Source organism: Falco rusticolus, chromosome 18 (assembly GCF_015220075.1).
Source record: "Falco rusticolus isolate bFalRus1 chromosome 18, bFalRus1.pri, whole genome shotgun sequence".
NCBI lineage: Eukaryota > Metazoa > Chordata > Aves > Falconiformes > Falconidae > Falco > Falco rusticolus.
Window position 1 is genome coordinate 825 of NC_051204.1, and position 51,448 is coordinate 52,272.

At 43.8% G+C, this 51,448-nt stretch overlaps 1 protein-coding gene and 1 long non-coding RNA gene across 4 annotated transcripts; one reads left to right on the plus strand and one right to left on the minus strand.

The window, feature by feature from the left end:
• Positions 1-6,261: 6,261 nt before the first annotated feature.
• ZNF652 (zinc finger protein 652) lies at positions 6,262-40,656 on the minus strand. 3 transcript variants are annotated; one of them, XM_037411177.1, is made up of 7 exons: positions 40,384-40,656; positions 39,735-39,905; positions 23,453-24,600; positions 19,949-20,096; positions 19,534-19,649; positions 18,109-18,253; positions 6,262-17,741 (listed from the first exon to the last, which is right to left on the minus strand). In XM_037411177.1, the coding sequence occupies exons 3-7, from the start codon at positions 24,359-24,361 to the stop codon at positions 17,227-17,229; spliced, it is 1,833 nt and encodes a 610-aa protein (XP_037267074.1). In that variant the 5' UTR covers positions 24,362-24,600; positions 39,735-39,905; positions 40,384-40,656; the 3' UTR covers positions 6,262-17,226. The 3 variants fall into 3 exon arrangements, with proteins under 3 accessions (XP_037267074.1, XP_037267073.1, XP_037267075.1); XM_037411176.1 differs by lacking the exon at positions 39,735-39,905; XM_037411178.1 differs by lacking the exons at positions 39,735-39,905; positions 40,384-40,656 and adding an exon at positions 37,658-37,681.
• Positions 40,657-40,882: 226 nt separating this feature from the next.
• LOC119158811 lies at positions 40,883-43,074 on the plus strand. Its single transcript, XR_005107966.1, has 2 exons — positions 40,883-41,228; positions 42,616-43,074. It is a non-coding gene; the product is annotated as an uncharacterized LOC119158811 (long non-coding RNA).
• Positions 43,075-51,448: the final 8,374 nt, after the last annotated feature.

Consider the following 51,448-nt stretch of genomic DNA (forward strand, 5'->3'; position numbering starts at 1 on the left):
AACGTAATGGTGACTGTGTTGCTTTGGAACAGAGAGGGGAAGGCAGATGATCTGAAGACTGCTTTCTGTGCGATTGATCCCGGTATCGACGATCAGACGCTAGATACCTACGTTGGCCTGCCAGACCAAGAAGACGTGCCTGTGGAAACTGCACTCGAGAGGCTGCTTGCTGGATATGCGAGACGAGTAGGGCCCTCGCCCAGGGAGGGAAGCGCGACAGGCTTTGGAGGGGAGGAAGGAGACTTCCAATAATAAGAATAAATGGACTGTTTGATCTACGGGTTTGGGTGCCAAGCCGAGAGTTGGAGTTACTGCGTTAAATACTTCTTCCCATTGCATATGGAGGTACAGCTCGTAAGAGCTGAGACGGTGGGCTAGCTTGAGCTATCGGAAGCACTTTCATCTTAAGCAGCACAGCACTCCGAGACAATTTTACAGCCTCCGCAGAGTCATTTTAGCTCAGCAAGACCTGTGGTGGGAGGCTGCCTGATCCCCAGACAGAGGCTTCACACCCCCGGGGCGCCGAGGCACTTCAGGGTGTCAGGCGCTCTGCTTGGTGACACAAGAGCTGTGCTCCACAGCCATTGCTGGAACCTGAGAAGCCACCATCAGGCTCCAGGCTGCAGCGTGGCTGCTTTGGCCCTTGGCCTTTACAGTCCCTTGTCTCAAAGAAAGAGGGTTTCAAAGATTCCTTTGCAAAATAAGGTGCCGGTTGCAAGCAAAAGGTGAGGTCAGCCCACACGAAGTCTGCTATCATGTCTGTCCCCGAGGAGACTTTTGTCGTGGTGTGGCTGCTTTTGTCCAGTATGAAATCACTCAACAGACGTTCAAGTGCTGCCCCACAAGTAGATTTAACCAAACTCTGAGCTGCAAAAGTCATCCAAGCATAGAAAAACTGAAATCAGTCCCTTGCTTCGAGGAAGGCACCACGTGCCCTTTGGTAACTTTACTCAGTCGTCCCTACTCATAGTGTCCGCTTTGCCCTGCACATAGCCCTCTCTAGGGAGGGGAGGGAGGGTTCTGGAAACAAAAAAGACTGTAGGAAAACAGCTCTGCTGTGGTCGTGCCTGAATTGCCAAGTAACTGGAGCAAATCTGAGAAGCAAAACCCTTTCTTTTTCTTGCGATGTAGGCATATGAAAAGTAGAAAGGGGTAAGCTGAAACCCAAAGACACCTTCCTGAGAAAGCACTAGTTTTGTAAACTTGCCAAAACTGATTGCATTTGTAAAGCAGGAAGGCACCGTAGCTGGTGTGACACAGCATGTACCACCCAGAGGTACGAGGCCCTGGGGCTTTCTGCCTTAATACTCGAACCTGGTGCCAGGCACTTCCAACACAAGTCACAAAATAGCAGGAAAGGACCTCCACCAAAAGGGCCGGCTGCAGTACCCAATTATATTTCGCTAGATGGCAGCAGCGCTCCACCAACAGGGCCGGCTGCAGTACCCAAATATATTTCGCTAGATGGCAGCAGCGCTCCACCAACAGGGCCGGCTGCAGTACCCATTTATATTTCGCTAGATGGCAGCAGCGCTCCACCGGGTATATTTCGCTAGATGGCAGCAGCGCTCCACCAACCGGGCAGCGCATGCGCAGTAACGGCTTGACGCCAAAGGGGCGGGGCTTCCGGCCTCGTGCGTATGGGCTACGCGTACGGCCCCGGACGGTCGGTTCACTTCCGGCCCGCGCGGCGCGCTGGAGCGGCCGTGGAGGTGCGGAGCCTTCGCCGGGAGCCTGGAAGACTTTCGGGCCGGGACGTGCGGCGGCGCGCTCGGGCTGAAGGGCGGCCGGGGGCCGGCGGGCAGCGGCCGAGTCGGGGGGGATGTGGCGGCCCGGCGCTCGGCCGCGGCAGGGAGCGCCTGGTGCCGGCGGCGGGCGGGCTGAGGCAGGCGGGCGGCCCGGCCCGGGACCGGCGGGGCTGCCGCCGGTTCTCGTCTCCCCGGCAGGGACGGTGGTCAGCGGGCTTCTCACGGGGCTGCCCTTTTTTGGGTGTGTTTTTTTTTGTCTCTTGGAGATGCGCCGCTACCTCGGCGAGGAGGCGAGGAGCGGCGGCGGAGCGGCCCCGGTGCTCGCTTGTGGCGGCGGGGCCCGGAAGAGGGGTCGGCCCGCGCCGCCATGCCGCCCACCCGCCGCAGCCCTGCGCGGGGCTTTGTCTTTCCCCCAGCCGCTGGCCTGAGCCGTGGCAGCCGGCTGGGGCTGCCGGGCCCCGCGGGCCGCAGAGAGGCTGCCTCGGGGCCTGCGGTAACGCTGTCGCGGGGGGGGGGGAGGTGTGGGGGTGTGTGTGTGTGGCTCAGGAGCCTCTTCCCGCCCCTGCGAGCGGGCCAGAGCAAGAAAAGGCAGCCGGCAGCGGAATCCCCAGCCGTCGCCCCCGACTGCTGCTTTCTCCGCAAGCGTTTAACTGCCGGGGAGGGCTGGGAGGCAGCGGCAGCTCAGGTGTCTGGCTGATCTTGTGTCGTGACAGTCAGCTCCGGGGCCGGAGCAGCCGAGGGGAAGAAGCCTTTTGATTTGCTTCCCAGTGAAACGGGGGTCTTTTGTTTTTCCTTTGTACTTAGGTTCATCCGGAATTGTACGTTGACAGGTCAAGGGGAGCTGAACTGAAGGTCAGTCTAGATGTTACTTTTCCACGTGTGCCTCGTGCTTGCGAGTCGCACTGCTGACTACGGAGGGATAACCTTTGTACTCGCCGTGTGCCCGCTGCTTCCGAGTGCTGCGCTGCGGCTCGGGCAACAGCCGGGGAGGAATTGTCGGTCCCTCGTGGTTTCGCAGCCGGGCCTGCTGGGCGCTTAAAGCAGCGCGTCCGGTCGGGCAGTATCATTTTTCTAGATTGTAAATGAGCCCGAGGTATAAACCCACTTAGTTTCCGTACGGCGGTGTACTTTGTCAGAGAGCTCAGCCGTACTGATGGAGCTGGCACAGAGTTCCCTTGGGACACCAGATTTGTCTGTCTCGTTGAAAGGCTCCAGAGCCTGCTTTGGAAGCCACTTGACAAGGCACAGCTTTGCCGTGATTTTTATACCGGAATTCTGACTGTAATGCCAATGCCACGTGTTAGCCTTTCTCCAGCAGCTATGAAAAGCAGAATGAGCGTTAAGAATCTGATTACCTTTTAACTAAATTCAAAACAAAGTTGCGGGATGAAGTGACTGGAAGCGTCCTGCCAGTCTGACGTGGGTATCGCTGCCGTGCATGTTATCTGCCTGTCTACTGATCGCTCCTGCCTCTTGTTCTGCCGTGGTAATTCCTTTGGGTAAGGCGTTGGGCTCTGACTGTAGTGCATCCTGACTCCCTCCTGACCCCTGCGAGATGTTATCGGTGTTTGCCTTCCTCCCGTTTCACAGGGCCTCGGCTGTTGTGTGCAGAGAAGCTGTCAGCCTTGTAAGAGAGCATGCAGCCGGCAAGCGCATCGTGGTGCTTCGGTACCAAGCTGATACCACAGGCATCCGTCTTTTGTTTGCGAAAAGGGATCGCGAGGAAATGTGCTGACGTTGGAGGGGGAAAGGTGGCGGGGGAACAGGTAGGAGGCAGCTTTCAACCAATTTTAGGTTTAACTCCTGTGTTCCTGAGAATGGTTCTGGGCTTCGAGGGGTTTGCTTTTGGCTGTTTGCCTTAACCGCATCCTCCGTCACTGCTGTCGGCGTGCGCTGAGCTGCTGCTTAGGGAACTGTGGCGATACAGACTGTGTGCGTGCCAACCGTCCCCAAGGCTATAGCTGTATTCTACCCTAAGAGAAGCTTTCCGTAATACTATGCTTCCGTTAGGACGCAATTTTCTCGAGTTTTCTCCCCACCTCAAGGTGATTTTCCCACACACCTGCAGGCAGCAGGACTAACGTCATCTCCTTTTGCCCACTTGGGCTTGGACTAAAATCCCTTCCCTGACTATTCTTTAGCTTTTACAGCCTTTGAGCCTTCCCTTGGGCCTGGCTGACAGTCCTTTGCCATTTCACCCTGTTCACAGCCAGCGTGACTCTAGGTACCGACTATATCGACGAATTTCAGTTACACGATAAGCCTGCTGTTTTGTAAATTAAATTTAGCATTTTAATTGCTTTCAAAGGGAACTACAGGAAATCCTGTCCGCGTGGTGGCCTAGCGTAAGCGATGATGGAAAGGTGCATCAGGTGTGACCTCCGTGTCAGCTCAGCTTGCCTCAGACAGACTGCATTTGGCACTGCGTGGCATGCTGCGCAGCTCCAGAAATTAATGCTAGGGGAAAAAAAATGGGCAAAAATAATAGTCACGTAGAAACACGAGTTGGGAAGAAATGCTATAAACTAGGTCTTTCTGTTGATGGAGGCAGTTGATCTTGCTTGTGGATCTTTGGGGTATGAACTTGATGCCAAACAGCTCGTGTTTCGTTTTGACATGCCTTGAATTATTTTCAAGGAGAGAGAAGAGAAGCTTATGAAATAGGATAGGTTATTGAGTCTTCCTAAAACGCTCACAACAATTATGTATAAAGCCGAAGTGAAGGACGATGGAATAAAGTTCTGTGCTTTATAAGTAAATACAGTACACTTAAAACGGATCTCCGTGCAGGGTCCTAGTTATTTCTGTTTTTAAAATCAAAAAGAAGTTTTAAGAAGTGTCTCAGCGGTTAGTAGTGTGGAAAATAACTGGCTCTTCCACAAAAAATTCCACGTAAGCAAGGCTCTTTGAACAATTCTTCTCGAAATCGGTTCTAACTACAGCCAGTTAATGGTTTAATGTTGAAATGTATACTTGCTCTCCTATAAAGCAGTATTTCATTTGCATTTCAGTCCTGTTGGTCATGACAAATTTGGGAAGAACCCGAAGGAAACTTTTCATCCTGGGATACAGAAGGTAGGAGGTGACTTTTTGTTGTTGTTGTTGTTGTTGTTGTTGTTGTTGTTGTTTGGCTGTGGCTTTTTATTCTTTTCTGGAAAAATAAGTTGTTACGTATAAATGCTAGGGGTTTGTTTCTTTCTGTAGCAGGATAATAATGAGGAGTAGTCACAGTTAGAAAATCAGCTGTCTTTATCAGTTGAACTGGCTACTTTGAAATTAAACAAATACAGGAGTACATTACAGGGGGTTTTGCGCTGTGTCTTCAGTACCGGTGTGCTAAAGACATTGCTTTGTTTACAGGATTTATTGGCTCTTGAAGAGCAAGAGGTAAATGTAAACTTTTGACTCCTAGCGCTCACTCGGTGACGTATACCGACTTAGATATCAATTGCTTATTGCAGTAAAAAAAATGTGGTGTTTCTGTGCAACATCTGAGATCGAAAATCATTTCAGGCACTGGCATAATATATCCTATTGATAGATGACCAACTTAGTAAAATCATAAAAAATCGTAATCTGTGATCAAAAGTAAAGTATTAGGTATCTGCTACTTGAGCGTGTGATGGAGCTGGTATGAAGCGTATATTCCCGTGTGTAGGTCGTATGCAAAAGATGTATATAAAAGTCCTTAGAGGAAACATTATTTTAGGTCTTTTGTTTGATTGTCTGTTTATCCTGTAGTATTTGGTTTTATTTCTCCGGGACCTGTGAATTTTGAATTTGGAGTCCTATATGCTGAGGATGGGCAGCTTACAGGTGAGGAAATGTTCGGCGCTGGCGAGTTTTTCACCTTTTTCTTGGCTGAGGGTTGCATAAGACGTTGAGCTTCACGGCGAGTACAAACGTTCACAGTCCTGACCCTCTTAGAATTCTATCTCGGGAGCCTTGAAGATTTGTATACCAATCAAATTGTTACCCTGAATAAACTGTTTCTTTTTTTCTAGTGGGCGTTCCCACAACGAAGTGGTGTGGAGCCAAAGGGGACTGCGATTTAACGGTGATGGAGCCGTTTGGACTGAGTCTTGAAGATCTCTTCGGTTTTTGTTCGAGGAAACTTAGTCTCGAGACGGTCCTATTGCTCGCTGGCAAAATGGTAGGAAACTGCTTTGTTGATCTTGACGGCGCAGTATGTTGGAATATTAAGATTCCTTGAGAGATCAGAACCAAATACGTTGTTTCTCTAATGTAAAGGTGAATAGGCCTGTATCGTTAAAGGAAAGACTCAGAGTGGGTTTTGTTTCTCTTAAGTACAAAGTGCCCCATCTAAAGTGATTACAAAGTCTGAAATGATTGTTAAAAAGCAGACTTGTGCTGTTTGCAAACCATCTGTTGCACTGCTCAAAGACAAAAGACGCTCACCCGAGAAAGTTTTTGGAAACAAATGTCAAATAGACATGGGGAGAGAGCTGGAGAGGTTTATGTATTGTCTATCGAATTATGTTCTCTTTCATGCCCTTACATTTTACAGTAAAAAGTTTCATTGCCTCTTTTATCGTTAAAGACAATGTTGCTAGTGTTTTTATAAGGAAAAAAAAGTGTCTGCCTACTCTCTCGAGTGATTTTTTTTAATTTTTTTTCTTTTTATCTAGACTAGTTGAATTGAATACGTTCGCTCTAAGAACTTCATCCACCGAGATGTGAAGCCAGGCAACTTCCTAACGGGCCTTGGGAAGAGTTCCCTTATTGATTCCATTCCTGTAATCAACTGTGCAGTCTGGTAGATAGATTGGCTGCAGTACCCTTTTTTTTTTTCCCCGCAAGGCGGCAGCAGCGCTCCATCCAAAGTAAGGGCAGCGCATGCGCAGAATCGGCTTGACGCCTAGGGGCGGGGTGTGTGGCTACGTATGCGTGTTACGAAATACGGCCGCATTTGTCCCGGGACTGCAGCGATGCTGTAATTCCGTACTCCTATGCCCAGTGCGCACTGGCAACGTCCTGGAGGGATGGCAGCGGCACCTCTTACCAGGAGGCAGCAGAGGGCACCACAACACCACACCGCAGACAGCGCGGGATCGCGTTGCCGTTATATACGGCAAGCAACGCCGAGGGGGGGGCGCCACCGCCCATGCGCGGCGCCAAGGCTGCAGTACCGTGTTTTGGCCGCCAGGTGACAGCAGCAGCACGCTACCAACCGGACGGCTGCAGTACCCAATCTTTTTCGCTAGGCGGCAGCAGCGTTCCACCCAAACTACGGGCAGCACATGCGCAGGTTCCACCTGATGCCTAGGGGCGGGGTTTGTGGCTACGTATGCGTATTATGACATCCTCCACAAACTCTTCCTCCTGCAGGTCTGTCTGGAGATGTCTCCAATACAGCAGCCCCCAGGGGAAGGATTTCTCTGTGGGACGGGAAAGCCAAGAGCTATGACAGTAACATAACACTTCACAAGTTAAATTAGCTTAAATTAATTTAAACCACTGAATTTCTTTTGTGACAATCTCTCATTTCTGTATTTTTTTAAACAGTAGGCAGACAGATTACTTGAATGAATGAAAATACATGCCTAAACAAGTAGATTAAAATCCACGAGACATCGTATAATAAAATCCAGTTTTTTTCTGGTAGTAACAAAAAGCTTAAATTTTCACAGAACATGAGACATCATTTCAGGTCAAGTAGGAATTTTCCTATGAATTAACAATTCTACAGAATATATGATTTCTAAAAGAAAGGGGCACAGACTCCAGGTAGTGTATTCTGACACACTCCCCAGTCTCCTTGGTGATGGCAGATGAACCATTTTCCATCACAAACCTGCAACTAGAATGAACAGTTAGATAACATGCTTCTTAAGATGCTATCATTTCTCAGTGCTCTAGTTCTCCTTCTGGGCCCTGGGAGCCAGGTCATCATGCAGCTAATACCAAATTCAACCTCTGTTGACGCACAATGCATTTTCTTTTAGCACCCTTCAGAAACTGTTCTGTGAAAGGGAGGTGCAGGATATCTTAACCTGCTGGAATCACAGGTTACGTAAGAATCAGAGCATAGTTACCAAACCAGAGTTTGAGTAAGATACAGGCTTTAATTTAGTGTTGTAAGTGCTTTGGACTATTAACGATAGCTATCTCAGGCTTAACAGAAGGCTGATGCCTTCATGCTTGGGCTGCCTTAGAAGGAATCATTCTTCAGTCTGAACTACTTTTATGTATCATGATTCTGAGACAACTCCAGTTGAAACACTGTCTACGTTCTGTTCTCTGCTTAGCTGAAGTGATGAGAAGCACATTGTGAGATGAGCAAGATTTCCCAATTGCTATTTTTTGCATTCATAGCTTTTTGTCTGTACATAGTAGCTTCAATAAACCCACAATGAGGTAACTGATTCTTATCTCCTTTATTATAATATATAGATCTACTGTCTGCAAGACCTTGGAGGAAACTATGTAGAAGATCTAAAAAGAACTGAAAAGGGAAATGGTGATCCTGTAGTTAGGGCAGTAGCCTGGATCAGAAGTAACAGAGCGCTCTGACCTCAGCTGCCACTCTGTTACATCATGCCAGGTAGGTCCCTCAGCTCCACGTCTGCACAACAGGGATATTTACTCATCTGACAGCGAGACACTAAATTTAATCACAGGGTCTGCTCAAGTAGACCCACAAGTAACCACCACTGGCAACAGTAAGTTCTCCTTTAGAAAAGAATTGTTCTAATAAACTTCCTAGGCTCATGGATACTTATTGAGAAAGCCATTTCCTGGTAAAGGTATTAAGTAATTCTCACAGGGTGCAGGAGGAAGGCTGAGAGTTTTAAGCACAGTGATGAAAGCATACCAGTATTTTACAGGGAAAGTATGCAAACAACACTTTGATTCATTGCCCTGCATCAGGTCACTCAGGGAAGGAGTAGGGCTGAATTCCTGTTTGAAAAGCAAAACTGAAAACTATTTTGTAATATGCTGTCTCAGTCTTATTTAGCAAGCTCTCTGATGTGCCAATGCACGGTTGCAGAATTATTCTGCAGCTCACAATTCATGGACAAGAACCCGGTTTTGTTTTAACTCACACATCCCCCTCGAATGTGCAGCACAAGTGAATGACTGAGAAGGCCGAAGTTACATTCCACTATCAATTGCCTCTTGATCATTATTCTCAGACTACAGGCAAAACAGAATTGAGGCAATCTGAAGATTAAGTTGCAAAATTAAGACTGCAAACAGAAACAGCACTTAGCCATAACACTTTTTTTCAGGTCAAATAAGGAAGAAGTCTTATACAAGCAACAATTACAGATCCTTGCTGGTTTTTTTCACATCAATGTTACTTGTGGCAGGGGGGCTGTCAGCACTTTGGCTACTTGAAGTCAATGCTGCAGGTCTCTCCTGACTTCACTTTGTTAATTCCTTTCACTACTTGCTAGTATCAGCTGCCATTAGAAATCTAAATGCATTAATTCCAATGGGGGTTCAAGAGAAAGCAGAAAGTTGGAAAATTTCAGCTCCCTACACGCCCATCCTTCCCCCTTCTTTTAGTACGTTTCACATAGGGAAAAATCATTACTATGCATAAGCATGCTACATTACAACTTTTGAATGGAGCAACAACTCACTTTCTTAACCTTCCCATACTACTCAAGAAATTTTGCTAACTAGTTATTGCTGTATTTAAAACAAAACAAAAAAAGCCCAAACCACTCCCTAAACCACCCACAACAAACAAATCTATAAAGTTTTTTCCACAACTGACCTTGGAATTACAGGCTGAAGCATAAAAGGTGCAACATCACAAAATCCCTCTCGGCATGAGGGCTGTAACCCTCAATGTTAGCAGCAAGTCAGCCAGAGTGAAAACAGCACTTCTTAGAACTCTTATTTTAACAAATTAAGTTTAGGTTTCAAATTCCAGTTGTATTAGGGGAAAAAAAAAAAAAAAAAAGACAGCCTGCATGTGTCTGGAAACACCAAGTGGCTTTCTGGATACACTCTGCTAGCCTTTTTTTCCAGCTGGATCATCATACACAGCAAGGAGAAACAAAATCTCTGTTCTTACAATGGTTTCATTCCTATACCTTCCACTGTAAACCGGTAAGAAAATGTAATTCTCTTGCAGCTCCCTTGAAGAACCTCCTGCTTTTCTACAGCCAAGAATTCCCACCAAATCTTGTATATTTCTTCTGGTTTTAAGTGATATGCAAACAAAAACATGCCTCCAAAGCAGTAGCCTTCTGTATTACTCAGTGCCCTACCACCATTTATTCCTGTACTTCAACAAACTTGGTATACCCGTCCAACAGGATCGATATCTGGCTTCTCTTCAGGGGTAATAATTTTTACAGCATTACCTCTGAACAGACTATGTGTGTGCGTATCTTTAAACTCAGCGCATCATCTTATCCTAGAAAAGCACCTTAGTTCTGCAGTGTATCAGAAAAATCAGTCAATCCTACTGTCCCTGAAAGGGTAGGGGTATTTCTCCACTAACCTTTAAACCAAGACACCATAGCTGGTCACTTCAGCTTAAAAGGCTTCAATACCCTTCGGGAAACCAGACACCCAGTTCAGGAAAAGATACCTAGTTTCTTGGAAAGACATCCTCAACTGATCCATGTCAGTGTTACTACAAATTTCTCCTTTGTGCAGAAACAAGATTAAAAATATCTAAAGGAACTATGCTACTGCTGTAGAGGTCAACTAAAATAAAACAGTAATTACCCTGTTCAGAGTTCTCCAACTAAAAGATAATAATAGATCACTTCAACAGGGAACTTTTAGTCTGCTTCCGCACTCTCAGGAAAGGGAGTTATAACAAAAGCTGTGTCACTGTTTTGGTGGAAAATTTTATGTAATTTCTCACTTTCAAATGTGTGTCAACTGTGCATTATAAGGCTCTTATGCTGCAGTACACAGTGAAGAGCCTTAGACCATGGAAAACAACATAAGAAGTATAAATGTAAGCACATACCACACATACCCATTTTCATGCTAATTAGAGGGATCAGTAAGACATGGGTGAAAAAAATACTTAGCAATACGATGAAATAAAAGGACAGAGTGCAAACATCTAGACCAGCTGCTGTTCTCAGGGAGCCTCCTTTGACTACAGTGCTTGTGTACTTAAGTTCTCAGTACACAGAGATGGCCTGCATTGCAAAATACATCCACTATATATGTAGGGCATGACTCAGCAGAAAGGCAGCTATTCCCAATATTCAAAGACGTTTCATCAGAAGGTTATTTGCCAATTCCAATCTGTAAAAGCAGCAACAGCTCAAGAAGAGGCTTTATTTAAAAAAAAAATACAGGGACAGGCCAGTTTTTAAAAATTGAGGAAAGAAAAAACAACCCCAAAACCCAAACCACTGAATCCCTCTCAAACCTTTACCCCATTTAAAAAGGCACAGCTAAGGAGACAGAAGAATGCGGCATTGTCCAAAAAAAGCCCTGATTATTTCTGAGATCAGTGAGTGCCCCTTGTGAGCCACAATAAACTTTTGAGGCAATAGAATAAATTTGTACGTCAACTGCCAACTCAGGCAGAAAGTATCTTGGTGGATTGGAAAGCAGCAATTTATGTACTTAATTTATGAAATTAATGTAATTCTCATTTCTTATTCAGAATTATATTAGAAGCTTAAAACCTGCAAAACTATCTTGTCACTGCCAGGACAAAAATCTTTATTAAGGACATCTGTGAACACTAAGGCAGACCTTTTCTGTAGCGTCCACGAGAAATGCAAATGCTTGCCATTCTGTTGAACTTCTCTCTCTTTAAGGGTGGATTTTAACTATTTGGCCACATCTCCAATATATGTACCATACAGCATGCAATTTATTTGTAGCACAACCAGTATGCTAAAATAGAAATATAAAAGTTAATTTATACCTTTTAAAGCCATCAAGTCAACACCACTTACTAGTGGTGGATTACTTAAACTGACTTCTGTCTGCTAAAACAGTGAAAGTTACTAATTTGAATTTAGTTCCATATTTTAACACCCTTAAATATCAAAAGAAAAATTACCAAGTTTCATTCACACACACATAAGCTCCTGGGCTAGTGAGTGCTCCCTTCTTCCTCACCGCACCCTTTGAAGAGAACACTCCTTGTGAAGTGATAGGAAAGAGCATTCTACAAAGAGAACAAATGGTAAAATAGTACAAAAATAATTTTCAACATACAAGTAAAATAACTATTGTGGTACAAGGCAAAGTCAGCTTCCATCAAATGGCAAGTGATGCGCTACGAAAGACTTTAAATTTTAATGCCCATGTCAAAACACGCACAGTGACATTTCTGTTTTCAAATTTAAACTGTAGAAGAGTGAATCCATCTCATAGTCATTAATTTTCAATGTACCTTTCTGCTACTTTTGAAACACTTGAATATTTACTATATAGTCTAGAGAGGTATCCATTCCAAACTGATGAGGTTGTAGCCAACAACGTTCACTTCTGAAAGGTCAAATGGCAATTCCAACTTGTTATAGTGGTGCACGATAAGGTTATCTATAATTACTCATAGACTATGTACTGCCAGTCTCACTGTTTTTAACATAAAAATACCATCCTTCAAAGACATGTGGCTATTGGTTCTAACAAGTACACGTAACTCTATTCTGTTCTTTTCTAACCAGGATGCCGAAGATCACATCCAAGCTCAAACACTACACAAGTCTTCTGCTCAGCAGTACATGCTGTGCCAACTAAAGAAACTACACAAAAAAATTGTACCAGTTAAAAAAATAATATGATCAGACTGTAAAGACAAAGATCTGAAGAAATTTTATGGTCACTCCTGCAAAACAGTACAGCTCAAAGTTCAGAGGCAGATAAGACCTAAGAATGAAGTAATGTTTTCCATTAACAATCACTCGCATTGGACATTAGCAAAAGGTTCTGCACTGAGAAGGTGGCTGGTCACTGGAACAGGCTCCCAGGGAAGCAGTCAGGGCACCAAGCATGTCAGAGTTCAAGGAGCCGCCAGATACGATGCTCTTAGTCACAAGGTTTAGTTTTAGGTAGTTGGACTTGATGATCCTTATGGGTCACTTTCAACTTAAGATATTCTATGGTATCTTAATCACAGTGTAGTACATAATAGGCTGGAAAAGCTGCCGGTTCATTATGTCATGAAAATGGGCAAGCATTTATTTAATTCATCTCCATCATCTCTCAGGTAGCCATGTCTCCCAGGTTTAAAGACAAACACTAAAACCAGAAACTTGATCCATCTTCTACTTACAAGCGAGATGTCCCTCACTAATGGGTAAAAACTTGTGGAGCTATACATTATGTTTGGTTTGGTTTTTAAATACTGTTAGTCAGTAGAAGTATGAATCAATAAAATAATGATTTAAACATTTTACAACCCTGAGTTGAAGGCCCAAGAGTGAAAAAAGTTTGACATTATTAATGTTCTTGAGTGCCTCACTGCAAGTTGCGTATTGTTTTATCATATTCTCAGAGGCATATTTCCTTACATACTCTGCAAGTAATAATAAAACCCAAAACTGTCAACACAACACTATCTTTGCACAAATAGAAACAGCCCTGCACAATAATGTATCTCTCAAAATTATTTTTTTAAAAAAAAAAGGTACCCAACCCCACTGATGGTCACACCATTGGTTGTTACAATGCAAAGAAATAGGCAAAAAATTAAATATATTTACAAAAAATGCTCTTCCTTTTTTTTTTGTATTTTGTATCTTTTCCGCTTAGAGGTAAACTTGGTCTGTCACTCACTTGGCTAAAACTGACTGAAATTGTCAAAGGGAAGCATTCTCTTTTAAACTGCATGCCCTGAGCCCTACCACTCCTCTCTTCAGTAAATAGAAAATAGCTACTTACATGCTTAAGAGACCAAACAGGGCAAAGCAAAAACATACAGATGGACTGCATTGTTGAGATACAAACTGATTTCCCAGTCTGAATTCCACTTAAAGGACTCTTTCAGAAGTCCATAATTTAAGATTTGGTTGGGAATACAAGGTGGTCAACAGTAAGTTTTGATGTGTGCAGCAATACGAATACGGCCATCTAAGAAGTATCTGAGCTATGTAAATAGGACAGGTAATAATTCAGGCAGGCATGAAAATACAAAACAATAATCACCACACCTTTATCCAGAAAAATAAGTTAGTCTGAGATAATACACTGAACAAATAAACAAGCTCACACAACTAATGCCTTTAGTAAGGGTAAGGTACTGTCCAGTGGACTAGCATTTTAAACTCCTCCAGAAAAACATGCTGTCCTTTCAACTGCTCCTCTTAGAATGCTGACCTCCCAATTGTGTGTTAAATCTGTTGAATCTCCCCGCCCCCGCCCCCCCTCCCCCCCCCCCCCCCCAAAGATGTAATGTTAAAAATTCAGTAGAACTTTGCCTTGGGCTGTAGGATGTTTTAGTCCCACTTTCCAGAAATATTCAAACCAAACCCAAAGTTGGTGTAATTTGTTTTTGCTTTTCTTGAATGAAGCATTTCAGCAACACAAACCAACCCCTTAACTAAATACAGTAAAGCTAATACAAAACATTACACTTAGCTTATCAACATAAGCAGAAAGCAGTAAACACACTTGAATATATTCCTTAGTGTTGCACAAAATGTAGCTGTGCATAGCAATGCAAATTTAAGCAGAAGTGAGAAGCCACAGCAAATCTCAGCCTTGAATTTCCTGCCTTTTGTAAAGCCCGTTTTCCTTCTTTTGCTGAAATACATACTTTATAAGATATCACACTGCAACACTTTTAGACCACCATGTCAGCTTTTGGTATGTTTGTCCCAGATAATAAGGATAATCTGTTGACATCATGTCACATTATGACAGACTGTTAAGCAGGTAAGATAGTTTAATCTTCCACAGAAAGGAAGTTCATAAGTTTTAGAAGGAAAAAATACAAGGTGTATCATTGCTATGAATTAAGTAATAGAAAAAAACTGTCCCAAATTTTAGAATTCTGAATAGCAGCCTAATACTGTAAATTTATTGAGAAGAAAATCATTTTGCAAAACTGGAATACAATTGATTTACCAAGAATTTTTTAGCATTTAAAAATCATTTAATAACAGGCCTGACCATAAAATAGTGGCACAAGAGAAATGTAGGTTGCAAATTTGACGTGGAATGCATAGAACCTTCGGGGCGGACCAGCCACAGTAAATACAACAGTCATAATCATGAGTGTAAATTCACTTTTATAACCGGCTTTTTCTTCTAGAAGGTCAGAGGATGTATATAAATATTATAGAGAAAATTCTTAAAAAACATTGGTTTATTTTTCAGAAATGCTGGAAGAGGTTTCAGCTCAGTCAAAAATGAGTAGGTTTGGTGGGCCAAAATTGCCCTTTCTGGTTCTTAAAAGTTTTCTATGCTTGTTATGAAAAAAAAAAAAAAACCACCCAAAAAACCCCCACCAAAACCAAACAACATTAATGATTAGGTGGTAGAAAATGGTGAAAAACATCAGCTAAGAAGCTAATTCTCAACAGAGGACGTGGTGTTTCAAAACACAGTGCTTAAAAGCATTAATCTTGAGGAAGTTATGCTAGGACGAACTTCCACCATTTTTGCTATCTTGAAAAAAAAAAATTAATCCCGTTAGTCACAAACCCTCAGTTCATTACCAAGCAGTTACCAGCAAGTTTGACATCTGCCTATGAGGATCTATGGATGTATAGTTTGGTGGGATTTAATTTAGAAAGCAGCACACAAGAGGAATTTTAAGGAAAAGAGGACTTACAGTACATTGCCTTGGGCCTCTGTCTTCACTGAAGGTGGGCAACAAGTTCCTAGATTGCATAATGCTGCTATATTTAGTTTTAGTTGAAGAGAAATACAAACCTGAAAAAGCAACAGCTACTCACTGATTAAAACAGATACATTTGGCATTCCAGCCCATTATCCCTGCACTAAACTTGTCACTTCCCCCTCATTGCCTCCCAGGATTATGAAACAGTGACATGCTTACAATTCAAAATTTCCTATCATACAACTGTAAAACTTAGATTTGCCAAAAGTATGACTACAATGCCTAGAAATCATCCCATAATTTTATGCGCATTACATTTATGGGAGAGATTCACATGGTACATACAGTCCTATCAGCATGTTCTTAACAATGCAACTGAAACACCATGTTCTCATTCAAACTTCTCACTCTTACACCAACCAGTCAGAAACACCACATCTATGATTTCACTTAATTCCCCTCTCCTAACAACTCCAGGAATTCTGAAAAGCAATCCAAAGAGCAGCATCTGATATGATCCCCAACTTAAAATCATACCATGAAAAGCCACTAAAATTGGCTCTCCTACCCAAAAAGAAAAGATGCTTGGCTGACTTTAGATACTTGACTTCCTCTCTGCTGCCAGACCTCTCATTCTCTTGTGACTCTCTACTCCCAGACTGGCAGGTCCCTACATGTAAGGGGCTCCCTTTCTAACCCATTTCATACCTCATTCCAACTGAACTAAAGAAAACCTGTGGAGCAGGAATATGGTATCCCAACATCCTTGTCCAAAAAGCTTAAGAGAAACTGTGAAAAGGGAAACGCAAGATTTTAAAAAAGGAAAGGAAAAATAAAACCAAAACCAAAAAAACCACCCCAAAACCCAACTAAAATAAATTACATAAAGTTCTGAAATCAACATCACTTTTGAGGCAACCTTTCCAAAGACCTCTTGAGTTCCTTTCTTCTCTGAAGCACCTTTTAAGTTGTATGGTTGTAAGAATAACTTTAACTATAGAAGTATATGCATCTTTTAAGAATCACATTTTGATGATTATAAAAATTTATCTATTGTACAACATAGGTCCAGCTACACTGAAAAAATTACACCGCTTATTGAAATACATTTCATTTTAGAAACAGACTACTAAATAGGTCTATACAAAAAACTCTAAAATAATTTCTGTAGTAAAATAAAGAGTGTGTTAGGAGAGCTACACAAACAAGAAATTTTTTTGTCTTCCTTTATAATGCTCAAATATACTGTGATATGTGGCTGGCTCACTCCACAGCCAGCACCAAAAGCTGAAAAGAATCCATTACCATACACAGTGATACAATTAATGCTCTGTATTATTAATCTCACAGCCTTTCCGATTAGTACAAAGGAAACCAGGCCTATCTCCTCTTTGAGGAGAAGTCCAGGATATAAAAGCAAGCATACCTCATCAGCTGATATGAAATTATAAAATTCCACAAGTCTCAGTATCTGAAATTTATAAAAGCCACCAGTAAAATGCAAGCAAATTGGGTTTAAGTCCTGCTGGTTCCCAGGTTCAAATGAGCACTGCTGATCCAAAACAGAATTTCCTTGTTTGTTAACTGATTCAAGGGAAAAATTAGGACCATCTGCTGGGGCTAAGAGAAAGACAAAAGATCCTCACCAACTAACCCTCTGTACTTCCATGAGGGCATGTTTCCATGTGCATAAAATGGGAAAATAGCTGGCAGGAAGCAAAGATGTTAGTGGTGCTGTGCTGAACTGTTTTTTTCTGCCAGGTGTCGCAGAAAGTTGTCCTCACCCTGGCCTCTGTGATTTAAAGGCTCACTCTTAAAAAGAGCTGGAGGAGGGGGTAAATGAGGAACCGGTGGGACCGGGAGATGATGTGCATGGTGAGGATGAGGATGTAGGTGAAGGTGTGAATATGGGTGGGGAATGGGCCGTGGAGGAAGTGTGCTCACTGGATTCAGGTTGATAGGTGGAGCTGGGGTGGTGGGTGTGTTCACTACAGCAGGGACTGTGGTGGCAGGAGAAGTCGTGGACAGTGGGATCTGGACAGCAGTTGACACATTGACAGGGCTGGTAACACGGAAGCACTTCTCCTTGTGTGCCTTGAGCATGTTGGAGAAGCGAAATCGCTGGCCACACACATCACATGGGTAGGGCTTCTCGCCTGTGTGAGTTCTGCGATGTCTTTTCATGTTTGGGCGGCTGGTGAAGCTCTTCCCACAGATTTCACAGATGAAGGGCTTCTCTCCTGCCAAACACAGATACGTCAATCAGTTTGGCACAGAACAACTGCTAATACTTACTTTGGCATACTTATGCAAACAAACAGCATCCTACAAAAGCTACTGTGACTGCTACCTTCAGCAAATAAAATACAGCTGTTCCACAGAAGTCCTCAGTCTTTACAAAATGCTTTCTCGCCTTTGGATTTTGATGCACAAGACAATCTTTTGTAAGGCTTTGGCAAGGAGTAAGTAATGTAATAACCTTTCCTGTTGGATTTTCTAGGTAGGATCACAGTTTTGATCCCAAATTCGAAGGAAGGGAACAAAGCTGGAAGTACAGGAAAGTTTTTGTCCTGGAGGTATTTGTTCGTTTCTTTGGTAAGTTCTTACCAGTGTGTGTTTTCATGTGCTCATCAAAGTACTGTTTCATGTTGAAGTCTTTGCCACACCACTGGCACATGAACTGTTTGTGCCCAATGTGGATGCTCATGTGGGAACGCAGCTGGTACTTGTACTGAAACCTCTCATCGCAGTTCTGCAACATAAAAACAGCAATCCATGATACTCGGGCATCACACATCTGGAATCAAGGCAGTCATGAGACAGCACTCCGATGTACTATGTGAAGGAGGGGTAAAGAATACCTGAATTAGAACACACAGAGACCCTCACACAAATGCAGAATTTGAATTATTTGGTGAGAGCTGAATTTGGCCTGTACTAAAAGGTCTGCTGGCACAGAAGCCTCGGCAAGGAGCATGGAACAGCCACAGCCTTCAGTTGACACATCTGTTGGCAAAAGCCCGGCAGAGACACAGTTATGCCAACACAAAAGTTCTGTTGGCTTAAGTTATCATTTGGAGGTTTTGCAGCTTTGCCAGCGATCTCTCCTGGACCACGGCATGCCTCCACCACTAGAGGACTCCACTCACACAGCAAAACCAACCACAGCTCTACGGCAGGCTTGTTTTTAAGCAAGCCAGTCTGCTTTCCAGCTATGATTTATTAGTATGAGGTAATTTCTTTCTCTACAAGTCTTATCCCCAACACTACTCTGGCTGCACTACTGCCATTACTACTATGTGTCTGGCCAGAGCTGTGCCCCACTTCATGGACAGGCTGAGCCACAGACCTGCCCTGGAAACAGGAAGGCTCTGCACCCCCTCTGCCTCCATCATGTGATACCCACAAGCATCCCTATCAGATGACTGAGACATCATCTGCCCCAGATGTATGACCGGGTAAGTCTGTCCCGTACAGTCTCCTTCCTGAGGGCAGATGTAAAATTACAATCACAATCACACCAGAGTGATACTCTCCTCCATTCCCACACACAGATGGTTTAAAAAAAATGCAAATTCAGAGCACTTTTAGATCTCAAGGCGATAATAGTTTGCAGCAAGGACAACAGTTTTTCCCACAAGTGAAAATCAAGCAGTAATTTGTTTATTTTCACTGTCACCACTTTATCTGTTTCAAGTTACTGAGCAGGACAGGAAGGATTAACATAATTTGCATTAGGCTTTGCTATGAGCACTGACTGAAAACTAGATTCAAATCCTGCTGTAGTGTGTACTCATTGAGAAAAATACGACAGCCAGCAGTAAAAGCAACCAAATACATTTCTATCTGAACTGCTGCTAGCTGCACTCCTGCTGTGCTCTCCACACAAAGAATTTTCCCCAAATGTTTCTGAAACTGCACCTCATTTACGAGTCAGTCAATTCAGTTTCCACCTACATTCCCTGCTGACAGTGTTACTAATTTTGTATCTTGTGCTACCATATCTAAACATATTAACAGTTGCCACCTCACCTCACATCTGAAAGGTTTCTCTCCAGAATGCTGTAGGGAATGTACTTTGAGAGACATACTGCGTTTGAATGATTTTCCACAGGTTTCACATGTAAATGGCATGTCCTTTGTGTGTGCTGCAACACAACAGTACATTAGAGAAGGTCATTCAAATGCAAACAGTTCAACCAATTTTCCCCTGCAACTCTGAGCAGGAAAATGATTACTACTGAACAGCTTATAAGTATATACATATATGTACACATACGCATATTTTGCTTACTGCCCAGCACTACAGACAAAGTTTTTGCTAAGGATAAAGCTCAGACAACTGAATTTGCCTATCATTTTCCTGCTCAAAATACCAATTATGAGTCAAGAACCACAAAGGCACATTATGAAGCAGAGCCAACAGAAGCACCGATCACTAACTCACCAACCATATGTTTCCGCACGTGGGCCATGGTGTAGAACTTTTTTTCACAAATCTCACAAGAGAATTTCTTTTCTGCGTATCCGTGGACAATCTTGATATGTTCATGGAGGGACCAGAGTTTCTTGAATGATTTATTACAGGAAACACACTGAATGAATGGGATAAATAGAAAGAAGTTTAAATTAGAAAGATTCAGTGATTCAAGTTAGTGGAGTTAAGCCAGGTATCTTCCTCTTGCATGACAAAAAAGAAGCCCAAAACAAGTCAAAACGCTGTATACTGTACTTCAGCTTACATTCACTCTTTCACAAGTGAAACAATTACACTAAGAAAACCCAGATCAAGCAAGATTAGAGAGGATGTTAATACACTGTATTTTGGTGCCACCTGAAGAGCACCACAGCCACTGAACTAACTTATTTCCAAAACACAGCAGCATACATACATAGCTGGACGCAGCCCTCAAGGAGCTAACACAAAGAAGACAGGTTCACAGGCACTGATGCTGCTGGTGTGGGAAGAAGTCAACAGAGGTGGTGGAGGCCAACACCACCAAGTTGCCCTAAACCCATCTGCACATCCAGCCCTGTCTTTCACAGGAGCACTGTGACTACTCAAACTCCAGGTCTAACAGCCCATGAGCTATTCGAAGCTCTCTCATCCTTTTAGCTCTACACAGAAGACAGCTTCCGTCTTGCAGCTCTTGATCATGCGGAGAGTCTGGTACCCAGCTCATACAGCAAAGCAAGTTGTCACCTCCGTCTTTTGTGTTCTGACTCTTCAATTATACGTATCAGTAGCACTGTAGGTCTAAAATGACAACATGCAAACAATGTTTTAAACTCTCCCAACTACAGTGAGATGTCCAGAAGTCAGCGATGAGCAGAATCCACAGCCCTTCACACATGTCTTTCTTCCCCCAGTAGTTAGGTCTTGCTACAGACTTGATTAAAAAAATCCTTGTGAAACTTTGAAAATTCCAGAACCTTAGTTGTAAAACCTGACAACAGACACATATGTGAGGATACCAAGTCATTTTCATCTTTGCAGTGAAGAGGAAGGAATTGTGGCTTGTGAATTTTGTTAGCTGTTGGGGTTTCTGGTACATCTCCATTTTTCTGCCTATCAATTACCCTCCTTCGCTCAAAGGACTGTAAGCTGTTCACTGCAGAACTAGCAAATACTTCTGCCAAGATGGAGTTGTTCTCTGCACAGACAAATTACGCTGCTTCCACAGTGCTTGAATCTCTGCAGGCTTGGAAACTGGTACACTGCCCACCATGCTGACTCCAAGGAGAGCCCCTGCCTCCAGAAGTACCTACTTGAAGGCATGTGAGGAACAAACTATAGCCCTTGGGGGGCAGGGGGGGAACCCTAGAGAGTAAAGCAATGCTATGAAATTATCAAAAATCCTTTGATTTAAGGTTAAGCAAGTCCTTTAAGTGGTCAGCCTACAATTTAACTGACAATCAGCAGCAAGTAATTTAGAAAACTACTACTGAGAGCTACTAAAGAGAGAATCTACGGTGACAGAAATTCTGTGAAGGTGCTAACTTTGAAAGTATGAAAAAGAGAAAATTACCTGGAAAACCAGATATATTCCATCACTTAGATGAAAAATATAGAGAAGCCAGCCATGTTCAAGTACCACTTGCATAATGAAACCATTTTTTTCCCTAGACAAAGCTCCTTATCCCCCTTGATATATTCAACCCTACATTAATGTAAAACTTTCATATCCCCTTACTCCTTTTGCCAAGTGTAATAATTAAAAAAAAAAAAATTAGCAGGCTGTGGTGAAACATTCCAAACGTCAGGACAGACGAAAATAATTGTTGAATAGATGCTTATACAGAGAACTTGAAGATGACTAGCAGTGCTTCTGGCACTAGAAATATTTGAGCAAGTTTCTGGACCCAATTCTTCTCATACTGGATATAAAAAACCACAATTTCTACAAGCTCTTTTTCTATCACTTTTGGACAGAGGAATGTAACCCCTTAGAAGCAGGTGTGTGCATGGATTACAGTATACTTTTCCATTCCATACCACACATTCAAACTGTTCATGAATTCATGTTTAAAGTCGCAAGGGTTTATGCTGTGAATGAGCCACCTGGATGACAGGACGTTCCTTAGATTTACATTTAAATGTTCTCTCCTACACTAAACTTTTGAAGCTTTTATTTCAAAAACTGCCATGTTTATGTATTTTAATAACTATGCTCAAGACTCATTATCTTATATTATACTCCTTCCTTCAGTCTTCCTCCTATGAGCTGAAACATAAGGAAAAATAGCATAGTGTTATACAGAGCTGCATTTGAGTCTTACAGGAAAATGAAATTGCAATAAATATTTCAACTTGTCCCACACACAGTGGGAACTGAATACCAATTCAGTTTAGCATTTAAACAAACAAACAAAAGATCTTAAATCTTTCTGGTAAAACTCACTGGACAGAAAAAAACTTGTGGCCCTACAAACTCTCAACATTTCAGCTGCACAAAAGCTGAACCTAAGCTGCTTCATGCTGGCAGTGGGATTATTTCAGAAGTAGGTGGCAATGCTGTGCCTAGTTTAACAAGGCAAAAAAAAGCACATTCAAATTGTCAGATAAAACAACAGTGCCCCCAGTTACATGAGAACATAGATGCCTACAAGCAAAATACAAACCACAGATGAATCAGAAACTCTGAAAGGCTTTCCACAACTTAAACTTTAAAATGGTTCTATTACAACACAGGCTTCCATTGTTGTATAAAATTAAAAGCTCTAAATCTTCTGGTGAGAAACACCAGAGATCTTTATATTATCAGTGAGATTTACTCAGCTTTAAACAGTGGGAAAAGGGTAGACTCACAAACAGAGTTAGTCTCTGAATTCATATGCTTCCATATGCATACATGAATGCTTACTGAAAATTACCTGTATATAATTACCTCCGTAGGATTTTAAAAACTAACTTCACTTTAAACTTTAACACAACTTCCAAATCTTGACTTCACTAGTTTCTTTCTCACCTGCTTGCCTCTCTGGTATTTTACAAATTTTTGATTCCAATACCAGCAAAGTGCCATAGTTCTGTTCTCCCTGGAAACCTTACCTGGACATGCTCTGTGACTGAGTTTGAACTTTAAAGGTAGCGATAGCTGCAGGTGCTCAGCACCTGAAGAAGGATGGTTTGACCTGTCAAAGTACTTCACTGCAAATGTGCTTGTTTGCAGGCCAGTTACTCTTGAGTCTGACATTTGTTAAAGTAGCTTTGTGTTTTCCCCAACTCATAGTTTAATACTACAGTAACTCTGCTAAAGCATATGTCAGTTGTACACTCTGTTCCCTGCAATTTAATTCTGTTGGAAGACACCAAAGTGTTGATACGTAGAGACAAGGTCTCGGTCAGAACCTGATCTGCATAAAAGATTTCCCCCTCTGAAGTGTCCACTAGTGTATCCAGGGCACGACAGAAGGTATGGAAATCTGGCAAGCAGGTGAGCAAACCTACCTGGATATTTTTTTCACAGTCTGTTTGCTGGTGAAGGGACAGCTCACTTTCTAGAACAAATTTCTTCCCACATTTGTCGCAGATCTGCATGCGCCTGTGAGTGACGTTCATGTGCTTCTCCAGGTACCAGCGTGTGTTAAACACCCTGGGGCACTTCTCACAGGTTAAAGTCTCCTTCTCTTCACACTTTGATTTCTGCACAGGTGCCTTGGGCTCCTTTGCAGTTTTCTTCTTACGCTTGGGGGGCTCCAAACTCTTTCTACGACCCCTTGTAGTTCTGGGTGATGGGGAAGTTGTGGCTGCTGCAGCAGATGCAGCTCTCCTTGTTCTCCTTTGTGCAACACTAACTTTTTCCACACTTTTCTCTTTTTTCTTCTGCCTCTCATTTTCCTCATCATCATTACTGTCTTCAGTGGCCTCTTCCCCACTGTCACCCTCCTCTTCCTCACTGCTGGTCTTAAGAACAGCAGTCTCTTTGGACTGGGAGGGGACACCCTTCTCCCCTTTTGATACATTTAATGTTTGGTTGTTAAGGTTTACCTCTACTATAATCTGCTCCCTTTTGTAAGTCACTTCATCTTCCTCCTCTTCTTCCTCCTCAGAGTCGTCAGAGTTTTCTCTATCTTCCTTCACAGCCCGGACCTCTCCTACCGATCTGTTCTCCCTGAAATACGGCTGCTCCTCTCTTTCATGGAGATGTGGTTTACTCATTTTGCTGTCCACCAACACAGAGTAAGGACTTCCTGACTCTCTCTTGTATACCTTGGTGGACAGATCAAGCTCCTGGCTGGCACCATGATAAAATGTAGGTGGCACTTGACCACGGCGACTGTCCTCTTGCGCCATCCCTGCTACATGTGCAGCACAGTTTTCAACCAACTGTTGGCAAGAATTGGCTGTTTGACTCATTTGGGGGGCCCTGACTCATTGAGCACCTTTAATCCCAGAAAACCAAGTAAGCAGCTTTAAATCAGGATGGACTCTCAAGACTGACGCCTGTGCCATCTACACAGAATGAACAAAGTAAGACTCTCTGCTGGTGTTTAGCACTGATGCGGACGTCACAGAATTCTGGTATTATGGCAAGAGCAGAGCAGTAGTTATTATTCTTCTGGGAAAAGTTGCCAACAAACTGCTGAACATTTTATCTACAAAAGACAACAGAGAAAACAAAAATCAATTAAGAAAATCACTAGAATTGACAACAAATTCTGCATGTGTACAGCTGAGGTAAAGCACAGGGTGCATCACCTATGAGGTATATCTGCTAGGGTGGGACTGTCCTATAGCACTCTCTCAAGCAAAACCAGCAGTTAGGTACAAATACATGTACCTTTTGTAGCGATCAGAACTGGTACTAGACTCCTGAGATATGGAAATCCAGGTAATGAATATCCTCCACCCACCAAAGATCACTGCCACTTGCCTCGGTGCTGGGCCAAGACACTGATCTGTGCTTCTCTTGGACTCTTTGGAGCACCAACAGCCACAAAACTCTGCTCTGCTCCCATAGGCCTCTCCATCAAACAAGGTGCACACCTACACAGAAATAGCTCTTCTCTACCTCCCAAAGGGAGCCCATCCTTACTCAGAAAGGGGACATATACCGAACAACATTCCATTAATGTAGATATGCATGAATAATTTCAATGGAGACATTTTCAACTTGCAGTACTAAATCAGATTAAGAACGCCATGTCCCCTGCCTGTTTCCACCTCAGAGATCCCTCATACAGCCTCTTGGTTTAAGGCACTTATTCTTTTGTCTCATGCTCCCTTCCCCCAGCTACTTATTCCTCAATGCAGTAGCCAAACAATATTACGTTTGCCCATCTAAATTTCATTTGCAGTTATCCAAGTTGGAATTTGACCAGGTCGCTGTTACTTCCTCTTGCAAAAAATGCCACATGATCCCTAATGAATACAAGCAATCAATCTCTCACATCTATTTTTCACCAGGACAATTACCTTTTGGTAGCACAGTATTGCAACATCAAGCCAAGATTTTTGGCTGTGCAGATCAAATCAGTAATACATTGGATCCCGATCAAACAGCATATTCAGAGCTAAACCTGTGACTAGAGGGTGCAGAAAAGAATGAAGGACAGAACCTAAGAGACATCCCATGACTAGAGGACAGAGAAGGGTCCTAACAGAAAATGGATGGATCAAGCAGCTATATACAAAGAAAACTGGATTCCCACTATTGGAATCTGAACAATTCCTTGAGGCTGTAAGCTTGGGCTAAGTCCAGCAGACAGGTATAAAACACTTGGATTTTGCAGAACCTTGTAGCCATTTTTGTTATTCATATTCTTGGAGCAACAATAAAAAAAACACCAACCTAAAGCAGTACTACAGACATGGATTATTATTACAAATTTCCTTCCATATCGTACCGAACTAAAATACTCTCCACACCACAAATGCTGTAACTTCCATCAAAGTGTGTTTTGAAACAATTTAATTGCAATAGTTTCTATTTTACTCTTCCACCAGAAATTTCCCCCTTCAAAGTGAATTTAACTGACCAGAAGATGAACCTACCACTGGTCTCAGAGGCCTGAATAATAAAGATGACTTAACTGTGCCCTACAATCTTTGTGAAGTGACACATTGGGGAAAGCAACAGACCAATAACCAGTCATCTGATTACCAGCTTAAAGTTAATTGAAACAGATTCTTGAACAGGTCTCCAGTTCTTTCCAAATACACTCAAAAAGCGCCCTGAAAGTGCCTGACAGTGTGACCTGCAGACAGACTCACAGCACTGCAACAGCAGGGTCTATTCCCACTGCTGCACACTCACTCCATCCACAGCAGGGTCCCATTTCTCCAGCTCCAGAGGTTAGGCAGGAAGAGCAGTGCCAAGACCCAGCTGGGCTGGGAGATAAGTGGAGACGGGCTGTTAACATTGGCTTGTGATCACAGTAATATTCAGATGGAAAAAAATGTATATTATAAAATAAACTGGTTGTGATTGCAAGCCAAACAACTCGGTACCCAGGAAGGCCCTTAGGAAGCAGCAGGCATGATGAAATCCAGTTTAGCTTTCCTTCAACAAAATTTATTTAAATATTCAGCTCAGAAAAATCACTATGTAGAAAATGATACCCGATTATTTCCTCAGCATATTAAGCATCTCTCACAAGTCACACGAGTAAATCAGGAAGGCTATCAGAATGCTGCGGCTAGATAGCCAGAAAAAGCAAAACTTGTCAGAAAAAGGAGGCTTTACCTCCACCCACCATTTACTGAATTTCAAAATAGTCTCTACATATCCTGTCATCATTTCACCTGTAGTCATTTAAGAAATATTCTGTATAATAAACCACTTTGTATGAACACACTACCACTTCAAATAAAAACAACAAAGGGGCTTATTCTCAGTTATCAAAGCTATTTGGTCTTAAAACCACTTCACTCCGCAGAATCAGTAACCTACTTTCACTTTGAATACACTGCCTGCTACCCTCAAGGGACCGACAACTTTCGAACAACGTTATTTAACAGTCAAACAGCCGGTAAAGCAAAGCCCTCCTTATACATTTAGTACAAACACACTATTAGACTACTAACAGTTCTGAGAGACAGCAGTTTAATGCTGCCCAAAATATTTTAGTGCAAGATTTTTTTTCCTTACATTTCTAAACCCAAATGTAAGAAAGCAGCATATGGATGGTTTTATTTTTGCCACCCCCCACCCCCTATTTTTTTAAAGGTGAATCCACTTTTTTCAAAGTTGCTAAACAGCCTGGGCTCACAGAATTTCAGCCATACTACAAAACTAAGAAATACAGGTTCTGATTAAAATGTAAAAAGGATACACAATTTCAAAGCAATTTTTGAGGACGCTTATCAAGACATAAACCTTAGGAATAACTATTATGAGCACAGAATGAACCTGAGGTACATGCAACACTTAGAAATCAAAGATCATACAAGAAAGGTTTGCAAGCCTACAAATATTGAAGGCTCAAACCCAGAAAAAAGTACAAACTTGCAGACAAATGTGTTGGCAAAGGAAGCATGCGTGTGTGGGAGCAACACTTCATACAATGCTTTTGCTACTTCTGAAGAAAAACCCCATTTCTTCACATTAACTGTACTAAAAATAGAACAACTTAAGAGCAGAGAGTGTTAGCACAATTACCTGCCCCAACTTTGACTCAACAGATGCCTTGAAATCAGCACAGAGCAAGTGCAATATACTCAGAAGTTAACGACTTTAAACGACATGTCCTCAGTTTGCCCTCAGAGACGGACCAGATTGACAGTCTTGCTATCTCCTATTTTTGTGCCAAGGACATACAACTGGACTTCTCGCAAGCATCCACCAGACACCGACACTGATGTAAAGAAAAACACTGCTTCTTCCAGCTTTTGCAGTAAATGAAGTGGTTGCACAGTCATTTCTGCATATCAAGGTTCCCTATGAGCTCCTGACCCCTGCATGGCCTACAGCTGTGTGCCTGCTATCACCGACAGCCTGCCAGCTCCGCAGCTGTGCACTTAACTACTCTTCCTTTACGCCTGGATGTTTCCAGTGGCTCCCATAAAAGCATAGAAGAGGCACTCTGGGGCCCTCCACAACCAGCGATGACCCTGCCACTCCTGGTCAATGTGACAGTGGCCTAATTTTGTTTATTTTTAACCAGTTTAAATGCTGCCCATATAAAAGTTATATTAGCTCTGAAAAATGTCAGACGCTGGTCTAATTCACATCTCACTGTAGGTTGGCAAGTCCAGAAGCACTGCAGGCACAACAGTGATTTGTCTACTGACACAAAGATGGCATTGAATCAATTTTTTACTTCATTACCATCTGGAAGTTCCCCTTACTCTTCCCAGATAGTCGTAAGGACCAGAAAATTCCTTTTAAAAACACACCCATGCTTCAATTCACAAATCAGAGGCATCTGCTTGAGTAAGTTTTACACACACTGTAAAGAAAAAGAGAAGGAAGGCTAAAACCTTGGGGCTTTCCTGCAGCTCACCTACTTCTTACATGAAAAGTTAATATTATGAAAGAAGATATTGCATTGCAATTGCCAATGTCCAACATTAAAAATGTATTAATTTATTAGCCATCCACTATTTTCTTGCTTTCCTATAAGACAGCCTTTCAAGACAGGCACAGAATATAATTTTTCCTAGCCATCTGTACTAGATTTCACTTCCAACTTGGTACAGTAAGAAGTGCTCTCAACATATCTCACAAGACACCAAGACAAAATTATTTCTCCAAAAGTACACAGCACCTAACACACAGGGGAATAATCTAAGCCACAGCTAACTGCAGCACTGAAATACCACACACCTTCTACAAGCATCACAGAATATTTGTACTTCCTTTACAACACAAGACCTCTTAACTTCACAGCAGACAACCCTCAAAACTTCTTCTTCCTCTCTTCAATTTAAGAGCAGACAGATCTCAGTTTAACAGCAGCTCTTAAATGGATACAGTCAAGAGGCACTGCAAGGTATAAACAGGTTTTCCACTCTGCCATGTAGGTGTATCGACCACTATACATAAAATCATATTCCACAACAAAGCTTGAGCATCTTGACATTTGAAATTTTCTTTTCCATAAAACAAGACTTTGGCTCAGACTACAGTTAGAAAAAGTTAACAAAAAAATAACTGTTATAATTAAAGGCAATGTCGGCAATGTCATTTTGCATATGCATGAACAATCTAAAGTTTTTAAGGATTCTGCACACCTTTTGGTTGGAAGCTACAGTCCAACAGCTCCACTAAGTCCTGGGGCAATCAGATCTGCACACAGTTTACAAGTGGTGAAACAATCATGTGCATAAATAATTTACATTATTTAAGATAATGTCCCAATTTCAAATTAGTCAAGTAGCTCTGGAAGAAACTACACTCAGAACAGGAGTAAGGGCAATGGTTGCTGGTTGAGGGGATTAATTAGATACAGTTCCAACATTACACCAAACCTGGGACATGTTAAGAGTCTGGCTACCACCCAAATTTCTAACCAAAACTGGAACACCAGCTTCCCTTCTTCCTCTCTACTCATCAGGTAGAAACTTCTAGTACAGCTAAAACCTACATGAATTCATAGCCCAAGTGTAGCTCTACCTTTTCCAAGGGAGAAGTTATCATTAAGTTAAACACATTTACACCCACTAGTCACATTATTTGGATACATAAGTAGTATTACTACATAAGTAGGACTATGACAAACTCGCATGTGTTTATTTTGAAAGGCTGATAAGACAATGCATCATTCTGGTAAGTAAAAATGCAGAGGTAAGTAAGAGTGTGATTTTTTACTTTGCTTCTGTTTAATATTAATCAGTGTTACCCATCAATGAATTTCAAGTCATCAATTTCATCAGCAAACAGGACAGAAATACAAGAAAATGCATCAGGAAAACATAATTTGCATTGCAGATACAACTTAACTTGAAGTATACTGCCCAACAGACAGTTCTGCTGTATTTTTCGTAAAAATAAGAAAACATTAATGCTTTCTCACTACAACTCTGCTCCATGAAATCCTTACATAAAGTGAATTCTGAAAAGCATATTACCAAAAAATAACCAGAGACTGAAACGTGAAAAAACAGTGTTTAACGAAAACGGTCCAGTCACCTACAGTTCAACACATTAGCAGTATTTCAGAGCACATGAAAAAAAGTTTCAATATACTCGCACAGTCTGAAGAACAGGTGCATGAAACAGAATAGTGCACAGACACAGCAATTCCCAGTTAGTGGGAAAACACATCTGGTACAAGTTACATCATGTAAGCGGATAGTAATCAGGACTATAACACAAGAGGGAATTATTTATATCATCGTACAATCACTCCTTTCTTGTGCATCTCAGCTGCTTTATATGCAAAAAACCTGAAAATATGTTCTTAAGTGGTAGGTTTTATCTCAAGACAGAGCCACAGTCAGCACATCCTCAGTTTTTGCATTTCTATGGGCAAGTACTCAAGCCTGCTTTTGTCCATGTAAATGCAAAATAAAGACTGACTGCTACTAACGATCTATTCTGTCATCTGCTAGACGTCAAGGGACAGCTTGCAACACCCACCTAAGAGATGGTATCTGTAATAGGTTCCCGCTTAGTAGAGCTACAAAGGGAAGGAGGGAAGAGTGATCCTGTCTCCTAGATCAGGAGAATTTTGGCAGCTGACACAGCCTTTGGGAATATGGTATAACAGAGCAAGAGGATGTTTGGAAACTGCATTCACGATTCTGGGACTCTTCTGTAAAAAACAGAAAAATAGTAACTCTTCACTGCAAGTTCAAAATTCACTTGAAACACATCTTCCCATCAACTCATAAAAGATTGATGATTTTCCCATCAACTCATAAGACCTAAAATGGCGTGTGGCACTGTGGGGCTTGGGTTTTGGTGAAATTAAAGCTATGCCATATATTTGGGCATCTCTGTCTCAAATGGATTAGTCTTGGTACAACTAAGCAAACCAACATGCACATCATAAAAAAAATCAGCAACGCTGGCAGTAGCTGGAAGTACCGCAGCGAGTCCTGGCAGGGAAACAAAAGACTGGAGAGCAAATAAATACTGTCTAATTCTTGAAGTAAAGGTCTGGGCAGAAGTACGTTTAATGGGGCGGTATATGAAAGCCTGAAGATGCAATACAGCATCTAGCCTGTCCCATCTTCCAGTTATTAAAGGAATGGTCAAAAAAAATAATCTATCATAGGTATCTTGCTACCTCAGCAGGCAACATATTTTCACTGTATGAAGCTGGCTATTTGCCTGTAAGTATTTAACAGTCTAATGGAAAATGAAGCAGACCATATTTCCAATTCCAGAAAAACGCCTTCTACTAATATCCTGCAGCTAAAACATATAAACTACGATAAAAAAACCTTCAGGCTTTTTCCATTTCTTAAGATTAATTATTTGGCTGTATCTAGAAATCTGGTTTGAAGGACAAAGGCTTTCAAACCAGTGATTTCCAGAACTGTGAATCTGGATTTTTCTCAAGCACTGTCTCCACAGAAGATAGTTTAAGAGGTTGCCATTTCAGAATTCAGCAGCATTATAATCCCTCATCTTTTGCAGTAAACTGAAGGCTTTCTATTGCCTATGAACGAGGTTTAGATATGACAGCCATAAACCTCAACATTTTTCTTTTACAAGGCAACATCTTGAAAAGTTCTAGTACACCATGATATACTCTCGAAAGTCTAAGACCTTACTACTACCTTAAATATATAAAAATTAAACACTTGTGACTGAATCGGCAACTTCCTTGTATTCAAATCTATTGTTGTGTCCCATCTGTGTATTTCAAAGCAAGATGAAAACAAAACTAGGTAGTTACCACTCAACAGATGTACATGCCTTTCACATCTATTACTTTTCTGTAATTGGCTACTTGAAGACACATATACAAAACAAAAAAAGCTTTATATGACCACATTAACACATTATCTGTCCCTTCAAATTCATATACTCATCAAAATATGTGCCAGACGTTCAAAACTACCCACTGCTATGATACTGTAGAGTAACTGTTCATCCCATTAAGCTACTTTGCTCCAAATCACTTTTTATTGCCTAGTTTTCTCTTTGTTTGGTGGCAAGATTCCTTTTTGCTTTAAAAACTCTTGCTTTCATCACTATCTGCTCAGGTATCTTCTTGAAGGCTAGTAAAAACTACACCAAGACTTTAAACCGTCCATTTCTATTCACAGATACAAGTAAGTGCACTACTTTTCAAACATCACTAACTTATTCTAAGATTGCAAGTAAATGTGCTAACAACACAGGCTACACATAAAGCTGTATGAAAACAAAAAGGAAATCTATCATCAAGATCTGTAGTTTTGTTTCCCAAAGTTAGCATTTTTCCTCCCAGAGATAAAGAGTGTAGAAAGATGCAATAGATATGCATCTGTGTCTTTGAATATGTAGATAGGGAACAGTTAAGAGAGGTCCAAAAATGCAAATGGTCTGTAAAGTTGACAGGTAGACTTCCACCTGGACATTTATGCTGGAGGAAAGGTGGTTTTCCTCAGACAGCACTAACTTGGCAAGAAATAATAAACTTTTATATCCAGAATAGATTTAACGTCCTCTCCTTGCAAACCCTAAAAGAGACCTCTGCAATACGCAGAATACAAGCAAAAATCAAGTTTTGGATTTTTTTACAGAAGGGTTCAGTTTAAGAAAACTCAGACAGGTTCACTTACTTGCTTACAGCTTTTTGTTGACCAGCCTGTACTACACATCGCAGCATGTAACGTGCTCCTGTACTGTTTTCTTTTACACTGTAATAACTGAATGTTTAAAATAATCTCATCTGAGCTAAGAGCACGATGTTACACACACACTACACAGGGTTCCTCAAATTTACAATTATAATGTAATTGTAAAAAAGATTTTTAATTCATTTCCCGTCTACCAGTTTATCCTAAAAAAAAAACAAAAAACAACACAAAACAAAACCAAAACTCTGTTAAATATTTTGAAACTTTGCTGAGTGTGGTATGTAGTAGAAAAAAAGATCTAAATAGCAAAATCTTCTTTGACTTCACAAAGTGTGAATTTGACCTCTCCAAAATAGAGCTTGTTCTTTTCACATCATTGGAATGTGCTTACACATAGGTTTAAAATCCACTCCATTTTTCATTTAGAGCTCTTTACACACTAGATAATTTTGACTTTGAAACCAGCAACAAGTTTTTAAAAACCCTTCATAGCAACAAAATAGCTTCCACCAGCAGCTGCACAACTGCCCTCTGCGCAGTTGCAGATGCACTAGCTAGGAGCGTGACTCGCCCACTCTTACTGGCAAATGCTGCGCTGATGGAGAATTAGTAAAAGGAGCTTTCCCTTCTTTTCCTTACCTGGGCTTCTCCTCCTATCTCCTTTCAAACAGCCCATAAAAACACATGTCCATTCCTGTAGAGTTTCAGTTTTATAACTTCTAGCAGCATTTTAACTACTGAATCGCCAGACACTACTTGGATCAAGCTCAGCTAATCATGGTTAATACAAAGCTGGTATGTGTGTTCGTGCAAGCACAAATCACCAGCATGCATTTAAGTAAATCTAGTGTTGATAAAGTCTAATGTGCCAATACCAAAACTATATTATTGTGCGTTTCTTCTTGCACTGTGTCACAACGCTCCTGTAAACCCTAAACATAGCCATTTGGTATGGTTATCTTCCACTACCAAATACTGTCTTGTTTTGAGCAACCGTATTTTCTGAAACATTAACACACTGAGTTTGTTTTCAATGCACAATGTAAACTTTTGGGAAGACAGTCTTGCTTTTATAATACTTACATAATTTAACAGAGCACATTTAACAACACAAATTTATCAGCTTCCAATAAATGCCAACCAAATAACAATACTTCAACAGAACTCCTACTTGCACATATTCCACCTCTGCAAGTAGAAGCTACATTCAGCACTCTCCCTGAAGTTACCAGGGTCAGACATAGAGATATAAAGCTGTTCAGCAAGTCTATGCGTGATCAAAACAGACACTGTACCACAGCAGCAGTTCATTTCAACCTTCACATGGTTCTACAGTTGCAATACTCAAGCATACACACTCTTCCCAATGATACAGCGGATTTTATTTCCAGTTTTTCCTCTAATTCATTATGCAGCTATTATCTCTGCTTTGTATTTAAAATTCCTTCTGGGCAAAGTAAGGACAATTATCAGGTAAAGCCAAAGTTACTTGTTCATTTTAATCTGATCTAAATCTGTGTGGCTGCCCAAGGAGGCAGCATACTTTTTCCCTGTTTATATGCCAACACCGGCATTCTCATGGGTTGCCAGGTGAGATGCCTTGGGAAAACAGTCTGCCCGGAAAATAACCATTCCTTGTGATAAATTTTCATCCGGATCAGTTCTCTGAACCAGCTCACCATGCAACTTCATAAATACTTCTGTCCATTACAAGATCTTGCTTCCTGAAATAACCAATTTGTTCTACAGGTGCAATCTGGCTTTCACCTTCCACAAAATAGCAACATAAGAGAACCAGGAGCACAATAATGGATTTGTGGGGAAGAAAATCTGAGGATGACACTTAAGAATTTAACTTGAAAAAATAATGTATTTTCAAGAACATCTAACAAACAGGAAAATTTCTCAAATCACTTCAGACTTTGCATAGCCCATGCTTTCATTTCAAAAGAAGTATCAAATTATTATGAAAATACTCTTAGATAAAAGTTCTCTCTCCTTACTGAGTGTTTATAATTTAAACCCACAGATCTGTCTTTAAAAACAGCAGGATCAGATCAGAGTTACAGGATTCAAGTCAAACCTACATCTTGGCAAAGGTCTGAATGAAGTATCAGAAACCAACCTACCCAGTAGCACATGAGTTCCAAATCTCAGCAATGAGATATTGCCTTTACAGCAGCCAGCAAGTTTCAGTATGATGGGGAGAACGCTTGGGGGGGGGGGGGGGGGGGACCCAAAAAACCACCACACCCCAAACCCCAAAACTTTTATTTTCCCTCTTCACAAAAAGGAACAATGGCTACTTCACTTCCTAAGCAAGACAGGGAATAGCATCTCAGTAAGACTGGGGTTATTTGTGCAAAGGGTGGGTGAGAAGGGAAAAAGAATATCCACTGACAACAGGGATAATTGACTCCATCTTATTGTCTGAATTTAAAGTGCTTGGAGTGTGGGATAACATAAGTCAGTCATGCACAGGAGGTACCATGTTAAATGATTTCATAGCACCACAAGTGGGCTAGGTAATTCATCAAAGATCAGTAGAAGGTGGGATCCTTCATCAAGAAATCTGCAGCTTAGAGAAAAAGCTATAAAAATCTGAGAGAGGAAAAAGAAAACAGAATAATTTAGGAAACAAATTTTTAAAAGGCAGTAGAAAACAAGTGTAATACAGTAAGGCGAGGGGACACCAAACCAGAAAACAGAAGTATTATAACAAATTTAGAAAGTACAATTGGAAGAAGAAAAGTGCAACCAGGTATATGTTTAAAAAACCTGCCTGGCAAAAAGTTTCAATTACATTCAGGGAATAATTTTTCTCAGACCTTTAAACTGCAGTCCGCATGGCATTTCACTCTGACTAATAAGATTTTGTCCTGCAGCTAGTAAGTGTGAAATGAATGGTTCAAGACACACACATTACAATAAAGCAAAATAGAGATTCTCAGCAGCCATTTTTACTATTACACGACACAGGCGATCAAGATTTATTAGGGTATGTTTCTGTCCCTGCTAAAGACTTCTGAAGTCACAGCTGTATGTCACAACTTCTATTTTCTTAATGTCAAGCCTGCTGTTGTCCCAGTATCCCAATATGTCCATCATAAAGTGACATGCAGTTAAAACACAGGAAATCTAAGCACAGTGCATAGTGCATGTCACTTAACAGGGAACTCGAATCTACTACAGTGAGAAAGCATACAAAACATACTGAGGAATGAAAATGCACCTGACACCGTTTGAGAAACACCTCAAATCTGCTAGGCTGAAAAAGAAAAAAAGGGGAAAGTTACTGGACTTAAGGATCATTATTGCACAAAATAGTGTAATTCGTTATGAAGGCTAGAGCCAACAAACCATTAGTATGAGCAGGAAGAAGAGCTGCTTCTTTAGAACACATGTAGCAAAAAATATCTGCATCAATCAGAAAACATAAATACTCCTGTTCAGCAAATGTCCAGAAATATTACAGTGACACAGCTAGTTGACAGTACCAGCTACATGTTAAGGTACTGGGCACTAACAGCAACCAGACTTTTCATTAGAAATAATCAGCCTTCTACCATTAAAATTCGCAGTTCTCACGATATGTAATTTGTCTTCAGACAACAGTATTAAGACACATTCCATAATTCCCTTTTCATCACATAAGTACTAAAAAGGCTTAAATAAGCATGACCTGCGAGCAACTGTGGGTTCAGAACAGATTTTTACTGACTTCCATGAGACTAGTCAGCCATAGGAAAAGCAAAGTTCTAGTAAGCTTTCTGCACCTGCAAGATTCAGCTATGCTCCAACTCAAATATTTGTAACTTTCTGTACATTCTGTTGTCTGTAAATTTTCACCTATAAAACTTTCTGCTTGTAAAAAAATAAGAGCTCTACTACTTTATCCTACCAGGCCATCTGTCTTCACAGGGGTACCACAAATATGCCTCCAAAATTCCAGCTGAAAAACTTTCTGTTCACCTTTATTTAGTACCTGGGACAGAATGGAATTGGCTTAACAGGTTTTGTCTCAAATATTAATATGGATCCTAATTCCAGTAACCTATCTTCAAGCAGGCCCACTTGCCTTTCATATTACATTCCCAAGACCACTTCTTTCACTGAAACAAGTTTCAAAACTTAGAAACACACGAACAAGACAGCATAAAGTGCTGGTTGTTGCTTAGCATAGCTAAATGTTTCTCTTGAGTGAAAACTACTAGTCTGAAACCTCCTCAGGGAAGGGTGTCTGAAACTGTCAAGCTAATGCAAGCTGCTAGTGTTAATGAGTTTAAGCTGCTGGCACCAGAGCTACAGCGAGTTTCACTCCCTATGCAATTGTTTTCCAGTAGGGAGGAGCAACCTAAAAATCGCCAATTTAAGATCACTTGGAAAATTAAGCATTTACAAAGGTAATTTGGTACTAGAAGTTTAGGTTCTAATGAACTAGGAAAGTCTGTCTCTCATGCTTTTCCTAGTTATGAGAGCTACACTAATTCTACTTAAGAGTTATAAGCAAACCCCACCAACTCTGTAAAATACTGAAAATGAAGAGCCTGCAAAGACCAAAGACGGTATATAACTTTACTCACACTCATGTATGTGTTTAAACAGAGTTTGCAGCTTCCAGGACAAATCATGTTTTTATTAAAATGTTCTTAACGGTACAAAATTTGTCACTTCAACACAAAACATCCTTTAATGATGATTATTTAGAGTTTTGATACAGCAAAGGAATTATTGCAAAGTTTTAAAACTATGTAAGCCTCATACTTATAATGGAAACAGCTGAAAGTTAGGCATTTAGATCCACAGAAAAAACTACACACTCTTCTTGCTTGGAAAACACTGAAATAATTCAACCATGCTTCCTCAGCTTGAGGAAGCTCAAGACATTACAGGCTCCTGTCAACTGTAAACAGTTAACTGCTCATTTGACTGCATTAATATTTAAAGCATATAACTTCATGATAATGAAATTACCTCTGCGTAAAAATCCGTATTTGTGTCTAACTGGGGGGGGGGGACACACCCCAAACTTTGGTATCGTAAGATTCTGAAAAGACAAATAGCACATATTTAGCAAAATGTAAACCAGTATTGTTTTGAAAAACAAAATTATATTCTTTAAAATTTATTTCATCTTCCATTTAGAAGCCAAGATCTGGATCTTGTAGGGAGAACACTGTTTCACAGCAGAATACATTAAGAGATCAGCTGTTCTGTGCTGTAACCAAGAATGGTTACAAAAATATTTTAATACAATAATAATATGAAAAATCAGGTTGTTACAGAACATATAAATCCTCTCAATTGGTTGGTACTTCCAATTATGACTCTCTTTGGTGGGGTTAGAAAGAAATATATTCTTTGATAAGGTGTATTACATAGTGTGCCACAGAGAAATAGGTCACTGATGACATGCAGTTTTGTAACCACCTTAAATATACCTGTGTCTATCTCAAACATGCTACTGGTACAACACTCTTCCATTAGACACTGATATGACCAAGACTGGAAGATGGGATCTGGTTTACTGAAAATACCTATTTAATGCAGTTGCACAAACTCAAAGGACTCTTTCCAAGTCATTCTTACATGGACATCTCACCCTCTAGGTGGTATGATACCAGAAAAGGTGTGTTTGAGCTAGAAGCACTTTCTGGTACATACAAAGACTTTCCACCCTTAGATGAAATTGCACCTCTCAGTCTGAAATTTCCACATTCTATGATTCTGGCAAAGTGAGTAAGAACAGAACATCCCAGTATCTCGCACTTGCAACATAACCTGACAAACCACTTTTACAGTATAGCCCTTATATATACCTAACCATTCATACAAAACTGCTGAAGAATTTACTCTCCAGAAATCTGAAGTAGCTGTAAATATCAGTCAGCAAATACTAGACAAAATTATAAATAAAATCTTAAGTCTCTGACATCCTACAAAATGCAATTGCTTAGTTAGAAGAATAAAAAGCCTCCATGATTTTGCACTTTTCTTTCAAATACATACCTTCTGGAAAAGCTTTCAAAATTTCTATCCCTCAACTACACATTTAATCGGTGAGTTTATCTCAACTTTATTATCAACATCTAAATTTAAGTGTTGGCTGCCTGGGGCAGGTATGGGGCTCTTCATGCATTCAGCACAACCACCACATTGCAAGTGCTTGATTAATCTCTATTAAGGAAGGCGGAGGGTGGGGGAAGCATCTTACGTGCAGGAAGAAAGACAGATAAAGGGGTTTCAGATAGGTACCTGATGAGAACACTGAACTTATGTAAAGGATGTGAATCACCTGTTACCATAAAATACTAGATCCTTTTAAAAGTACATTTTGCAACTCCACAGCCCCTTGAACACCACCAATGTCCACAGTCCTGCATCTATAAAACGCCTATTTGCCTCCTGAAGAGAAAGAGTGCCCAGCTTCCACAGGCAAACAATCAAGCTGCAGTCAATCAGCAAGGTGACAAATCAAGGTGCACTAGACCATCCTTCATAAATCCATGCTCACACATTACAACTCCTTAATTCAGCACGTACACACATACCGCGCACCATCATTCTCTTGATCCACCGCGCATACACCACTGTCAACAAAGCATGTGCCAGTTGCCATTCCCAGAACAATACAGCTCAGGTCATCCTCTGAAAATATAAAAAAGCGCATTCCTCACATCCTTTATGTCTACAGTACTTGCCTCGCTTTGACTTAAATCACTTCTACCGCCCAAGATGCCAAAACTCAGCTGTGATTAAACATACTTACATAATACTATTAAGACCAAACAGATACACTACCTTGAAGCATATCTTTTCATTCTAACAATACCTATACCAAGACATCCACAGGACCGAAAGTTGCACAGAAGGCAGTTAAAAATCAAAATCAAAACCAGAACCCGAGGGCGCACATACCACAACATATGTCCTGGGAGCAAAGAGAAGGGGAAGATATCCAAGCAAAAGACTGAGAAAACATCTGATTTTTCCCTCCACGCACCTGGACCCAGAACCCGCAACTCCAGGAGGTAACAGTTCATTTCCTCACCTACTCAATGACAACTCCAGTCCCAGAAGCGACTGCATTTAAGAACCGCGTCCCCTCCTAACAATCGCGGACCGTGCACCGTCGTGGCTGCACAATTAGCAAGTGACAAGGAGGAAGGAGAGCGCTGCCGGTGGCCCCCACACCTCCATGCCGCCGCTCCGCGGGAGGGGGCTGGAAAGCAAAGGCAGAAGGGGAAGGGAGGTGTGGGCAGGCAGTCCAGCACAGCCAAATGCAGCAAGAACTCCCCGCACACACACTGGCTTCGTGCAACTCACCTTCCCTCCCCTCCCCCAGGCAGGTGGCACAGCCCCCTCTCAGCGGGGTGCAGCAGCCAGGGCAGATCCCCCGGCCCTCCGGCAGCATTCCTCGCCCGCCGCCCCCCCTCCCCCCTCCCCCGGCGGGGGACTCCTCTGGCTGCGCCCCTGCCGCCTGGGGGGTGCCCTGCCCGCCCCATGCTGCCCGGGGGGGGCTGCAGGCCGGCCACGGCGCTGCCCTGCCACCCCCTCTCCCTTGCAGGCCGGGAGGCGGCTCTGCCCTGCTCCCTCCGTCACCCGCCCCCGAGCTGGGCCTAGTGTTATTCGGCGGCTGCCGCCAGGCCCGAGGGGAAGGGGGAAGGGGATCCCCAGCCGAGCGGCCGGCCCGCACTCACCCAGGCCGATCCCCTCAGGGCCGCCCCCGCCGCCTTCCATTGCCGGGCAGCGAGGGGAGGGGGGCACAGGCGAGGAGGCGAGGCGGGAGGGCGGAGGGCAGGGCGGCCGGGGCCCTCCCCTCTCTCCCTCCGCTCGGCCCCCTCAGCCGCCGCCGCGGCGCTCGAGTAGCCGCTGGTTCGGGCTCAGGCCCAGGCCCCGCCGCGGCCGGCGGACGCGGCTCCCGCTCCCCTCCGCCGCCGCCGCCGCAGCGCTACGTGGCCGCCGCAGCCAGTCTCGCGACTCCGCCGCGCGCACGCGCGCGCGCGCGCCGCTGCGGGCGCGCGCCGAGGAGGCGACTGCTGCGCGCGGGCGGGGGGGGCGCGCGCGTGTGCGCGGGGGAACGCGCGCGGGGCTGGGGCGGAGGGGGACACAGACGGGACACCCATAGGCTGAGGGGAGCCCCGGGGCGCATGCGCCTTCGGCCGCTGCCGCGCTCCCCAGCCGCTGCGCACCTCGGGCCGCGGCGGGCCGGGGGCAGCGCGGAGCGCAGGTGAGGCCAGGCGCGCTGCGCATGCGCGGCAGCCGGCGCCCCGCGGGGCTCAGGTGAGGCGGCGCACGTGGAGGGAGCGCGGGGCCGACCGTTACTCCGCTGAGGTAATTAAAGCAGCCGCCCTAATTGCAGTCAACTGAGCCGGGCGAGACTGTGGCGAGCGCTCCGCCGCGCTGCGGCTAACCCCGGCCCGTGCCTCAGCCTTCTCTGTGGGTGTCCTCGTCGGTGCGGTGAAGGCCCCTGGCTGCAGCTCTGCAGCTGGGGGAAGAACGGCCGTCGTGGGACCGGATTGTTGCCGAGTCTCGGTCCTCACAGGTGAGTAAGGATAATGCCTCACACAGCGGCTGCCGTGAGGGAGCAGCTGTGGCCTCCGGACGGGTGGCACCTTGAAAGGGCTATGTGTCATATGTGGTGCTAGAGCTGCCCCTCAGGAGCCAGGTAAGTCCTTAATAAAGGCCTCGTCAGCAAGGCCCTATCTCATTTACGGTTGTCAGAGGAGTCAGTCACTTCTGTTATTATGCCAGACCCCAGCTCCCACTTGTTCAAACCCTCCTCTCCCCTTAAAATACTAATAACTACTTAACTCTGGCCTGTGGTTTCTTGATTACACCCACCTACAGGGCCTAGGCTTGGTGTATGAGGGAGATGTGACAAGAAGGAAAAAAATATTTTTTCCTAGTAGAGCTCCCAGTTGGTGGCGGGTGTGGGGAGGGTCAGGGCTGCTGCTTTGCAGGCTGGCACAGCATTTTGCAGTGGTGCCACCTCTCCCAGGAAGCTGCGAAGCTTACACCATATCCCTGAAAACCACTGCTGAGTGCTGTGTAGGAGGGAAGAGCACTGCTGTGGTTTAGGTTTGGCGATGGTAAAAGAATTAGAGTAGCAGAAACAGGAAAACGGGGAAGGGCGCCAGCCTCTTGGGTAGCTTCCCAAGGACTTCAGGAATCTTTTGTGCCCTCTAGCTTTGGCTCCCTCTTGCCCACTCAGACCTGTGTTCCTGCTGTAGTCCCCTTATTTAAAACCTTTTGTCTGCAATCCCATCTCTACCTGTGGTTTGTTTCCTCATCTGCTTTGTTTGCTGCAAATGCCCCCCCTAAAAGTGTAGGGCACTTGATTTGAGGTTCTGTGAAAAGTCCATACATCGTTACTCCCCTGAAATGTAATGTTACATGTCTGTGTATTTGACCTGCTCTTGATTATTGAACACAAACCCCATATTTGAGCTCCCTGTGCAGAGCAGGGATTGGGCTTTCAAAGTCGACAGCAAAATAAAAGCGGCTGGGTAGGCTGGGGAAGCCTTATGGCGCAATCGGAACAATGTTGCCAGCTCTCTTCCTTGCCCAAGCAACCCCTGCTGTGGGGGCATGGGAAAGGAGCAGAGCCTGGTGCGTTTCACTCTGACCAGCCCCATGGGAGCTCTTACCAGCTGGTCTCATTCAGAGCAGGCCCCTGGCTGTTCTAATCTCTGCTGGGACCTGTGTATAGCTGGCAAGGAAAGGGATAGTCTGGGCTTTGAGAGCATGGGCACCACTCCATCTTAGCCCAACAGCCTTGTGCAGTGCAGCTTCCTGAGGAAAAATAGAGGATGTCAGGGGGTGTGGTGCTGCTGTTGGTTAGCTGTATGCATGTGAAGGATGTCATGTCATAAAATCTCCCGCCCTGAAAAGGGCCGCAAGAAAAATGCTGGGGACCTTTTTCTTGGAAGGTAAATGAACAAGACAGCAGTGACAGAGCCCCTCTTCCAAATGTGGGACTTCAGCAGAGGAACAACTGGGAGATGCTGGGAGACAATGGACACACAGATGACGAGTAAAGCCATTAACTGTTTCAACATCCACAAAGGCGAAGCTGCTGCTGGTGTCCATCCATGGGACACAAGTAGGCCAGGGCCTTGATGATCTCTCTCTCTCCAACGTGCGAGAAGAGCGTTTAATCTCTGTTTTGCTGTTCCCTCTTCTCTGATGCAGTCTGTGGTCTTCTAACCTGGCTTCCTTACCCTAGGCCTGCAGCAAGAGGTCCCCTCCTGTTGAATGTCTACTGAAGGAATTGCAGGGGCCTTTCCTGATAAAGGTGCTCTGTATCCTCAGATGATGTCAGCGAGAATGATTTCACTCCCTCCAAATGAAAGCTACACTGAGATTAAAAGGAAGTGTTAAGTCCCTCATTCTTGTGGACACCATGACTCTCAGAGGGATGTTTAAAAAAAAAAAATCGAGGACTAAATACAAATATCCTTGGACTCTGAAGGGCTTCTGACATGCTGAAAACAAAGCTTGTCCTCATGGCCCTGCTTGTGTCCCATCAGCATCAGTGGTGGCTTGGGGAAGAGAGAGCTGCAGAGGAGAGTGACCCTTCCTAGCCTTGCTGTATGGTTTGGCTCCTGAATTCCCAGGACACCCAGCAGTCACACACTTTCTTCCCTGGGTGTTTAGTTAATGGAGGGTGACAGCTCCTCATGCTGCTCCCAGGGAGGGATCCAGCTGAGAGACTGGCTGTGGCACTGAGCCCTGTTCCCACAAGGAAGCCTGTTTCAGCTATTTACGGCCCTCTCTTTGATCTAGCTTTTGACATGAAAAGACATGTCAGCCAGGTAGAGGGAAAGGAAAAAAAAAAATGCGGGAAAAGCCCCACATCTCTGCTTGTACATGATCTGCTCCCTAGCACACACCTGCCTCAGCCACAGATCCTTATCAGCCCTCTGATTTCCTTGCTGTCATCTCTGCTTTCCCTTCACACTGGTGTATAACTTCTAGAGACAACTTTCTGCACTTTGTTTCCTGCTCAGTAAGATGCTGTGGCTCCCATGCCCCTTCTCTCTGGCCTTTTCCTTATTTCTACAGTACAACCAGTGTGGGAAATGCCCTCGTGTCCTCCTCATTGCATGCAGTGCCAGTGACAGGTGATACAGATCTTCATTTCTTCCCTAAAATGCTGCACTGTTACAGCAAGCAGCTGTTTGCAGCTCACTTCAGAAGTAGCAGCCATACAGCTGTAGGTTACTTTGTCCCTCCCTGGAAATCAGATCTTTTTTTCTGCTAAGCAGCTTAGGCCCTTTCAGGGTGAAAAGTACAATAAAAGTATGAGAATTTGATGGGCCAGGGGCTGCAGACACACTAGAACACAGTGTTACTCACTTGTGGTTTTTTTACTTGTGTTTTTTTTCTAGGGGACTAGATGTTCTAGACCTGCTAAGAAAGCAAACAATGAGTATGAGTATTGCTGAGATGCAGCGACCTCTGTGGTGGAGATAACCACTAGTACCAACTGCAGAATGGCATGGGAAGGAGAAAAATCAGATGTGAACTCCTGCTTTTATCAGTCAATAATTTTCCTGTGGTTTCATGGCTTTGCAAAGCTGGGTGTTCCTGAGCAATCCCTGATCCACCTGCTCTGGTTCTTTTATATGGCTTTCAGGCAACAAACCAGGGCTGGAATCCTCTTGTACAAGATGTCTGCCTGGTCTGGAGCCTGCAGTCCCACATGAGCTGTGCTTCTGAGAGATGGGGCCTAGTTTACAAGAGTTCTTGGCTTTACTCGGGCAGTGATGGCTCTTGGCTTCATCCAAACTCCTGCTGTGATGATTTCTTGGGAAACTTGGCAGCCAGTGAACCAGGCCTTCTAGCCCTTCCTCTTCCCACAGCCAACAGGGAGATGGGCTGCCTTCCTGCTGTCCTACCTGCATCCTCCCATGGTGAGAGGTGACTCTTGGTGCCTTCTAGGTGCTGGCGGCAGGGTTGGCACTGAGCAGGGTCAAGTGAACAGCACTAGCCCTTCTCCACATGCTTGATGTTTTGCTGAGACCTCCACATCGTAACAGTTCTGTTTTGGGAACAGCCTGAACTGGGCATGACCTGACACTTGTCAGAATGCAGTTGCAATTGGGACTTTCCCCTTCCTCAAGGGGGGAAGGCCCTTGGAGCTAGGTGCTGCTCGAGGATGCTGGTAAAGAACAGGCCCTGCCCCACTAGGAAAACAAGCCAAGTGTGAGAAGGGGCACAGACAGGGCACTGGCACCTTGCTGACAGTGTCTGTAACCCAACCAGTTGACTCTCAGATTAATGCTTTATCTTTTAGGGATCCTGCTGTGTCCTGCAGAATTTAGGATCCTCTCAAGCAATGGGAGAGGAAGCAACAGGAAAACAAAGGGGGTTTCCTGCTACCTCTTGACACAGGAAGCCCTGCACTGTCTGGGGGAACCACCACTACTGAGTGCAGAGGTGTTGGGCTTTGAGACCATATCAGAACAAAGTAGAAGCTCAAGCAGACAAAATTCTTGTTCCCATTCTCCCTTCTCTTTCAGTAATTCAGTGTAAGGCCACAATTAAAGATTTAACTGCCTCCAAATAATATAGCAGAGCTAATACCCACTGTTATCTCCTTGGGCCCAAGATCAGACCTTGAGAGCAGCAGAGTTGACATGTGCTAAAACACCTGAGAAGCAGACCTGCAGTCTGAGGTACCTGCTGGGGGCACCAGTAGCTTTAATTCTGCCCACATTTAGCCCACCCTGTAAGTATTTTAATGCTGCAAGCAAGCACCTGGGTGCTGAGGGGCAGCATTCAGGGACCCAGCATGACCAGCTGGTGTGTTTTTAGAGGGCCTTGTTCATGAAAGGCTTGAACTCAGGCTGGGCAGGGCAGCAGTAACATCCTTATGTAATACATAAAAGCCTGGCTGATTCATGTGTGGGTTAATAACTTTCTTTGGCGTACTTGGGGCAGGGTATCATGACTGTGTTATCAGAGCTGTTAGCCTCTGCATAAAAATCATGCCACAAAAAAAAAGTTCTCTTTGGGTAGCCTTGGTTTTGTGCTGCTTTTTTTTTAATAAAGTAAAATACAGATTCTGGAATATGGCGGTTGGACAAGAGCAGGATGGAAGTGAGGCAAACTCTCAGAATTGGGCTTTTATTGTCAGTTTAATTGACTTTGGTGTTATGCTGTAATCTCAGGAGGTCTTCCCAGACTGTCTACATAAGGGAAGTTCTAAAGTATGTGCTGGGGAAATTGTTAAATGGAAGCATCACCATAGCAGGCTGTTCGAGGCATTTCTGTTCTTGTGTTAAAGAGCACCTCTGCTCAGATCAGCATCAGCCCCTACCAAAGCAGTACAAGCAGCATCTGTGTACCTTGGCTGGTGAGGAATGAATGTGTTTAACCTAGAGTCCTTTCCATTCACACCCAATCTTCCAGCCTAGCTTTTTATGTAGAAACTTATCTCTGGGTTTGAGAAGCACCTACGGAAAGCTGTGCTTGGGAGCAAATACTATGTCAGAGAAAGAGAGCTGTATTTACCAGCTTTGTAGAAGAGGCACTGCAAGACTTAACACCCATGAAAGTCACATTTGAGTTAATGTCTCTGGGACAGACTCACCTTGTTCAGGCTTAACCCCTGCTTCCTTCCTGTTCTTGCCTCTGTTGAATATTTTTAACCTACCACTTCAGGGGCATCCTGCACACACTCTCCTCTAGCCTCCTGCCCTTCCTGCCCTTCCCAGCATGGGGGACATGAACACACTGGCATCTTCCACTGACACTGCCTTCTGCACTGCCCTCCTGCAGCTCAGTTTGGGACACAGTTTCCCATGCTTATGCACAGCTTTGGCTTGTTAGAGATCAAGGGCAACTCACTGCAGGTCTCTGGCCCAGTCCAGACCAGCATCATGTGCATATCCAGTGTGGGGAACCCCAAATTCTGTTTTTACAGCAGCAGTTGAGCTCAGCCTCCTGTGGGAGCTTCCCAGCCTCTCTAGTTCCTCTCCTTTCTCTGGATGTGTTCAGCAAGAACTGGATGTCTGCTCCACTAAGTCCGTTCCCCATAGATATGTTTTTTTATTGCGTTCTGTGGATGGGGAAAGTGAACTCAGCATGGCTATGGGCATGTGGTTTAAAGACCATATTTTTCTAAAGACATCAGATGCTTGTCTTTCTCTGAAAGTTTGTTCTGCATCCACTAGCTAGAGTACACTTTATGTCCCCTGTCAGTCACCCTGATACCTCTCTAACTGTGACAGTCCTCTCCTGCTTCACCAAGTAGCAAACCAAACCACAAAGCATCAAGTCATCCCTAAGTAAACCTGACTACCTCCAAGAATTACACTAGTGTCAGGACTTGCTGGAAGTCAGGTCAGTTCTGCTGGTGGAAAACAGGCATGTGAGCAATGTCTCAACCTCCAGTTGCTGCCTGGTGTCAGGCAAGGAATAATTAAACCAAATTTGGCCCTAAGAGTTGCTCCCCATCTTCCAGCCAAGCTGAGCTCCAGCCTGACTTAAGACATTATTTCCTACCTGCTTCCACAAGTGCTTTCTCCCACACACCCCACCACATCCTCTGTTTCAGGACAGAGGCATTTTCTGCTAGATCCACTTGGATATAAACAGCATAAAGGAAGCAATAAGGAAACTCCTCCCTATCCCTTACTCTAACCACTTCAGGCATACTGCCAGCTTGCTCCAGGGTAGAAATTATCACAAACTTTGGGAGCTTCCTTACCTGGAGAGACTTCAACTCTGGTGCATCAGTGACTGTCTGGGAGTAGATGCCCATTTCAATACAACAGCCATGCTGCAAATTACAACTGCTCCAGAGTGCCTCTTGAAGTGGTTGCTTTTGGTCTCCCCTTCACAAGTCAGGTAGGCTGGTTATCTATTAAATAGGGAGAGAGCACAGAGAGAGAGAGAGAATACACAGAGGAAATCAGGCAGTTTCCTGTTTGTTTACCATGAACAAAAGCTTGTTTGCCTGAAAGTTGCTAGTGGGCCAGCCCAGCTGCTGTGACTGGTGCAGAGCTGAGCTCTTTGACTAGCATGAAAGAAAGAAAGAAGGCAAAGTCTCCCAGGAAGGAAAAAAAAACAAAACCAAAGGTCTTCTTGGAGCTGAGGCAAAGCAGTGGGCAGGGAGATTTCACCTTGGCTTGCAGGGCTCTGATGTGTGAAGGTGGCAACCAACTGCTGTTCTTCCATCTCAAGCAAGATGTGCATTCAGCCCCCCTCATACAGGGCCCTTTAGTTGCCCCACCAGGTCTTACATTGCCCATTACCAGCAGAATTTTCCCAAAACCTGGTCCCTGTAGCTTACTTAGGTTTTGGGCTGTATTTAGACAAATACAAGAAAAACAAGTTATGAGTCTGTGCTGGCATTAATCACTCCGGAGCCACAAATCTACAGGGCTTCAAATTTAAAAACTGCCAAGCTTTTACCAACACTGGGTCCTCCAGTATGAATTCATCATACTAATGTTCTGGACCCAAAGACTCAACGCTCTTCTAATGTCCAGCTAAAAGAACTTGCATCTCTGAAGTCATGCCTAGACACTTCTGTTGTTTCTGTCCACCCTGAATTAGCAATAAACCAGGGACCGCCTTTGGCAGGTGGGAAAGGAGGAATGCTCAAAGGGCTGCAAGGAGACAGGCTGCAAAGCCAAGCCAGCCTGGGACAGAAAAGGAAACAGGCATTTGCACCTTTCATTGTGCTGCATTAGGTTAGAGGAGTTAAAAAATGGAGCTGGAAACACTCAGCAGAGTGAAATGGGCATCAGAAGTTCACCAGGACAGCCCCGCACAGGGACTAAACCCTTGTACCTGCCCTCCTGAGCAGTACTGTCCATCTGACGGCTCTTGTGCCAGCTGGTGCTTTTTCTTCCTCGCCCGGAGACTGTGCTATTGTTTTTGCCCTTGTCCATGGCCACTCCTTGCATCCTCTGCCCAGGGCAGGATGACCTCCCTTCGGGAGGCTGAGGGACACCCTTTGGTCCTTGCTGCCCTTCCCACGTGGAGATAATTGCTGCTGCCATCTGGCGGGAGAGCAGCCCACCTGCCAGCCTCAGCTGCTCCAGCATGGATTCATCTTGCGTCTGAAAAAGGTGACCTCTTTGCAAATGTCCTTCCTGGCTTATGTGGTCTGTCAGAGTTAGCAGCAAAGCTATAGCCTCCGCCACTCACGTGCAAAACACACCCGGCCCTGTGACTTTGGTGCCAAATGTAACAATGGCACCATTGGAAAATGGAAGGATCCAGGAGTACATGGTGTGGTGCTGGCGTAAGTCAGCTCTGGGGATGGAGAGCCTGACAGAAGGACGTTTAATTCTGGCTAGCAAACACCCAGGCAAAGGTCTACAGTAGAACCTTTCTCCAAGTAAATTTTTGGGCTATTTTAGCTGGGTTCCTTAAAGAACTGTGTGCTTTCTTCAGCCCAGTAACACATCCAGCCTTGCTGGGGGAACACTGGCTCTATGCGCTCATGCTGTTTCTTCTCCAGAGAAAACCAATGTCAAACTAATTTGATGGGGGGATTAGAAGTTGTCAAATATACTAAATTCAAAGTGTTTTGTGCAAATAGGTGGCAAAAGTGAAGAAAACCTGACCACATAAAGCATCCCCATCCCCAAAGCAAAAGTTTTAGCATGGCTGCAATCCCTACTAAGTAGCAGAAGGCCCACACAACAGAAAACTGGTGTAACTACCCAGTGGAGGATATTCTTCAATCAGACTTTGCCATTAATTTCAGACAGTGGGAATCCAGGCGTGACAGCCAGACCAGGGGCCCATGGGCTTTTCAGTTCACAGAAAACCTGGCATTTCTCCACTTCCCTTCCAGTGGCATCATCCAGCTGCCTCCCACCTCTGATCACAGCTCACCTTGGGCTGAAGCGTCTTACCCAAAAGATGTGGCACATGGTGGTCATGGAATACTATGTCAGAGACAGAGGTTGCTCCTCCATGTGTGGTCACAAGACCGTCCCGCTTTTGCTTTCTCCAAGAATAAGGTGAAGGGGGAGATCTGCTATTCCTGGAGCATCTCCAGCACCTTTGTATGCAAGAGAGTTGTGAAGCTGGCAGCCCTTGCAATAGCTCTGCCTTGCAGCTGGGAGCCCACCTCCACAGGCCCACAGGGTGGCAGGTGACCATTCACAGCACTAGGCTGATCACATACCTTACACAGGTTCTCTGGGAGGGCAGACCAGGACCTGCACAGCAAAACTCCTTTCTCTGCCCTCAGTGCGAAACCACAGGCCTTGAACCTCTCTCATTTCTCCACCCCAGGTTGTGCTCCACTTTCAGGAGCGAGTTTTTGTTACTGATTATTAAGAGCAACAAAGTTAGAAATGCCAGAGAGGGTGGGGATACCTTGTTTGTTCGAGCAGCAGAGGCCTGCCTTATGTTACCCAAGCCTAGAGCTCTATTGCCCTGACAAGTAACAGTGCTGAAAGCCAGTGCTCACACCCTGCTAATACCCTCTGAACAGTGAGAGGGAAGGGCCAGCATCCTGGGAAGCAAGAGTCCAGCCTTGGCCAGGAGTGCCAGGCAGGCCAGCCCTTGACAACACTTATTTTTGTTTTTACATCAAAGAGTCTGCCAGCACGTGAGAAGCTTGGCAGAGGATGCCAGGCAGTGCCCACTCGCTACTGTGCAGTGCTCTGAGCAGTACCCATCCAGCAAGCAGGCAGCTGTTTCCTCACCCACTACCCCTGTGCAGCCCATGCAGAACTTTGTCCTGATTTTAGGGTCACTGTTCCCATCTGGAGCTAGACAGCTCCACGGTCCACACACTCTACAAGGCTGAAGAGCAGCTATAAGCACAATACAAACAAGGGGTTTGGCTAGCACACACCGAGACAGCTATAGGTTCACCAGCAGCTTTGAAGTCTGATAAGCTCCATGGCAGCTTTAGGCATTGAGTGAGGCGGAGCAAGGGTATAGGAGCAGTTAACAGCCAGGGAACATTTGTAAAAATAATTACACCCAACAGCAAAGAAAACTGATTCATCAGACCCAGGGGCCACTCTTTAAGAGCCTCAGCCACCTCCGGAGAAGCTAACAGCAAAAGCAGCAGGAAACACTCTGCACACCACTGAAAATGCAGAACTGGGAGGAGAAGCAATGCAGAGCCACAGAAGCTGAGAAGGGATTTCAGATGCACTGTTTTGAGCCCAACACCTGGTGCATGAAACTAACTGAAAGAAATGCAGAAAACGCTAAGGGAGCTTTCAAAAGAGCCTTGGGAGAAAAGTGGAAGCTTCTTTACAAGTGTCTGAAGTGGTAAACCAGAAGAATAAAGAACAAGAGCACTGGAGAGGGAAGAGGCCTGGAAGTTATTTGGGAGTTATGGACCTGACTGTTCAGCTGCTGAAAATAGTTTGCAATCTCAGGCACCTCATCACTGCAAGAGCGTATTCTGCCCAGCAGAAAAACCAGGCAATCTTTCCATTTTGAGGGGAGGGCAACAACTCAAAGCAGCTATCGAATGATGAAATGGGCCCACCATTAACAGCAGCTTTCCCAAGAGCTCAACATCCTCAGGGTAGTGATGACACCCACCTAAGACTGCATTGCTCAGAAATAACAGACACCGTACAAGTGTCCTATTATCATCTGCAGGATGGGGATAGTGGTGTGCCAGGCTAGTACTGGGCCTTCTGACAGCAGGTTTGAAGCTCACTGTAGGCTGTATCTGGTACAATACACCCGTTTTCTTTCCAGTAGCATGGTGTTGCATCAAATAAGCACCCTGGAAAATCTACGTACATGCAGTAAACAACA

Coding starts and splice junctions, on each gene's coding strand:
- ZNF652 (XM_037411176.1), bottom strand. CDS start 24,361: ATGAGTCAAACAGCCAATTCTTGCCAACAGTTGGTTGAAAACTGTGCT. Junction 20,097..23,452: donor ACTGTGAAAAAAATATCCAG/GTAGGTTTGCTC, acceptor CCATTCATTCAG/TGTGTTTCCTGTAATAAATC. Junction 17,742..18,108: donor GCACATGAAAACACACACTG/GTAAGAACTTAC, acceptor TGTGTTTGGCAG/GAGAGAAGCCCTTCATCTGT.